General features: G+C 37.9%; 2 protein-coding genes across 4 annotated transcripts; both read left to right on the top strand.

Annotated features, from left to right (window-relative positions):
• Positions 1-272: 272 nt before the first annotated feature.
• On the top strand, positions 273-36,981 carry LARS1 (leucyl-tRNA synthetase 1). 2 transcript variants are annotated; one of them, XM_062586953.1, is made up of 32 exons: positions 273-300; positions 1,839-1,957; positions 5,159-5,246; positions 5,903-5,983; positions 6,469-6,609; positions 7,706-7,867; positions 8,503-8,615; positions 9,021-9,084; positions 9,592-9,659; positions 9,983-10,208; positions 11,347-11,434; positions 11,536-11,612; positions 12,249-12,302; positions 13,305-13,445; positions 14,074-14,151; positions 15,155-15,240; positions 15,332-15,397; positions 15,476-15,558; positions 16,257-16,395; positions 18,324-18,533; positions 19,641-19,698; positions 20,611-20,674; positions 21,284-21,467; positions 21,689-21,779; positions 22,671-22,811; positions 23,392-23,532; positions 23,646-23,756; positions 25,128-25,238; positions 27,359-27,463; positions 32,197-32,292; positions 33,476-33,608; positions 36,406-36,981. In XM_062586953.1, the coding sequence occupies exons 1-32, from the start codon at positions 295-297 to the stop codon at positions 36,609-36,611; spliced, it is 3,531 nt and encodes a 1,176-aa protein (XP_062442937.1). In that variant the 5' UTR covers positions 273-294; the 3' UTR covers positions 36,612-36,981. The 2 variants fall into 2 exon arrangements, with proteins under 2 accessions (XP_062442937.1, XP_062442938.1); XM_062586954.1 differs by lacking the exon at positions 273-300 and adding an exon at positions 644-754.
• Positions 36,982-38,088: 1,107 nt separating this feature from the next.
• PLAC8L1 (PLAC8 like 1) lies at positions 38,089-47,506 on the top strand. Of its 2 annotated transcripts, XM_062586955.1 has the most exons (5): positions 38,089-39,550; positions 40,655-41,450; positions 42,046-42,176; positions 46,133-46,269; positions 47,174-47,506. In XM_062586955.1, the coding sequence occupies exons 2-5, from the start codon at positions 41,362-41,364 to the stop codon at positions 47,339-47,341; spliced, it is 525 nt and encodes a 174-aa protein (XP_062442939.1). In that variant the 5' UTR covers positions 38,089-39,550; positions 40,655-41,361; the 3' UTR covers positions 47,342-47,506. The 2 variants fall into 2 exon arrangements, 1 of the variants encoding a protein (XP_062442939.1); XR_009959859.1 differs by lacking the exons at positions 38,089-39,550; positions 46,133-46,269; positions 47,174-47,506 and adding an exon at positions 42,818-44,025 and having other exon boundaries at positions 40,217-41,450.
• The last annotated feature ends 3,896 nt before the right edge of the window (positions 47,507-51,402 follow it).

Genomic DNA, 51,402 nt, shown 5'->3' with positions numbered 1-51,402 from the left:
GTCAGGCGTGGCGCGGGGAACTACAGCTCCCGTCCGGCCTGGCGCGGTGACGTAAGAACTACAGCTCCCGTCCGGCCTGGCGCGGTGACGTAAGAACTACCGCTCCCGTCCGGCCTGGCGCGGTGACGTAAGAACTACCGCTCCCGTCAGGCATGGCGCGGTGACGTAAGAACTACAGCTCCCGTCCGGCCTGGCGCGGTGACGTAAGAACTACAGCTCCCGTCAGGCGTGGCGCGGGGAACTAAAGTTCCCGTCAGGCCTGGCGCGGTGACGTGGTGCTGCTGGCGGGACAAGATGGCGGTGAGTATGGCCCGGCCCGGCTCCATCCAGGGTCCGGCCGTTCGTCTCCCTGTAGCGGGTGGGTGTCGTTGCCCCAAGCCCCGGTGTGAGGTGGCGCAGAGGGGTCATGACTCGAAACTGCCGTTCAGGAAGATTCGTTCGGGTGTACTGCAAAACTGCCTGAGCTGTTTGTGTGTCCGTCCGTCCGCTGCGCCGCGAGCTGCCCCCGCGGAGCCGCGGTGCGTTTAGCGGAGCCGCTTTCTCCGGTCCCCAGCTCCCGGCTGGCCCCGTGTCCTCGCGGGCAGCTTTGCGTTTCCAAGGCTAATGATAATTTCGATGTTCTTCGAAGGTTTCCGTCCGTGTCGTGTTTCGTGACGTGGTTCCGCAGTGTGCGGAGTCCTGGGAGCACCGTGAAAGGCTGGCAATATCTCTTAACTAGCAATCGTTTTTAACATTCCTTCAGTTAACAGTATTGGTAGGAAATATTTCCTAGTAACTTACGCTGTTTTATAAAACCCATGTTAATTCTTGCAGCTAGTTTTGCCTTTTTTATAGATAACTTAATAATTCTTAAAATTACTAAGGTATATTATTGAGTAATGTAGTTTAAGAAACTATTGAGGAAACTTTTACATTGATGAGAACTTTTTATTAAGTTACAGCAGTATTTTTATGTTTTTCCTTCTAAAGGCATATTGTGGTTTTCAGTAGGACCTATCTATTAAGATTCCTGCTTGCTTGTACAAGTAAGTTAGGAGCAACATCTGCCCCAAATATCTTAGTGCTTAGATTTTTTTTTTTTTTTTTGCAAGATCAATGTTTATATAAAGATTTATGACTATGATAACTGTAGCATGTATCTTATTTACACTTCAAGTATCTTGTACAATAAGAGAATATGAAGAAGGGATATTTAGTGTTTAATTGTGGTGTTTAAACACTGATAGGTAAAATATTTAAAGAGCTTTAAATTCTAAATAACTTTTCACTTTTTGAACTATAACTAAAGAAGAGCTGTATGTCAGACAATTTTGTTGGCCTAGGTGGTACTGTTTCCATCTAATGGATAGGAAAATCAAGAAACATTGCACCAATTTGATGGAAGAATCTGGACTGAAAAAAAATCCATGTTTTTTTTTTTTCCCCCACACGTGGTTTAAACGCATTCTTATCTCCCCAACTGAAACATCTGTGAGTTTGTTAGATAATTAGTTTGTTAGTAGCACCTCTTGCATGTTATATTGGCTAGAATAGACTCTTTTACCTTGAAAAGAGGTTATTAGTCCTTTCCTAATAGTTTTTTTTGATCTTGTTTTGGGTGGCTGAATCTAAACGATACAAGTGTACACAGACCAGTGGTTGATCATCTCAGTGATACTCTGCCATGAGATGATGCTACAATGTTATAGGGTCCAGATAAATGTTTGTATGTAAATATGCTCTACAGTACTGTGTTCAGTAACAAAATGAGTTCAGGAGAGGTCTGTCATACATTGTAATACAATTTTTGGTTTTATTAACTCATTCAACCAGACTTTTCTCCTTTTTATGTTGAACAGGAACGTAAAGGGACAGCAAAAGTAGATTTCCTGAAGAAAATTGAAAAAGAGATTCAGCAAAAGTGGGATGATGAGCGAGTCTTTGAGATTAATGCTTCAGACAGCCAGAACCAGAAAAGGTATCATTCCTTTTTTACAGATTTTATGTTCAGCTGTTTGAAATCTCCTTTGAAGCCCCCCTCCCCCATCAAACCAGAAAAAAGTGTTATTTTTTTTCTCCCCCCCCTCAAATGAATACTGTTCTCAGAGGAGGCTACTTATGTATGCATTATATTGGCATTTCTGTAGCTGACAGCCTAAAGCTCTGGTATGGACATGCTGGCCAAGTTTCAGTCAGATGGAAGAAAAAAAAAAAGCTTTCCTCATATTCCTTAATAGCATCAATATCAGCTGACTTTAAAAATAGATACTTTTTTTATGACTTCAACTTTCTCACATAGAGAATATTTCTCAAGGTGAAGTCTGAGCCACTTCAGTTTAAGAAATTGCTGCCTTTCAGTTGGAAAGTACTATTGCTTTATCTGAGGTACAGTGAATGAATTAAGGTATGTAGTCATACCTGCTTCACTGAAGAAATTGTTTAACAAACCTCTTGAGTCATGAAGTAGACTAACCTGTTCTACTCTTCATAGAAATGGATGAAGACCAGACTTGTGAAATTTAGTTCTTCAGATGATGGGCTGTAATTTCTTTTAATGTATGAAATATATTGCAGAAGTTTGACTATCTAGTTTGAGTCTCACTTTCAGTTTGGATTTTCTGCCCTGATCCGTAGCTGCAGTGAATTTAGTCTCAAGGCTGAGTAATACTTAATGACCTAAAGGGTCAGACAATTTGAATGCTAAATTAAGAGGTATAACAAAAACATTTGTTATGTGAATATGTTTTTTGCTCAAATTGTAGAAATCTTTTTACTTAAAGGAACTGCAGTCTATACTGAAGTGTTCATTATGTTACAGGTTGAAATTCAGGGCTATAATTAATGCTTACAATTTCTGACTAAAATCAAAAGTAGTAGGTTAGCTTTGTTTACACAGTTTTACTTTAATAAGCACTATAATAAGAAATTTCAGTGTTCAGTATGTTATTGTGGCCACCTTATAAATAGAGAAAAAACTGCCTTGCTAAACTAATCTTCATGTACTTACAGTACTGTGTATTTACTTTAGTTTTTTTTCTTTTAAAAAAAAAAAAAAAAAGCTGATACTAGTAAAGGCTGCCCTAGAGGGGAGAGTTGGTGCTATTGTGAATGTTTCTGCAGCCAGTCCTTAATATTCATAATGGGGTTTAAACCCATCTCAGGAAAGGCTTTACTTATAGTGCTTCTGACTTTACTTGTAGTGCTTTTTTTTTTGCCTTGGGCTTGAGTTCTTAAAGCTCCATTGTAATGTAGACTTTTTTCCAAAAGGCCTACTTTAGGAATTCTTTGATATAATCCTTGTTTGAACTAGAGCAGATTACATAAATAAGGATTAGATTTCTCTCTAAAGGAAATAGAATTCCACCAAAGAGCCCGTGGGTTTTTATAGTGTTTAAAAATATTTGTTTTCTTACTTGAATACCTTAATTTCAGCTTCCAACAGCTGCATTTTGTTATATTTCTACTTCCCTGTTAGACGTTTCCTCTGATATCACAATTCCATTTTGTTTGTAGAGATGCGTCTGGCCTGTGACTCAACCACCTCTTGTGTTCTGCTGTTTCCATGTAATAATGCTATCAGTAGGTTTCCTTTTGTTAATTTTGTTAAAGGAAGGTAAAACACCTCTTTGGCATCAGCTCTGGGCGTGAACCTATACTGAGGTTTATCTGTGTCTTTTTCCATTCCCTAATGATATTATTTGCTACTTCTAATCCATTTGAACTGCTGTGAATTTTCTCTTCTCGCCTGTTATTTAATGATTTGTTTTAAATAGAGCATTCTTCTTTTAATTTTTACTGTTTTTAGTCAGAACAGAATGTTATGCTGACTACAGCTTTTTGAGCTTTTAGTAAGATATTCTTAAGCTGCTCTTTATTGCAGAGATGGATTCTTCATTGTTCGTTTAAATTTTCTTGCAGCTGGTTGGTTTCTCATTTTTTTCAGCTTTGTGAGACTGATCCTTTTAAAATATTGGGTACATTTGGCTCTGGCTTGAACTGTTCTCTTTTCATGTGACAGATACAGGCTGCTCTTTTGTGTAAGCAGCTACCAAATTTTAACTTTATATTCAATCTCTGTTTGTCAAAATTAAATTCTCTTGTGGTAAGTGCAGTACTTAAGCTAATTGAGAGGAAACCTCTCAGTTACCTTGGTCACAACTCGCTCCGGACTGTCAATGCTGTAAGAAACAGAATGAGTTGCATTCATGATTATCTGAATGTGAACAGAGTGCTCTAAGAGGAAGCCTATTTCATTGGTAACATGGTAAAAGGAACATACTGTGAGATTAAGAAAGACTGTTTTTAACTCTTGTTTTTGTTTCTACCTCAGAGTAACCTTTGGAAATTTGGTTAGGATGGAACCTCTGGAAATGCTTAGCATGCTTGGGAGCAGAATTTCTTTCACGTATGAGTAGGATTGATGCTTCTTATAGTAAAGACAAAGGTTTAATTATGAAACAGCAATAGAGGTTTAGAGAGGTCTCTGAGCAAAAAAAGCAGTGACCCTGACAATGTGATGTTTGTTAATCTGTTGTGTGGAAAAGTCAAGGTAAACCAAGATAACAAAAATGTGGTGTAACAGATGGCAACCTCTTAAATTGTAATATTTTGCAAGCAACCGATAGTAGTGCCTCTGTTATACACATTTGTATTTTAGTGGTAGTGTCAGAGCAAAGACAAGGCACAGAATAGAGGTAGAGTGCAAAGGTGGAGGTAGAATGTTTAGGTGTTTTAAAGATTTTGAAATTACTTAGTTGCTTTGAGAGGTCAGGTTACAGTAATACATGTTCAAACTGCTCTGCCACAGTATATCCCTATGAAATGAGTAATTGCTTTCAGGGTGTCACTAGAATAGCTGACCTCAGGCAGTGGGAAATTAATTTATTAAGGCTTTGCAGAAACTAATTTATAGAATCAGGATTAGAACTTCTTATCTTTTTTAAAAATGTTGCATGTGTTTCAAAGTTTCTTTTGGGATGCCTGTCCTTTGTTTTTTTCTTCTGTTTTTTCTCTTTAAATCAATAAAACCTGTTAGTATGACAGCTGCTTAAGATCAAAGACTGATGTTATTCTTGAGGGAAAATGCTATTTTAATGTCACTGTGAGCTGATAATAGCTGAATGTTAAATATAGTCTAATTACATTAGACATTTTAATTCTCCTTTGTATTTCTTCTCAGCAAAGGAAAGTACTTTGTCACCTTTCCATATCCCTACATGAATGGCCGTCTTCACTTGGGACACACGTTTTCTTTATCCAAATGTGAGGTAAAAATTCCCCTTTGCTAATATCTTTTTAATTACTATTCAGAATCAAATGCTAATTTTGAAATTAAGTTTTGAACTAACAGATTACTTTTTACTAACAGAATACTAATTAATTACTTTATAGACTCAATGGCATATATTCTAGTTTTCTTTTTCTCCATATTTTCTGTAGAAATATTGGAGGTTGAAAGGAAATGGCACTCATCACATTCTAGGAGATTAGTCTAGAGGTGTTTCCTGCTTGCTTTCAAATTCGCCAAGACTTTAGCAGCTGCTACCTCTTACTGTTTAGCTGTTAAATGGCACAAACTTCACAGAGAACCCTGCAGTCTCTTTTGTTTCTTAATGTTGTGCTCTTATCTGTGTGCTAACAGATCTTATTTACTCTTTGTGCAAGATTCCAGAAAATTGTTCTTTGCACCTATTTCTCTCTAGTCAAAAACAGCCTTCTGAAAATAAGAAGAACTTGCACTTATGCAATGAAGCAGTGGCAGAGCTCATTTTATTCCTTTAATTGGCTTCTTAGATGTTGTTCACTGCATTCTTCTGTTTTTAGTAACTTTATCTGAAAAATGAATTTTATTTTTTGAGAAGGTTGAGAACTTAGCTTCTTGCCATTCTTGTTTCATGTTGTTCTGTTTTTCCATTTTATATAGTTTGCAGTTGGATATCAGAGGCTAAAAGGAAAGACTTGTTTGTTCCCGTTTGGTTTGCACTGCACTGGGATGCCTATAAAAGTAAGATGATTTGAATTAATGAGTTTTTTGTTTTCTATATTTAGGGTCACATAAAGCGTTGCTTACTCTCTACCCAGAACATATGTTAATTTATTCAAAATTTCATCAGGATTGTGTGATTTAGAATCTGAATTTGTTGTAGTCTTAAAGATGTGAGTTGTAGTTGGACTGTACAGTATGACCTTTTAGAAAATAAAATGCTCTAAAGTTAAGTTCATGTAGCTTTTTCTTTCATTTGCAAGACTATGCTCACTATAAACCTCTTCCTGCTATGGCAGGCACTGATGGTGTTAGAGGTAGAACTTAATGTAACCTCCAGAAAAAAAGTTTAAAATGTTGTAGTGGAATGCAAAGCAATAGCAGTATCTGCATAATTAATATAAAAATTCATATTTGATTTATTCTGAGACAAATCAGTCCTTGGCAATTGCTCCAATCATAGTCATTGAGAAGTGCTGATAGAGTATCAAAAACTCTTTGTTTAGGCCTGTGCAGATAAGCTAAAAAGAGAAATGGAGTTATATGGCTGCCCACCAGAATTTCCTGATGAGGAGGAGGAGGAAGAGGAAAATTCTGCTAAAAAAGAGGAAGAGATTATCATCAAAGACAAAGCAAAAGGCAAAAAGGTAAACTTTTAAAATTTAAATAGCACAGAAATACTGTGTTTAAAAGTATGTATTATGGGTCTGTTTTCCCTCCTACACACTCATTGGAGAGAAACCAATGATACAAATATTTAGACTATTTTTCTAGATAGGGTAGATTTGCGAGGAAGAAGGGTAGGCATGGACATCAACTACATATTTCCAAATGCACTATTTTAGTGCATGGAAACTTCGTAATGGTGAGCTGGTGTACAATCAAATAGCTTGTGGAAGAAAAATCAGATTATCCAGAATGGTACTCTGAAAACTTTGTTGCACAAAGCATTCAAAAACTGTAGGAAATAATTTTGCTTTCTCAGCAGGAATAATTAGAGAATCTACTATTCTGATTATTATCTCTTTGAAATATTGGGTAGATATGCTAAGTATAATCATTAAAAAAATCTTCTGGCTTATGAGACTTTTAAATGAGATTTATGATTCTGGGAGTATCACAAGGCAAAGAAAAGAAAATTGGGGAAAACTTTAGAAATATGTTCTTATGCATATTGTTTATATAAAAGAAATCCTCACATTTATAAGCATTAGATATAGGATTCTGTCTATTGAGCATCAACAGAAAGTGATCTTGACTGCACTTGCAGGTGTTACGACTCGTGGAGATGTGAATGATATTTGAAGGTTAATAGATGGAAAAAATAAAAGCACCAGCAGAAAAGACTACCTTTTTGATTACGAGGATATAATACAGGACTACTCTATCTTTTTGTGGCAAAATACTCATTTGTTTGACCAGGACCTCAATTAACTGATCTTTTTTTGCCAATTTAAGCTATGGCACACCTTTTCTGCAGATGTGTTTTTTATGGATCTCAAGATGCAGCAGTTGAAAAGCAGATATTTGAAAGTATTCACTGTTGAATATCAGCTAGGCAAAAGTATAGATTACAAACTGAAACTGTCTTTGCTGTTAGAGAAAAGCCACTAGAATATTTTTATTAATTTATATTCCTGGAAATAGAAACCACTGTGATAGAGGAGAAAATACTCTGGAGCATACGAAGTTGTTATAAATACAGGAGAATGCACTTTTTCTGATCATGATTATCTTTTTTAGAGTAAGGCTGCTGCTAAGACAGCCTCTTCTAAATACCAGTGGGGAATCATGAAGTCTTTGGGTCTTTGTGATGAAGAAGTAGTCAGCTTTTCTGAAGCTGGGCATTGGCTAGATTATTTCCCTCCTCTTGCTGTCCAGGACCTGAAAAGCATGGGATTGAAGGTAATTATGAAATCTAAAATTTTATTATGCAAGCAACTATTTTTAAAATTTCTTTTATTTATATTTTTGTTTTAGTATTTCTTCCCTCTGAGATTTTCTGCACAATAATCACATTATTTTAGAAATCTTTCTAGTGATCATAATTCAAAACAAGAACTAAATCAATGAATTGTGCCTTGTACCTCTTATTTACATATTAGATATGCTGTTATGTAGTTAATATTGACAATAATTTTAGGGGGAGTAAGGATATATTATCCTACTGACAACAAACTTCTGGAGATGCAGACAGATCATGATGTAAGGCTATACCGAAATTTAACTTTGGAGTGATTGATTGAAACTGCTTTGAAATTTGTAAAATTCACAAATTTTTTTATTCAGCAGACAAGGCCTTAATTTTTAAAATGTCAGCTCTGAAGGACTGTGCACGCATAGGCTGCATAGATTTTTGTGGACTACTTTTTGTTTTTAAAGTATATGCCCTCACTGTGATGCATATTTGCATTATATTTTTGGATATATTTTTTTTCTTTTTAGAAGTTTTAAGATAAATATTTTTTCTCGTAAGAGATTCTCTGGATTTCTTTATTGCATTTTGTTACCAGTAAAATGGGATTTCTACACGTTTTCAGGTGGATTGGAGACGTTCTTTCATTACCACAGATGTTAATCCATACTATGATTCCTTTGTCCGATGGCAATTCCTTACTTTAAGAGAAAGAAATAAGATTAAGTTTGGGAAACGGTAAGCTTACTGCTCTCCTTTCACAAAGGGTCTATCATGGATATGGATGAGCTCAGCTCTATGAAAGATGGAACCTTACTGCATATCTTCAGAACTTGCTGCTAAAATCCCTTGATTTCAGATGTCCTACTAAATGTAGCAACGCAGGGGATCTATTGTGTTAGCAAAGTTTGTAAGATTGTGTTCTTATTTTTTATAGTTTTACAATGGATATCAACTCAAAGCAAAGCTGGGCCAATACTGAAAGCTTTTGTAAAACCTTATTATGGACATCAGTGGAAACTGATTCAGGCACAAATTGAAAATAGCATTTGGAAGTTTTTCCTTTTGATAAAGATCGTATTTTTCTCCTGGTCTATAGAATACTGTGTGTGTGTTAGTAAATGAAAATGTGCCTTTTCCTAGATATACAATTTATTCTCCAAAAGATGGTCAGCCTTGCATGGATCATGACAGGCAAACAGGAGAGGTAATATATTTTAATGGTGATTTTTATGCATTTCTTATGATTCTTAAATAGTGAATGAGAAAAGTTGCATCTGAAGCAAATATATTTTGTACATACTGACTTATTTGTTCTCAACTGTCACTTTGTGTGAAAATTGAATGTCTGTATTGAGAACACTTGTTTTCAACTATGGATTGTGTTTTTCATTGCAGCTGTTTTTTGTGATTATTTGGTAATTTGTGTGATCAGTTTCACTACATTCTTGGAATAAAAGAAATAAGCTCTTACTAACTTCTGTAGTGCTGGGGTACTGGCTATTAGGAGTAAATTTTTGGACAGAGGAGTAGATGAAGGACTGAATGTATGTTTCAAGCTTCTGTTCTACTAAACAGCTGTTAGTATCAATGGAAGAGAGTGTCTCTACCTTAAGTTGCATTTGGGTTAGGTTACTACAGAATAGAATTTATTTTCTTTACTGCCTCAGTAAACTTTGTATATTGATTGGTGTCCTGTTTATGTGAATTGTAGGGTGTTGGACCACAGGAATATACTTTAATAAAAATGAAGGTGCTAGATCCTTATCCTGCAAAGTTAAGGTAGGTTTCGAATTCGTAATGGCAAATAGGTTTTATTTTTAAGGCCATAAGTGGCCAAAATTAAGAGTTTGTTTTGCTGATGCAGGATGTAGATTTCATTCTGTTATTTCTGTCACTTTAAAGACTTGGCCTCTGTATAAAACTTCATTTTGAAGTTAAAATGCAAAAATGGGGGAAAGAAAACCCCAAAACCCTAAAGAGTACAATGATCGTTTTCATCCTTTAGCAAATGTTGTTTGTAGTTCACATTAGCTTAAAAAAAATTTCTGTGTTATGCTGAGTGTTTTTTTTGATATCTCATAAAATACATTTTCCCCCTCCAGTGGCCTAAGAGGGAAAAATATCTTCTTGGTGGCTGCTACACTCAGACCAGAGACAATGTTTGGACAGACTAACTGCTGGATTCGACCAGATATGAAGTATATTGGCTTTGAAACTGTTAATGGAGATATTTTTATCTGTACTCAAAGAGCTGCCAGGAACATGTCCTACCAGGGCTTTACAAAAGATAATGGTGTTGTACCTGTTGTCAAGGAGCTGATGGGAGAAGTAAGCATCTTGCAGCTTGTTGGCCAAGTTTGTCTGTTCCTCTAAAGCTAATACTTACAAAGGTGATGGTAAAATTCTACTGAAGAGTAAAGAAAACATAGGTACTAGGGAAAAAATAATTGGAGTGTTAAGTGACCAAATAAAGCAAGCAAAGAAGAGAGCTTCCTTGGCAGCTAAGTTACAATTACTTCTGGGATATTAAGCAGGTTCACTAACTTGTACACAAATGCGTTACTGTTGCCTTAGCTTTACTTGATGAATGAACGGTTGAAGTAACATTCTGCATGCTGGAAATGGTGATTTCTTTTCTCTATAGGGAATGGAAAGCAGGGGAACAAAAGTAATAGCTAGAAAGTGTTACATGAAAAAGGATGGGAGTTTTTTGTGATATTTTTGTTTTGTTTTGTGATGAAATTCCTAGAACATCTCTATGCATTTCTGCATAGTTATTGAATGTTAGTGTTTTTTGATATTTAGTATCCTTAACTACTTGTTCTCTGAATAACAATGTAATTAATGTCATTTGTTCATCCTAATACAGATGCTGTTTACACCATTCAATATCCATTCACTAAAACTTGTCTTGATTGGTCCTGCTTTGTATAAAGCAGAAATTAGGGTTCTTTGTTTCTTCTGTAGTGATGATAAGAATCCAGGCAAATTAGAGAGATAACACAACTATAACATCCATACTACCTTTTATCAGTGCATAAGTGATCTTGACAACATGATTTTCCTGTATTTTGCTTGATCTAGCTTTTAAAACTGGCTAGCTAATTCATTCCTGTCTTAATGCTGATATGCTTCACATATTTGAAAGCAAATTGTTTACCTGCTTATTATCTTTTTCCAATTCTACACTACTTTTTCAGTAGTTCTCTTTTTCTCTGAATTTCTTTTTTTTTCCCTCTTCATCTGGTATTTGATTTTTCTACCAGTGAATAGAATAGTCAGTATATTGTCTGAAAACATACACAGATCTTTTGTAAGTGCTTCCTCTTTGTCAAACAATTAATTTTTCTTTATTTGTAACATGTAAAGAATGCCAGTAAGCTTAAGAGTATTGACTATCAGTATACTCAACCAGGCTGAAACAGTACAACTTATTCTAATGATGATATTCCTTTGCCTTGCATAGGAGATTCTTGGCGCTGCACTTTCTGCACCCCTAACCTCCTACAAACTTATATACGCTCTTCCTATGCTCACAATTAAGGAAGATAAAGGTAACATTAAAGCAGCATCTTGCCTAAGCCTGTTTGCACTGTGTGCATTCAATACTTGCTGACTAATCTTTTATCTGTTCCATTTTCTTTTATTTGACAAGGAACTGGAGTGGTAACAAGTGTTCCTTCTGATTCGCCTGATGATATTGCAGCCCTGAGAGATCTGAAAAGAAAACAGGTCAATCTCTTACCTGAATTATTTCTGTTCCAGATCATGGAGAGACAAGAGTGGATATCCAATGAGTAAAATGAAACTCTTAAGTTTTGCAATCTCTAACTTGAAATCAAACTAGTTAAAAATAATGAAGTTAAAATCAATGGAGCTGGGATAGTTTTTTTTTGTTTGTTTTTTTTTTTTTTTTTTTTTTTTCCCTTCTCAGACTTCAAGAAGGGCTTTGCACAAGATTCATGTCATTGCTGCAATTTAACATAGAGAGGTCTACCAGTGTGGTAGAAATGAATGGCTGTTATGGAAATGACTTCTGTAGATAAGATTAAGAGCTCTATATTCATTTCAAATGAGACTTAAGAGTAACTGTTGCTACTACAACTTCAAAAGTACATCAGTGTCTAAGCAGCTATAACTGGCTATTGAAATTCTGTCTCACTCATTTTCAGGGTAGAATGATGATGTATTTTCCCCCTCTTAGAAATGTAGAAATTATGACAAAATCATCTTGGAAATAGATCGGAATTAAATCTGAGGAATGATAAACAGATGGGGAAACAGTGTGTCTGCTTTATTAAAATATTATGTAAGTCCAAAAACTCTTCAATATTTAATGTTGTGGTATGTTTTTTCTAACTTTCAAAGGCTTTGAGGATGAAGTATGGCATCAAAGATGAAATGGTCCTGCCGTTTGAACCGGTGAGTCCACCAGAATGTGCTGCATATATCAGTACACGTGGATTTGTATCCTCTTAAATGTACCTGCTTCTTTGAGAATTGCTGTCTTTAAAGTCTCTTTCATCTGAAAGAGCTGGAATGTTTATATAGCAACCTAATATTGTCATGTTTCATTATAACTGTTAAATTTGGTTTGTTAGGGGATGCCAGCAAAGTTGTTATTCTATGCTATACTTGTGAGATAGTGTTAAATTTTTGTGGAAATTAATATTTTTTTTGAGGACGTAATGCATTGTTATACTTGACAACCTTCTGACTGGTTAAAACTTCCAGTAATAGTCTGGCCTGAAAGACTGTGTTATCCATTCTCTACAGAGCTAAAGCACCTTATTCTTAATGCAAGCTCATGTCTGAATTAGTTTGTTAGCTAGAAAATACAGGTTACAAGTAGAGCCACCACAATGTTCTGTGTTGCCCATCCTTTTGCACGCTAGTTTTCTGTTTGCCACTGGTTTCATGTCAGGAAATAAGTCTGGGTTATTGCTTCTCAGAGTCACACTGGGGATTACCAGGAACTCTTGATGTGATGAGTGGAATTGCACTATTGCTTTGTAAAGTCCTACCTAATTTGATTAGCAATAGATAATGTAAAGTTGCACACAGATGGTTTGGAACAGTGGGAGTTCTGACTTTGCACAAACACCTGCTGCTGCTGCTCTTACTAGAAGTCTTTATTTAATATTGTATGCCAAATATTTTGCCGAACTATTGTGCAACACGAGTATTTTCAAATTACTAGTAATTGTTGGCTTATCTTCCCCCATTCCTCTCTGGTTCAAGGTTGTATGTCAGCCTATAGATTGCAAACCAAGAAAAATATACCTGGCTCTGTTTTGTTCAGTATATAGTTTCCAGTGAAATCTATGAAAAGAAAGTGAAGTCCATGAAACAATTACTTACATAGATTTTATTGCATTCATATAATTTGAAATGGGTTTCTGATACTGTTTTGTTAATTCTCAGGTGCCCATCATTGAAATCCCAGGTTTTGGCAACCTTTGTGCTCCATTTATCTGTGATGAGCTCAAAATCCAGAGTCAAAATGATAGAGAGAAACTTGCTGAGGCCAAGGAGAGAGTATACCTTAAAGGATTTTATGAGGGGGTAAGTAAAAAAAGAGGTTTTGCTGAATATTTTCTTGCTAAGTTTGATTAGAAGGGATAAAGGAAAGGAGGAAAAAAGAAGAAAGAAGGAAAAAAGATTGTAAGGAAGGACTATGTTTGCCTGTCTTGTTTTCCTGGTCAATTTTTCGATTTTTTTTGTAAAGGCTTCTGCTGCAATGAGGTTCTGCCATTGGTAGAGGAATTATGTAGAACTGTAGTAAAAAGATTGGAGAAGTGTTTGACAGCAAATTGATGCTAATAATTTGGCTTCCTAGAAAGTGATTGTATTCCAAGGAAATACCAATTTTGTTTCAAGTATTGATTTGGGAATTGATAGGAAATGATAGCGAAATGATGCTTTTATCTGATCTCTGCATGTATAATGGCTTACTGTCACATATTCCTTTGAATTCTCTTAAGCTGTGTTAAACTCAAGCAAAATGAGGCAGCAGTTTCCATTTCTGACTAGCTATTTGGGATTCTGTGTGCGCGCGCAGGTGCATGTGCTGTAGAGTACACAAATTTATTTTGAGTAAAGACAACTAAACTTCCTAATTTTTTTTGCATGTCAGAGATTGTAATTTTTTTTGATTTTAAAAATGAACTCTCATATGGCCCTTGTTTTACAGGTAATGTTGGTGGATGAGTTCAAAGGACAGAAAGTTCAAGATGTCAAGAAACTTATTCAGAAGATAATGGTGGATAATGTATGTGGTTGTATGCATGCCACTTCTAAGTTATCTGTGTTGTCTTTTCACAGTAGCTTAGTCACTTAAAAAAAAAAAAAAAAAGCTCCCTACTTTTGTTCTGCGGTCCTCTTCTTTATGGTCCGTAGAATAGCTGCAGAGTACAAAATACTGTTCAAATAAGACCCTGTGTTCTTGAATTAAGTGGGATGAGTACTCAGAGATGTCTTATTCTGTGTGTCATACCACCAGCTTATCTAGAAGAGATCATTCTCATGCACTGATTTTCATTCTTGAAATTGTTGTGAAGATACTGAAAGTGTAAGATCCAAATTGCCAGTCTGTTTCAAGCCTACCAACAAAGAATGTCTGACATGTAGACATTTCAGTTCTGGGTTTAATCATGCAGAGAAGGAAGAGTAAATGAACAGTGATAGTGTCATTTCCATAAAATAAAATTTTCCTCAGGAAGCTGAGAAATGGAAAAGGCTTCAGCTTAGTCTATACTTCCTAGTTATTGCAGCATTATTGCATTCAGATTATAGTACACTTCAGTTTCATCCTGTATGGAATATGTGATTTGAGGAGGTAGAATTAAAACTAACAGTTCTTCTTTCTCTCCTTGCCCGTCCCTAACATTTTTCTGGCGGCTGTGACAATTGTGTAATGTGTTTTAGATTTTTATCATAACTTGCTTTTTAGCTATGAGTAGTTTTATTCTGTAAGGCATAACTACTATTTTGTGCTTCTCCTCTCCTTTTTAAGAATGTCTCCATGCTTGACAATTAATTGTGAATTAATACCTCTGAGGGATACATAGTCAAGTAATATCCTCATTTTACTGAAGTAGATATTCAGGCAGAGAGTCTGTGTGGCAGCAAAGGTAACACAATAAATGTTGTAAGACAGATTAGAATGAATTAGATGAATTATCAGTAAAATGGGAGGGTTTTCAAGACTATGCTTAAATACTTGTATCTTAGCTCTATTGCTCTTTTCATATGTGTAACTGTATCTGTTTTAGGATGAAGCAATGATTTATATGGAACCTGAGAAACAAGTTATATCGAGGTCTGCTGATGAATGTGTTGTGGCCCTTTGTGACCAGTGGTGAGTGAAGTAAAGCTGTAGTTATAGAGTTACTGTAAAGTTGCATCCTGCTTGTGGATTTTTATATTCTAATAACTTTTGCTGGTTATAGGTATTTAGATTATGGTGAAGTGAATTGGAAGAAGCAGGCATTGGAGTGCTTGAAACATCTAGAGACGTAAGTTACAGAAAGCAGTTATAAAGTGGAGTGATATTTGCTGATGGTGTTCTGAGAGAGTTTTTTTTTTCCTTACAGGTTTTGTGAAGAGACTAGGAGAAATTTTGAAGCTACTTTTAATTGGCTGCAAGAGCATGCATGTTCCAGGACGTATGGCCTAGGTAGACAAAACACTCCTTTTCTCACTCAGTGCTTCGTGAGCGTGATATGCATTGCTTCATTTGGAAGGCTTGTTAATGCTACCCAAATTTATCTTTTAAAATCTAAAATCAAAAATGGAATAGTTAAGTGTAGCATAGAGTTATCCAACTTATACCTTGACCCAGCGTTCCAGAGAAGACATGCTTTATCCTGATAACTCATGTGGCCAGATGTTGTTTTATTTCTTTATTATTGCAGTGGTTTGGTGCAGCATCTCTTTAGCTCTTTACCTGGGGCATTATTCTAGAATGATCTACATGATCTGGTAGAATGAATACTGCACTAACACTTTCGGGTGTTCTCCTTCTTAAGTACTTACCAGCCTTTATCTTGTGCAGCTTGTAAGATGCCAAAACAGGCGCATCTTGACATGAATTGCACTGTAATTCATAGAAAACAATAATTTGGAGCTGAAATTTGCTGATAATTGGGTTAAGAAATGGACTACAGAAATTGTGAGTGTGTTTTCTTGCAAAAGACTTTCAAATGTGTAAGTCCATTCAAAAAAAAAAACTTTTGAAGTGTAAGCATGAGTACTTGCCTGTGTATATATTCCACTAAAAGTCATAAAATGCTAACGTATCTTGAGTATCATGATTGTTGGTCCTGCAAGTTAGGGTATTGACTGTATCTGATAACTGGCTTTCATCTTCTGTAGGTACCCGTTTGCCTTGGGATGAGCAGTGGCTGATAGAATCTCTCTCCGACTCAACTATCTACATGGCTTATTACACTGTTGCTCATCTGTTACAGGGAGGGAACCTGAGGGGTCAAGGAGAATCTCCTTTAGGCATCAGGTAAGGAGAATGAATCCCTAAGTTTGCTGCTTTAGTTCTGTCTGCTGTTCTTGTGGATTCTTCTTGACGAAGTCCCGTCAAGCAGGCTGAATCTTTGCTTTGACAATTAAAAGGCATTATTGTCAAAACTTAACCTGATATTAGTTAAGTTATAGGAATATTGCAAGAGAAAAATAAGGCAAGAGAAAGGAGTGTGGTGGGGGGAGAGAAGGAAAATCCTTGAGAGTAGAACTGTATGCAAGTAAATCACCTTTTTAAGTACTTTCCAGTACTTGTTTCATTTACCTTGAGATAGTGTTTTTGAGCGAGTAGTATCAGTGGCTCCTGAAGTGTCTCTGTAGTGCTTGCCGAGACTGCTTTACAAGTATGAGGAACTATAATAAATTTTTTTTGTATGCATACTTCAGAGTACAAAGTGGGCAAAATCACCATTTTGTTTCTATCACTGTATTAAAAATTGGTATTTGCCTTAGAAGCTTAGACACTTTTCGTTCTCAACTAGTATGTGGAAACAAATAGTTTTTAGGCTGTCTTTTCTGGGATGCTTCAGAGTTTTGTGTGTCCAAATACTTAAGTTTGCTCTTCGACCTTTTGGTTGGAGTGGCCATGAATTTTAGGTGATAGAGCTGTCTATATCACAATGAGATGATGTAGTACAGTTTTTCTAGAATTGAAAAAAACACTATCAATTTTGCCTGAATCTTATGCCCTAATCTTATGTTATCTGTGCTACTTTCTGGAGTATGTTTACACATTGGAACTGGAACTTTGATACCATAAATCATACATTACTTTGAAAAAGATTTACAAATTAAAGATCCTTACAAGGAGAATTAATTCTGAAAGACTTAGCAAGGTTTTCATTTTGGCTCAAGAAACATCTCTAATAGAGAGGTTACCTACATACTAGTCACATCTGGAAACAGGTCTTGAAGTGGGGAGCCTGTGCATTAAGTAAGAGATTTGATGTAGTTAAGTACTATAAATTACACTGTACCTTTGCCTGAGTAGATAACATTTCTTTTTAGTGTTAGCAAGCACTTTTTACTAAGACTATTTCTACAGAGTAAGGTAAATAAGGTATTTATTGGTGCATCTCAGCTTCTTGAAAGAAATATTTCTGTAGAAATGAGAAGGGGGTTTGTGTGTGTGTGTGTAGGAGGGTGGTTTTTGTTTTGTTTTTTGTTATGCAGGCCAAAGGTTAGAGAGTGATCATTATAAGTCCCCTCTCAAGGAAGGCATCTCACTGTAGTATGGTCTTTCAATTTGTAGATCCTATCTCTACTAACTGGTAGAATGTATTACTTTGGTAAATGTTAATTTTGAATGGATTCAGTATCCCAGCTCTATGTTGGTAAGGTGGGGAAAGAATGTAAACTTTTCAGTGTGAGAGATGACCTTGAACTGTACACCAATTTCTCTGGTACTTGTGCTCTTTCCTCTGCTTTCATGGAAACTGAAAGGAATTGGCTGTATGACCAGTGCAAGGGAAGACAGAGAAACTTACATACTAGTAATTCATATTCAGCACTCAATTAAGGTCATAAGTGGTGCTCAGAGGGGGGCGTTTGGAAAAGAAATAGTCTGGTTTCCAGGACATTCGAGGTTGTGCTTTAATTAGTAACTGCTTTCTCTTTACAGCAGTTCTCATACTTTATTGGGAAGTATCAAAGAACATTTTAAGTAGGGCATAGCCTCAGTTAGCTTTTCTGACTTCTAATTTGTTTGATTTTTTTTTTGACTCATCCCTTTGATCTTGGACGAAGTACCTGTATGTTCTGTCCATGTATGTTTTAGTTATCAAATGGAGTATGTTGTGAGAATGTTAAGCCATAGTTTAGCTTAAGCTGTTCTGTTAATTCAAATGTTGTGGAGTGGAAGAGTCATTTCTTAGTCTCTCTTACTGAGATGTCAGTAATTCCGTGCAGACCACATCAAATGAGCAAGGAAGTTTGGGATTACATCTTCTTCAAGACAGCTCCATTTCCTAAGACAGAGATTCCAAAAGAAAAATTGGACCAGCTAAAAGAAGAGTTTGAGTTTTGGTATCCTGTGGATCTCAGAGTTTCTGGCAAAGATCTTGTTCCAAATCACCTGTCCTACTACCTCTATAATCATGTGGCTATGTGGTCAGAAAGGTAAGTTGGAAGTAATGCAGAACAGGTGTGCAGGAGATGAGGCTGGAGAGTTTGTAATTCTAGAGCTAAAGCCAAATGCAGCTGAAGTTGGAACACTTGTCTCTTTTTCATTTGTTTTAATTATCTGTGGAGACATGAAATGCTGACATTGAGATAGCCAAGTTAAAAAGAAAATATGTAAAACTAAAATATTTTAACTTCTGCTTTCACTGGCCTGTTTGTAAAAAGCAAAAAATGTATTCTATAAACATCATCTCCTATGGATTTTTGTTTTTTTCAGTAGTGGATCTCATTCTTGCACACGGATTTTCTTGTGAATTTATCATCAGTAAGGTTACTTTGTTATTTTTTCATGGATCACTTTAGGAACAATGTATAGATGTTCAAGTAGACTGTGTAATACAGATTGAAAATCTATGCTGACCACATGATGCTTTCAAAGATGTGGTTCCTATGCATGAAGATGATACCATGTTTAAATTTCCTTGAGACCCTATTTGTGAGAGTTGTATAAAACTTTACTATACATGAGAAAATAGCTTTTTATATATAAAGACTGTCATGAGGGATTTGATACCAGCTTATATGTGAGACCTAGCTCTATCTAATGCTGTTAGGCTGTGCTAATTATGGCTTTTAAATCAAATGTAGCTGAAAAGAGAGGGAGATAGGGTAAATGAGATATAATTGTAGGCGTAGTACTCTATGCGTTGAGTTATCAGCAATGATAAGCCTCAGCCCTTACGTTGCAGTTCATCTTCAAAGACAACATTGTTTTTTTAGCTCTGGAACAGATTGCCCAGAGAGGTTGTGGAGTCTCCTTCTCCGGAGATATTCAAAGCCTGTCTGGATGCAACCCTGTCTTAACATGCTCTAGGGAACCCTGCTTGAGTGGGGGTCGGGTGGGGGTGGGGGGTGGACTAGATGATTTCCAGAGGTCCCTTCCAACCTTAGCGATTCTATGATTTTTAAGACATTCCTCTAGGAACTTCTCTGAAGACTCCATTTAATAAGTTTGAGTTCCATCCCAAACTGGCAAAACTAAATGTTTCCTGTTTTGAAAAAAAGAGTGAATGTATTATCAAATGCTTTGTATTTTGTCTTCAGAGAAAAGTGGCCAGTGGCTGTGAGAGCAAATGGACATCTCCTTCTCAATTCTGAAAAGGTATGGTGAGTTTTCATGTATGAGACGACTTTATGGTTGTCACAGTAGCTGCTCATCAGCCAGATTGGAGACAGCCTTCTAGAAAGTTAAGAGGAAGAAATAGTGAGAATTCTAGTTTCTTCATTGGTGCCCTCTATTTTCTTATTCACCAAACCTAAAGATCTGCCTTTCCTTCATTTCTGTCTTAGCGTTTTTTTTTTCTGTTAGCTCTTGTATAGCTTTATCAGTTAAATGAAAATCTTGGTGGATTTCTAACTTTTAGCTAACTTATCTTGTGGAATGAGGTTTTTGGACTAAATTGTGGCTTTGTTTTACGTTGGAATAGATAAAATGAGAGGAGAAAGCTTATGTGGATAATTCTGCTTATGCATGTGAGCTGTGAAAATGATTGTGAAAGTGCCTGAACCTAGAAATTAGATCTTGGAAACTGTCTAGTATGGAAAAAAGAAAAACAAAACAAGTCCTTGAAAAATCAACGTGGGATAAGCTACAAATGCTATTTTTGAAACAGTTTTTAGTTTTCAGAAGTTTATTTTGGGTCAATTCTGGGTGATGTTTTGGTACGAATTGTCTAACTTTTCAAAGTAAAATTTGGGGTGGAACCCAAATGATCCAGAAAATAGCTATCACTTCCTTGCATTTGTAGTGTATTTGGACCTTAATAGTAACAACTTGTCAAAGTCGCAAGACAAGCTCAAAATTCAGGAGTTGGATGAGTACATGCAAAGTTCAGTAAGTGTTTCTGCTGTGAGACCTAGTTCATATTTATCAATTTTACTTTTGCTGCACTTCCTGAGAGCAAATGCTTTCTCAGTGGTTTACCGAAACCACTGCTGTACCTGTCTTGCTTGTATCTTTCTGACAGTAAAGTGGATGTATAAGAAAAACCTAAGACTTTTTTTTTTTTCCCAGATGTCTAAATCTACAGGCAACTTTCTTACCCTAAGTCAAGCTGTCGACAAGTTTTCTGCAGATGGTAAGTATGTTCTGACCTGCATTTTCTTTTTAATACCAAAATAAGTACAATTCATGCTTTCATCTTGAAGAAGCAGTGAGTTTATTAAAGTGTCTTACTGCAACAAATCTACAACTTATATGCTGTTGCTGTTTGAAGAGCTAATGGACTCTATATAAAAAACTGGGTTTGCGTTAACAGAACACCCATTTAAACTAGGAAATGTCACTGATGTTTAGGCCTCTCCTTACAGTGTCTGTTTGTTCTTCAGACACCTACTTTGGCGATCAAAAAGTTATAAGGCAAATAGTGCCACAGAGCTTTGCAGCTCCAGGTATGCACACTGAGGGAGGAGGCAGGCATGTGTTGCCTTTTGCATCCTTTATTTTTAGGAGGATGTGTTTTTTGGGAGAATGGGAGTGGTGGTGGGGGGACAGCGATCATGCTAATCTCCTTGTTCTTGGTATCTGTCTTTTCTTTCTCTTGTTGGCCAGGAAAAGCTTGTGAATTCATTTTGCATTTTATTAACTTGGAATGAGAAGTTAGAGTTTGAATCCCTCGTCTTCTGCATCTATTATCTATCAGCTGATGGCATGCCAGGCATATCAACTAATCTAGTTTTTTTTTCAGGCATGCGTTTAGCATTGGCTGATGCTGGCGATACTGTTGAAGATGCCAACTTTGTGGAAACCATGGCAGATGCTGGTATTCTACGTCTCTACACATGGGTGGAGTGGGTAAAGGAGATGATTGCAAATAGAGACAGTTTAAGAAGTGGTCCTGCCAACACTTTCAATGACAGAGTCTTTGCCAGGTACTATACTGCACAAAGCTAATATAATTTGTTTGTAGTCAAGTCCCCTCTGCCACCCACATTCATGAATTCCCTAAAGCAAACAAAACTCTTGATTTGTTTTCAGATTGATCTGTGATTTTTGTTGCCCTGGGGACACTGATAATGTTGCTTTACATAATGTTGCAATTAATGAGGTGAACTGTGCAGTATTGATATTCTTACTTCCCTTCTCTCCTTAGCGAAATGAGTGCAGGTATAATGAAGACGGACCAAAATTACGAGAAGATGATGTTTAAAGAAGCTCTGAAAACTGGCTTCTTTGAATTTCAGGTAGGAGGTCTCTTTTCAGATAGTAGGAAACTAATACTTGGTATTTGTTGCTTTGTGCAAATTTATTTTGATCCTGATGTCTCTAATCCTTAATTGTAAAGCAGAATTGGAATCAAATTGTGCCAAGGAACAAGAGTTCTTAGGGGAGCTAAATATGGAGTTATAAAGGTCTACTTACAGCATTTTACAAAGGTTCACAGGAAAACTGTGGTGCTGGAAATAGTCCTGATATCTAACACAAGCAAATATCTCTTAAAAAATCCCTTTCCTTTTTTTTTTTTTTTTTAATGGGGAACTCTGCATAAGAAATCCAGGTAATACATCAACAGAACTGTTCGGAAGCAGAGTACTTCTTGATATACTCCATAAAGCGTGTCCCCAGAGTGTCTGCAGAACCATGCCACTTCACTTAATTATGGAAACTCCTTTATGTGGCTGACTTGATTTTCGGGAATATGATTAGGTAGGCTGAATTAAATGTGTAATGCTAGATCATATTCATTGCCTTTTTCTTACCATTTATTAGTGTCTTTATGCAGGCTATTCAAGTTTATAGTAGCTGAAACACAATTGCAGTTATTTGTCTCATGTTTGTGCCAATAAACACTTCTAAAAACCAAAGTACCCTAAGAATGTAAGGTTACCTTACTCATTAAGTACCCTGAATGTCAGTTACTCGTTTTATTTTTACATGTTTCAGGAAAATGTAGAGCTCAAAAATGGATTAATAAAAGAGCTAAGCTGCTTACATTTTAAAGGCATATTAGAGCAAAGAATTTGGCATGAGCATATTTTCTCTCTCTCTCTCTTTTTTTTTCCCCTGCTTTTCTTTAAATGTTTCCCTTTGGCAGTTGGAGTGTTTTAATGATGGTTACACTGGGTGTGTTTCAGGCAGCAAAAGATAAGTATCGTGAGCTGGCTATAGAAGGAATGCACAGGGACTTGGTGTTTCAGTTTATTGAAGTTCAGACTCTGCTGTTGGCTCCTATCTGTCCCCACTTATGTGAGCACATCTGGTCACTGCTGGGAAAGGTACTGGTACTGTTTCAACTTTGTCATTTGGTTCAGATTCACGTTTTAGTGGGTTTTTTTTTAAGTGAGTTTAGTATCAGACTTGTGAATATTTTTCATGTGTAAGTAGAAAAAAACTTAGTGTTCATACAGTCACAGGGCATATCAGCTTATCCACAGAACAGTGAGCATACAGAGTTTAACCTGTGTCTTCGAGGTTATGGTAATGATCTGTTACTTTAATACAGATCACTGTTTATTCTCTTACTAAGAGGTGACTTAAAACTAACCCAAATAATGCAACATTCATACGCTTATGTATGAGTTTTTTAACTTGTGTTGGCAGCCTATGAGAAATAAATTTTGTAATGGCAAATAAGGTTACATAGCTGTATGGCAGATGTATTTGTATGTGTAGTCTTTAATGCATGCTCACAAATACATGCTTATTGGCAGTATACTTGGCTCTTCACAACTTGGTTGGTGCTTGTTGAGGATCATACTGTTTAAACTTCAATTTCCACTCAAACTATATTAGGTTTAGAAACTCCTAGAAACTAATGTCTTTTAATGTCGTAACATGTAATATCTTTCTTCAAAGACTGATTCCATCATGAGAGCCTTATGGCCAGTAGCAGGTCTTGTGGATGAGGTATTAATTCACTCTTCTCAGTACCTCATGGAAGCTGCTCATGATCTCAGACTCCGTCTCAAGAACTACATGACACCAGTTAAAGGAAAGGTGAAGTGCGCTAATTTTTTTAATTGTATATGTTTGATAATTCTGTGCAGCTTCAGAATTCCTCCTTGATGCTAAATACTACTTTCCTTTTTTTTTTTTCCCTCTTTCTTCAGAAAAGTGCTAAGGAGTCTTCCCAGAAGCCTTCTCACTGTACCATCTATGTGGCAAAGAACTATCCACCCTGGCAACATACCACCTTATCAGTTCTGCGCAAGCACTATCAGGTGGTTATCCTCTCACTTTTCTTTGGGCCACTTACCTGCTTTTCTATAGAATATTTTTTTATATATATTTAGAAAGTACGTAAGGTGTAAATTGTTACTGAGCTATTTGAATGTAGCGCAAAGTAGTTTTAACATGCTTTATTATTCTCTTAACACTGTTCAGTGGATCTTGGTGCTTAACAAAAATGTCTTGAGGGATGTCATTGGGTCAATGGTATGACCTTATTGTGTTTTGACACTTTTTGAGCAGAAAGTGGCCCTTGTTGTTGTTATCTTTTGTACATGGATAGTTTAAGATATTTCTCTTTCCAGGAGTATTGCTGGGGAAATATTGGTTACTGTCAGATTAATGCTGCCTTACTATGCAAGTGGGCTTAGGAACGTTTTTTTTGGTGCTTGGGAGGGTGTATACTATTCAGTGACTTTGCAGGTAGTATGTTGAAATGCAATAACTCTACTACTGTAAATAGAAGAAAGAAGCTTTTCTAAAAGCAGCAGAACCTGTACTTCTGACATGGGGAAACTAATATAATATTGTCTCTTGGCAATGAACCATTATCCTTCTCAGCCTGAACTAGATCAGTGTCATAGCTGATGGATTGCAGAGTTGTGACCCAATTTATAATATTAATTCTCACATGACGAATATCGGTTTATATTTGGAGTACTAAATTTAGCACATTTCATGTTTTCTCCATATTGGTGTCAATCTGCTATTTGATCTGTTGACACACCAAATGGAAGTTATTGTGCAAATATCTGAACACTGAGTCTAAAACTCAAATAATTCAGGAAACTAGTGCTTTCACATCTGCTTCAGGGTAGGCTTAAATGTGAGCTTAAAATACATTTTGGTAGGAAATTTAGCTATTCTATACTTGTGAAGATTGCTGGGGCAAAGGATAAAGTTTGCTAAAGAGAAAGATATTGAGTGTACTCTTTTGAAATACCCAAGTCTTTCTAAGGTGGAGATTTATATTCAGAAGTCACTTTCTTGTTCTGAGGATAGCATGTAAAATTGAAATGGTATGGGAAGGACCAGGATGTGTAGGGAAATGACAGGCAAGAGTAAAGAAAATGCAGAATAGTACTATGAGTTGCATGAATGGCAGAAGATGCAATTTTCTTTTTTTTGCTCAAATATTAAAATTTTATCTTAGCAATAATTTAAAGGGATGGGAAAATGACTATGTGATTAAATGACTACTCTGGTTGTACTAGATAATTTTCAGATGTCCCTTTCAACCCTAACTCTTCTGATTACCCTGCTTGCTGGTATTTTGGAAAAGGATGAAAGGTATATAGAAGCAAAGGGCAAATGCTGTTTGGATGATACCTGTACTTCATAATGGAAGTTTGTCAATGTTTTAGGTCAGTGGAGGTCAACTGCCAGACAATAAAGTAATTGCCACTGAGCTGAACGCCTTGCCAGAACTGAAGAAGTATATGAAGAAGGTTATGCCTTTTGTTGCCATGATTAAGGTAGGTGTCAGAGGGACAATCCTTGTATAGAAAAAGCTTTCATAAATGAATGCAATGTGTCAGACCAAGGCAGCGATACCTGTAATTTGGTGCATGAGTCTTGTTACTACTAACATCTGACTTCAGTCTCTATCCTCCCTCTTTGCCATTGGTCTTGTATTTTTGTTCATAAAATTTCCTGGCCTCTAGAAGAAAGGTGTTATAAAAATGTCTCTATGGATTGGCCCAAGTGAAATAATGGTCTAGTTGAGGCTTGGTAGCTTGTGTATTGTATTAGATTATAATACCTGTGTTTCAAGTACAAGTAGATCCCTCTACATTTGAAATGCCTCAGCTGTGTCTTTTCTGGCTTTTCTTTCTGAAATGAGAACATTATGTTACTCTGGAGACATCAAAAATCTGAATGTTAAGTTAAGAACACAACTAGATATAATGGAGCACACTGTTTTTAAGAAAAAGGGAAAGTTCTGAGCCCTGAATGGTATTCTGAATTTATTCATTTTATCACTAATATTCTGATGCTTTGAGTAGTGTAAGCCTTTAAAAATCTTGGCTTGCACGTCTTTTACAGAAAAAGTTAAGTTAAAGTTTAAAGTAGAGGAGCTTAGATTCAAAAGCCAAAGAACAAACAAAATCTTAAAACAAAAGAAACCTTGTGGACTTTGACTCATGATTTGTACAAGGTAGGAGGGATTGGTAATGAAAAAGTCTTAGTGGGTGTGAATATTATGTAGAAAGTGGCTTTTTTTTTTTTGAAAGTAGCTTAAGTGTGTGCAATTAATTCTTCTACTTAATACCTTTGTTGTATTTATTAAATACAAGTGCTCTTTTGCCCTTCATCTAGGGCCATTCTGATTATTCCTTTTTATGGAACCTTAAGTCTTCAAAGTAATAGAGAGCAGAGAGCAAAAAGCACCTTTAAAGCTGGTTGCTTTTCTCCTAGATCAACGTGTTTTATTAAATTATTATGTTTTTACCATCTTCATTTATTTTATTAGATCAACTTACACTGTTGCAAAATATCAAGCTTACAGTCATACAAGTATATTAAGTCTGAAACTTACCTCTATTTGATGCCGTCAGTCTGGCAATAGCTAATAACTGTGCTCTGAGCCTCTGTTGCATTAAGGGAATGGAATAAGGCTTCCACAACAGTTGCTCCATTTGTTTCTAGAGGCGATGTGCTTACATGTTGAGACCTAGAAACATCTGAACTTGGATTCCCTAGACCAGTGTGGTGTTCTTTGAAACAGATTATGCAGCAATTTCAGTGTTCAAAAACTACTTCTGCTTGTGCATTCTATTTTTCAAAGAAAGACTTACATGATGAAGAAACTCTGTGATTTACAAAGCGAAGCAATTCATTCATAACCTAGGGAATCTCACAAATTAAAAACTGACAAGGAAATGAAGAAACCACATCCATGCTGAGCATAATGAAACAGAACTTCAGAGGAGACAACTAGCTCAGCATACAAAAACAAGGAAGGGACAAGAAATTAAATTTTGAAGAGGAAGTTATGTTTTAGTAAAAAATGAAACAAACCCTTAATGTGACTTTTTATATTGCTTTCAATACTTTTTATTGTGACTGTTGCATTTGAGTTTTGGATTAAGTTAGCTTTATTTTAATGTACAAAATAAAATTTATTTCCCTGCGGAGAACTTGTTTTGCAGCTGTTGTGAGCATGTCCTGTTCTTGTACGCTTGCCCTTTATTCTAAACTAGGTCACAAAACTGAATTTCATGTGGAGAAATAGCATGGAAATGCTTGTTTATTTTGAGAATTCTCAACCTGCACATTAAACAGAAATCATAAATACCTGTAAGCGTCAGACACTTTTTCAATGCTATGTTAAAAATGTGTTCTTACACTTAAAAAGAACATTTAGCTGTTTGCATGTTCTAATTGTTCTTATTCCTCCCATCAGTGTCACTAATTCTCTACAGAAGAAACTGACACAGAAAATGACTCCTATGCTAGCCCTTTGTGCCAACAGGGAGCTCTCACATTTAAAAGTCTATTCTTCGCATGACTTGAAGTTTGTCATCTTCAAGCATCATTTTACTTGCAACCTTCAGAGATTTAATCCAGCTTTTTTTTTTTTGTGCTCTGACAGGAGAATCTAGAGAAGAATGGTCCACGCGTTCTTGATTTGGAACTGGAATTTGATGAACAAATGGTGCTCATGGAGAATATAGTCTATCTGACAAATTCTCTGGAGGTGAGTCTGTTTGGTGGATTCATTACTTGGTTTTCATTGGGATAGCTGAAAGGCCACCATTTCCTAACGATGTTTCCATTAATTTCTTGGTGTCAGTTGCTGAATTAATATTATTTTTATCAACTTATTGAATTTTGAACTTGTTTGAATTTGTCAAATCTAGGATGTTCTAGGTAAATCCGTTAATATGAGATGGACAGTGGAGGTGGATAGAGTATTGACATAGCTCCACAAAACTGAGGAGGCTATTATTGGAAGACTGGCTGTGTCTATGATAGTGGATGCCTGTGACTCTTGAAGAGCCATTTTTCTCTGAGCCAACCAACATCTTGACTTCTTCACTAGAACAAAAAAGAATGAGATGTTTTAATATATTATTACCAAGAATTAACAGAATTTTTAGCCTCGTATGCTCTGAATGTTAAAATGACACATATATTCACTGTAGGAGATTACTTTGTCCCCTTAAAGGAGTGGATTCTGGGCAGGCTTTTAAAACTGTAGTACATAGTAAAATGGATGCCACTCTAGAAGCAGTTTTACCAGCTTCATATAACTAGAATTTAGCTCAAAAGGCAGTACTTAGGTGGACAGCTTAGACCAGTTTATAAGAAATGCATCATTTCAGGAATTAGAAATTTTGGAAATTCAAACTACATGTGTATTCTTCATGATACAGAATATAAAATGGGCTTGTTTGATTTGTTTCTGTATCTGAACAAATTCAAGAGCAAGCAACAATTTTTATTTACAAGTATCCACAAATTTGCAAAATCCACTAAACTTAAAAAGGGAGTAGTCAACTTTTAAACGGTTGAACTTCCATGAAAGAGAACCTAGAGAAAGTTATGAGATTTGCTAGCACAATTCCTAAGTTTTGAAGAGAATTGCTGAGTTCTGAATCAGGGCAGAATTAACCCATACTTCCATATAAACTGGGAATAGACTGACTGACCATCAACCGTGCTACAAAGGACTTTGGGGTTACTGTGGTTACCAAGTTTAATATGAGTATACTCTCGCTGCAAATAAGCCAAGCTTTGTATTGCCCTACATTAGGAGGAGTTACCTATGTAGGAATTGATCAGCAGTTAGGGGAAGTTACCCTCTACTCAGTTTTAATAAATCCACATCTGGAATACATGTCAGTGTATTACTTATCCAGCCACTCCACACCTTCCCCAAGTTTAAAAAGGATGTTGAGAAATTGCAACTTGTCAAGCAGAAGGCTACCAAGATTGTTAGGGGCCTAGAGTGTGACCTATGCTGAGAGGTTGAAGGATATGGGCTTGTTTAGATTGGCTCAGGGGCAGATCTAGTAGCAGTCTGGAAGGGAAGTTAAAGGTGATAAAACCAACACTATGATTGTGTGCAGATAGTGAAACAAGGGACAATAACCACTAGTTGCAACTTGTGAGGCCCAAATTGGTCATTAGGAGACTTTTTTTTTTTTTAATAAAAGGCAGTAGTGGAACAGATTACCCAGAGAGGCTGTGGGACCTGTGTCTTAGAGGTTTTCAGAATTCAGCTAGACAAAGCCATAGCTGACTTGATCTGGTGTAGAATCATAGAATCAGTAAGGTTGGAAGGGACCTCTGGAGATCATCTAGTCCAACCGCCCTGCTCAGCAAGGTCACCTAGAGCATGTTAGACAGGGTTGCATCCAGGTGGGCCTTGAATATCTCCAGAGAAGGAGACTCCACAGCCTCTCTGGGCAACCTGTGCCAGTGCTCTGTCACTCTCACAGGGAAGAAATTCCCCCTCACGTTCAGGCGGAACTTCCTGTGGTTCAGTTTCTGGCCATTGCCTCTTGTCCTGTCACACGGGGCAACTGAAAAGAGTTTGTCCCCGTCCCCTTGACACCCTCCCTTCAGGTACTTATTGATAAGATCCCCCCCCTCAGTCTTCTCTTCCCCAGGCTGAAGAGGCCCAGCTCTCACAGCTGTTCCTCGTAGGGCAGGTGCTCCAGCCCTCTGATCATCCAGTAGCTCCATGTCTCTCTTGTACTGGGCAGCCCAGAACTGGACGCAGTACTCAATGAGGCCTCCCCAGGGCTGAGTAGAAGGGCAGGATCACCTCTCTTGACCTGCTGGCAGCACTCTTCCCAATGCACCCCAGGAGACCATTGGCCTTCCTGGCCACAAGGGCACACTGCTGGCTCATGGTCAATTTGTCATCCACCAGCACTCCCAGGTCTTTCTCTGCAGAGCTGCTCTCCAGAAGGTCAGCCCCCAGCTTGTACTGGTGCCTAAGGGTTATTTCTCCCTAGGTGCAGGACCCTGCACTTGCCCTTGTTGAACCTCAGGAGGTTCCTCTCTGCCTTCATGGTCTTCAGCCTGTCCAGGTCTCTCTGAATGGCAGCACAGCCCTCAGGTGTGTCAGCCACTCCTCCCAGCTTGGTATCATCACCAAAATTGCTGAGGATACACTCTGTCCCCTCATCCAGGTCATTGATGAAGTTGAACAGGATGGGACCCAGAACTGAGCCCTGGGGAATGCCACTAGCCACAGGCCTCCAACTAGACTCTGCACCACTGATGACGACCCTCTGAGCTCTGCCTTTCAGCCAGTTCTCAAGCCACCTCACTGTCCACTCGACTAACCCACACTTCCTGAGCTTCTCTAGGAGGATGTTATGGGAGACAGTGTCAAAAGCTTTGCTGAAGTAAAGGTACACAACGTCCACTGCCCTCCCCTCATCTACCTAGCCGGTCATTCCATCCTAGAAGGCTATCAGATTGGTTAAGCAGGATTTCCCCATGGTGAATCCATGCTGGCTACTGTTGATCACCTTCTTTTCCTCTATATGTCTGGAGATGACATCCAGAACGAGCTTTTCCATCCCCTTTCCAGGGATGGAGGTGAGGCTGACTGGCCTGTAGTTGCCTGGGTCCTCCTTCTTGCCCTTCTTGAAGACTGGAGTGACGTTGGCTTTCTTCCAGTCCTCAGGCACCTCTCCAGGACCTTTCAAAGATGGAGAGTGGCCTGGCAACAACATCTGCCAGCTCCCTCAGTACCCATGGGTGCATTCCATCCAGGCCCGTGGATTTGTGGGTGTCTAGCCTGCCCAGAAGGTCTCTAATCCTATCCTCCTCAACCAAAGGAAAGTCTTCCCTTCTCCAGAGTTTCTCCCTCACATCCAGGCTCCGGGATTCCTGAGGGCTGCCTTTAGCAGTGAAGACGGAAGCAAAGAAGGCATTCAGTAATTCTGCCTTCTCTGTATCGCTTGGCACCAGGGCCCCCGCCCCATTCAGTAGCGGGCCCACGTTTTCCCTAGTCCTCTTGCTGCTGATGTATTTGAAGAAGCCCTTCCTGTTGTTCTTAACATCCCTTGCTAGACTCAATTCCAGCTGGGCCTTAGCCTTCCTTGCAGCATCTCTGCGTACTCTGACTGCATTCCTGTAATTCTCCCAAGTAGCCTGTCCCCTCTTCCACAGTCTGTGTACTTTCTTCTTCTGTCTGAATTTGGCTAGAGCTGCTTGCTCACCCATGCAGGTCTCCTGCCCCTTTTGCTGCCCTTCTTACTTATAGGGATGCACTGCTCTTGAGCTTGGAGGAAGTGATGTTTGAATACTAGCAAGCTCTCCTGGACCCCTCTTCCTTCTAGGGCCTTAACCCATGAGATTCCACCAATTAGGTCTCTGAAGAGCCCAAAGTCTGCTTTCCTGAAGTCCAGGGTTGCAATCCTGCTTGTTGCCTTACTTCTCTCCTGCAGGATCCTGAACTCCGCTATCTCATGGTCACTTGCAGCCAAGGCTACCCCCAACCTTCATATCTCTAACCAGTCCATCTCTGTTGGTAAGGACAAGATCCAGCAGGACACCCTTCCTCGTAGGCTCCTCTGCCGTTTGTGACAAGAAGTTATCATCAATGCATTGCAGGAGCCTCCTGGACTGCTTGTGCCTTCCTGTGTAATCCTTTCAGCAGATGTCTGGGTGGTTGAAGTCCCCCATGAGAACCAGGGCCTGTGATCTTGAGGCTACCTCCAGCTGTCTAATAGAAGGCCTCATCAACTTTCTCTTCTGGTCAGGTGGCCTGTAGTAGACACCCACAACAGTGTCCCCCATGCTAGCCTGCCCTTTGAACTTTACCCATAAGCTCTCAACCACCTCCTCCTCCACCCCTAGGCAGAGCTTGATGCATTCCAGTTGCTCACTCACATAAAGAGCAACTTCACCACCTTGCTTTCCTGGCCTATCTTTGCTACAAAGCACATAGCCATCCATGGCAGCATTCCAGTCATGTGAGCTATCCCACCATGTCTCCATGATTGCAATGAGATCATGGCCCTGTGATCGCACACAGATCTCCAGCTCCTCCTGTTTGTTCCCCATGCTGCATGCATTGGTGTACAGGCATTTCAAAGAGGTAGTCATGCCTGCAGGTTTCCCAGGAAGGGTGTACGGGGATCCCCCATAGCCAGGTCCCAAACACACATCCCCAGCTGCATGCACCTGTTGGAGGCCCCTCAACCTAACTTGTGTTTTGTTGTCTACCCTGTCTGTATGACACCCTCCCTCCCTCCTACCTAGTTTAAAGCCCACTTCAAGCAGGAAGTAGATGATCTTCAGAGCTCTCTTCCAAATGGTATTTTTGTGAATTGGGTTTGCTATTGTTGCCTTATGTCAATGCATGTTACTTTCCACCTGACTATGAAACAATTGTTCTGGAGGCCAAGTAAGTTCTTTTATGATTCAACTTCTATCTGTTCTTTTCCTTCTCTCTTCCTACAGCTGGATCATATTGAAGTGAAGTTTGCTTCTGAAGCAGAAGATAAAATAAAAGAAGACTGCTGTCCTGGAAAACCACTTTCTGTATTCAGAACTGAGGTAAACAGATATTCAGATACTGGAAATATGTGGAAACTTTAATTTTTAATACTTAGACATGCTATTTGGAAACTTTAGTCAGGCATGGGCATGGTGTAGGAGGACTCAATAGCTCAGCATTGGAAACAAACTTAATGGCTCAAGTTAAGCTACAGTTAAGAAGGAGTAAGGCACCAGTATTCTGCTTTCCAGAAAATGGTGCATGGAGTTTTGTTCTCATGCAGTTCCTAGAAGAAGTTATTCTATAGCATAAACATATGTCTTTCTTACTGACACCTTGATCCCTACCTTTGCTAAAACAGTCAAGTAATAAAGGCGTATAGAGAGTCAACTACTTCTCGGTTGAAGATATGATCCTAAAGTATGACACAGCACTAAGCATTCTTTACACTGCTACTGCCTGGCTTATCAGTTTTGTGATAAATAGATTTTTTTCTTCTTTTTGACCCAATACCCCTTCAAAACTAGAAACACCTGAAGCAGTTATGATTCTTTTTTCTCTGTATAGAACTATAAATGTGACTGTGATAGTTTTAAGGTTCTTTTAAGGTTGAAATCTTTAAACTGTGGTGATTGAAAGACTATGATAGTGTATGATTCTAGACTCTGGTCAGTATGATTAAATTTCGCTTCGCTGCTGTTACACTGAAGTTGTGATGTTGTTTATCCTCCCTATTTAAGGAATTATAAACTTCCATTTTACTACTTCACTAAATCCTGGAGCAAATTTTAATTTTTAAATGTTTTATCTATTAATTTATAGTGGGCTAATAAAATGCATTCAGTTATGTAAAAATAAAGCCTTTTAAAGTATCGCTACAGCAGTGTCATGGAGTCTTGAAAGAGTGAATTGTGTGTAAAATTAAGTGATATTATGTAAGAGTATGTATTAATATAGATGTATATCGTGTGTTAATATTTCTAACCCTAGTATTTTACAACAATGCTAATTTTATTTCTCTAAATATGTCCTAAACAATTTTATGTATATACTGTAGCTAATACACTCTTAGATTTGTGGAAGTACTTGTATTCTATTGCTGGTAGTCAGTGTTTCTAAATGAAAGGTTATCCATCTAGAATACTTAGAGAATATTTATTTGCTTCTTAGTTACATGTTTTCTCTGAGACTTGAACCACAAACGCAAATTTTCCTGTAATGTTTTTGTTAACTTTCTTGCAGCCCAGCATATCTGTGTTTCTGGTGAACCCTCAGCCATCAAATGGCCACTTCTCTACAAAAATAGAAATCAGGCAAGGAGATAGTAGGGACACAGTGATTAGGCGTTTAATGAAGATGGACAGAGGAATCAAAGGTAAAACTCTAGCAGAGAGCGCATCCATCGTGCTGTGATTGAATTAACGTTTCCAGGAGTGAAGTGGAAACAGAAAGCTGCTGAAGTTTGCCCTACTATTATAAATGTTTAGAAAGGAACAAGACAGTTTTGTCTGGTGAATAGGAATAGAGATAATATGCAAATAAGCAGGCTTTAATATGGGTTTTTCCTCATCATTATTAGTCTTATTCTGCCACTGGTACACTGAAACCTAGTTTCTGCCACAAATTAATACATATGGTATTACCCCTTGTGCTTTGAATTCCCCAAAGGAGTGTGGTGCCATAACTGGTTATATATAACTTCTGCCTCTTCTGTTTTGGTGCCCTGGAGCTGAAAGCAATTACCAAAATTTTTTTCCATATAGCCTAAAGTGGATTCATGTCTAGAAAAGGAACAAAGCTGACATTTTAAAACTTTCTATAGTTAATCTTCCTTGCATGTTTTGCATCTAGTAATACCTAATCCATGGATATAACTTTTGTGACAGAAATTATTTTCATAGTGTGTCTTAAAATCATCTGAGTTTTTTTTAAGAAGTTGCTCATCAGTGCCAGCTGCTACATGGTTCCTCACATAACAATTTTCCACTGTGAACCTGGACAGAAATTACCTGTTTGTTTAAAATTGGAATTGCTCAATAGCCTTTCAGTTACTGTAGATGTATTCCGAATTGGAGCTAGTAACTTCTGTGCAAGATGGCCAATAATTCTTTTCAGTCCCATTAGCTATCATAGAATCATAGAATAGAATCACTTCCCTTTGTACTTCTATTTTCCTAATGCACTAATACTTTATTTTCAGCTCTTAAATTTGGAATTCTACAATGGTAAGAGAAGGATACAATAACTAATAGAAGAATTTCTGTGAAAGCACTCAAATCCCTGGCAATAGTGAGCTCCCCTGTGAAAGCATTAAGATAAATGCATTTGTCACTTGTGAACCAGATTTTGCTTTTAAGCTGTTGTGAAACTATCTGTTCTGTCCCTTGATAGCTAGTTTCCAGCAGTGGAGATGCAAGCAAGAGCAGTTAGGCAGCCAGAATTTGCTGTTGTGTCTGGCAGCAAATCATCACTGCTCACTTACCGGAAGCTGAAGCCATAGTGGTGACTGTATGGCTCAGGTAAAGGTCTCCAGACGGAACTTGGAGGTGGTGCTTTTGCAACTGGCGTATCTGCTTAAGGCACTTGTAACACTCTGAAATGTCTGGTGTACTATGGTTTGGGAACTTGAATTCTGTCGCAGTAACCTTCACAGGGTTTGGTGGATGGGGGATGGTGTCCATATGTGTGTGTGTGAGAGGAATCTGTGAGAATCCTAGGATTGTTTTAAGGGATCCTGCCTGTAATTAGCACTTGTCTCTTCATGCTTTGCTTTCTAAATAGTTTTCTGTCCAGTAATTTTATGCAGGGGTTTTATTCTACCATGCAAGTACTTAAGACATGGTACGCACTGACAGGACAGAAGGGGAGAGATGCTGCTATCTACTACCATCTTTGTCACCACATCACTGCATGGCATTGAGAATTTCAGCCTCAGTTTCTTGTCTTTTGCTTTGTTGCAGTTGGAATAAAAGCTACCTGTTAGTGCTACTACGTTTGATTTAATTGTTTGTGGTATCTTGACAATCTGAGGAACTTGTTTGTAAATGGAAGTATTTAAGAGGGTGTTTTTTCAATTTTTGTGCTGAAATGAATATTTTTTATTTTTATTTGTTTTAGTCTACTCATTGCTAATTTTAGTATTCCTTTTTCTCCACCTGCTTGGAAGGTATTTTGCCATGAAATTCTATTTTCCTATAGTTCTGTGTCAAAGATACTACTGAAATAAACTTTAAGTTTCCAGTCAGTATAATGAAAGAAAATAGCCTTCTTAAAGGAAGTGCAGCTGTGCTTTTGTTGGAGAATCCAGGAATTAAAAATCAATCTGAACCACTGTAGGCTGACAGCTAGGTATAAAAGGAATACTGGACTTGACCCAGAAGCTTGTGACAGCTGAGTTTCTTTTCTTTCTATATCTTTTAACAGCTTGTGTTTATTTTAATGTTTATCTGTGGAACAAAGACAACTATGTATTGATGATGACACATACTTAAATAGTACCTCAAAGCTTCAGAGGGAGGAATGTACGATAATGTGCGTAGCAAAACAGGAGTGGGGAAATGAATTGTAACTATATACAAATTTACTAGCATTCTGCTAACTGGATGTTTTTAAATGGTTGGAAACAAGTGAGAGATTAAACAGTGATTCTTTCTCACTCTATTTCCAGGAGATGTCACTGTTCTGTTGGTGCACAAGTAGTAAAAGGTTGCACTTAGAGGAAGGTTTGGCTGAAAGATGCCAGACTTCCTAGTAACTTTGATTAGCAATCTTTATTTGTGTGAATTTTAAAAGGGAAGAGTACTTCAAACAGCTCTCACCTTCTTCCTTCTCTCAATTTCTGAAATTTGTTTCTCAGCAAAGGAGACAAACTGTTCAGTTACTTAGAGCTATCACAAAAATAGCTAAGGCAAATATACTGCTTGGGATATGGCATTAGGAGTTGGTATTCATGTTTGTTTTTATCCTAGTTTCTACTGGTAACTTGCTGTGCAGCTACTGAATGACATCTTTTTAGTGAGTGTAAATCTTAACTTGCATGTTGTTTCTTGGAGAGTTTATTTCCTTGGAGGAGTTTCAGAAGTGCTAAGTATTTTTCTATTAAGCATTGTTTTGATTAATTCAGTCTGTATGTAGAATCTGTAACTTAATTAACAGTGTTTTTTTTATTGTAGATCTCTCTAAAGTGAAACTGATGAGGTTTGATGATCCTGTACTTGGACCCCGTCGTGTTCCAGTTCTTGGTAAAGAAGAAGCAGAGAAAACTCCTATTCTAGAGCAAGCAATTTTCCATATTGACCTGGCTGAGAAGCGTGTTCGTGTTACTGAGAATGGTCTGACAAAGGATGTTGGTGACACAATTGTTTATCTAGTTCATTAAATTGGCACATATCTGGCTTGATCACTGATATTAAGAAAGTTCGTAGTTACTTTGAAAGCATCTGTAATGAACCAAGATGAGTATTTTTTTTTTAAGAGAAAACCCAAACAACCTTATTTCACATGTAAGTTCACCCCTTACTCTTTTAGACATGGATATAATAAAATTATTTTCTTCCTGCCATTTGGTTCTTTTTGGAAAAAAACAAATTTCCTAGCTGTTAACATGACAAAATTTCCTCTTCAGCTGTGACCTGTGTTTTCAGAATTCCTCGTGCAGAATCCCTCTCCCTTCCAAATACGCTATGACCCATCTATAGAACATGATTGTAGATCTTGTATAATAAATGGAGAGGGAAAATTTGCTTGAACACTTCTATATTTGTCTTTTCAGTGACTGGAGTGACTTTGAACACAACTAGGGCATTTTATATGAACTAGCAGTTCAGAAATAATTCCATGCTGAGGAACTCTTAAGCAAAAGTTGAATGTGAAAGTTTCAGTGCTTTTCAACTCTTATAATAGAAATGGTTATGAAGTGCCTGTAGCAAAATGTTGTTAAAACCAGACTTCTTCCTTCCTTTGTAAAAGTATTTGCAAATATATTTTAAGTGGAAAGGTTTAAGTGTTCTTTTCATAGATTTTAAATTGTAATTGTTTCTGGTAATTTCAGATCTCTAAGGTTGCTTCACTCCCCCTACTTTTTTTAGTCATGAGTCAGCACAAACAAAACTGTTTTCTGTGGAAATTCATAAAGGTGACTGGTGACAAGCAGCATACTTTGTTCTGCACAACTGCACTTTGCCAGTTTCACAACTCCTGCTGCTGCATACACTGTAACATTTGAACTTCCTCTAATAACATATTATGTTGGTGGAAAGAAAGGGAGTAGCGTAAGACTGCCATACTGACAAGGCCAGATACTGTTGGGTGTGCCACTTTCTGCCCTTCCCTTTATTATCTCCTTTGAAAAGGCAGTGTTTTTTTGGAAAATATACAAGTACGTGTACAATTCTTTTTTGCTCATCCTCTACAGTCCCACTAAGCAAATACTCATTCTCTAAAAAGGTTTACGTATCAAGAGAAAAAAGATGAGCCCATAGTCTAGAGCAGCATGTAATAGGCCTAGTATCTAGGGATTAGCAGGTGGAAAATTCATGTTTATATACTGCTTCTGCTGCAGAATCTCAGAACAACAACTGTCAACCATAACCATAATCTTGACAGACCTTTTAAATTTTTGGAAAATCAACAGGTAAGTGCTACATTTGTGATTGGCAGAGGTGTCTGCTTGCTGGTTCAGATGGGCTTGTCCCCAGATGCATTTTATTTCCTGAGGGACAGCCAGTGTTCTTAGTGCAGCTCTTTGGAGTAAAGCCCGCTGGTTGTAGCATGGCCTTGTTTCCCTTGAGCTATTGGTACCAGGCATAGCTGATAAGATTACTTCCTTTCACCAGCAGCCACTTGAACTTGGGAAGAAATTGTGGTACCATGACATTGAAGCAGAGGCAAGTACCAGGCTAGTAGTTTCATGAAGAAACACAAAGCCAAAAAGGTAAATCCTGCACTACCTCTCATGCATGGCTGTTTTCATTAGGCCTCAGAGCTTGTCTTCTGAGTGTAATGGTGAAATGTCTGTGTTAGTGCTGCCCTAGCACAGACTTCCAGAACTCCTCTTACAAAAAGCAGGGGACTTTCAAAATGAACAGGAGATCTATCTCCATTTTTCTGTATGTGGTTCTTTCACACTAAATTATCATTGAAAATTATTTGCTCTTTAAATTACTTGCTTTCCAGTGTAGAGTAAAGAGTTGAAAGTGAAAGACAGTGGTTCCCTCATTCTCCTAGTACTTTGCTGCAGTTCTAGGAGACAACCAGGCTGCCTCCTAGCATCTCTGTGAGAACAGAGATGGAGAGGAAAGAGGGAGCAAAAGCTTCTAAAGTAGGCTAGGAATAATGTTGGAGGAATGTGAATGCAAAAGCTCCTGGACAGGAATTTATACAGTGCCACATTGGTGAGGCACTTAAACACTGCAGACATCATCAGTTCTTTCACTTCTGCTCCCCAGCCTGCAGCAGGAAGGCAGTTTGTGGTAATCTGACACAGCCTGTAAATATTTCTGGCAGCATATAAAGCTAGCAAGGCTAACAGTGCAGTACACGCAAATAGGTTTGGTTATTTAGTGGCAGTCTATTGAGTTCTGGTGAGAAAAGAAGTAACCGGCTTTCCATTGTGTTCTCTCCGCATAAAGTTGCATAGTGCGGTTCTGCTTTATTTGCATCACCTAGAATCACGTCTCACTTAAAACTGCCACTAACCTGCTCCTTTTCCTCTGTTTTCTGCAGATAGTCCTCATGCCCATGTACCTAATTTTCTCGGCAAATTCAAGGTGCTTATTTCTGGTTAGCAAGATACACATTTTTCCCGTCTGCAGCTCATGCCATGATATGTTGCTGTCATTTTACATAAGTGACAGCATAAGCGACCTTTTAATTACATAGCCAAGGACAAGTGTTGTTGAAGAAACAAACTCTATACAGCTAAAGAAAGGAAATATTTTTGATTTCTCTTTGGCATTGCAGATATCTCCATAGTGCCCTTATTTAACTATTTGGCTCTAGAAAAATCTCTTGCTGTAGGAGAAAGGTGTAGGAGCGATCAAAATATGAATTTCCATCTCAAGCACTTTCTCTCAAACTGCTGATCTGTAGTCTCTCCAGCAAATCTGGTTTATGGTGCATTATCAGGTTCTTGAATATTGCTGCTTGTTTGACTTTTTTCTAAGCAAATTCTGCTCCATAACTGAAAACAGACATCTCTGTTAGAGGGGACATATAATAGGCATTATTTTTTTTCAGATTTATCAAGGTAGATGCCAGATCTTCTCTCTAATGTCTAAAGTAGAAGGCTAAAATTTTGGATGAACGATGGCAGAACCAGTAAGTTGTAGAATTAAGCACCTTATATGACCGTTGGTAGCCAAGTGGAAGTTCTAGATCGATGCTCTTCCCAAGCGTGTGCGTTCTGATCACCACTGCTCCACAGAAAGCAGTGAATGAAAGCTTAATGAAAGCACTTTTGTTAGTTCTGATAAGCAGGACATTGAAAAAATCTAATGTATCGATTAAACCAGCAACCAGATAATCTGAGCAGATAAAATTTAGTTCAAACTCTTAGAACAGTAAATGTTGCTTCTTTACTGTTCCGTGATCTGTGGTAATGTGTATTGTTTTTCATTAGCAGTTGTCTAAAGAGCAAAGAGAATCTCTTGTTGATGTTTTATAGAGCTGGTTTGTAAGTGTGGTGTCTGTGTGTGTCTGCAGTTTTTTTCTCCTGTAATGGAAAAGTTAAAGATAGTATTTCTCACTCTTTCAATGTTCTAGTAGTTCAGACAAATTAATTTTTTTTTAATGAGCAAGATGGAGCTAATAAAAAAAAAAAAAAAATTTTTTTTTTTCCCTACAGTTTTTTGTTGACTTCCAGGAGATGTCACTGCTGTGCTGGTTCCTGTGCATTTTCTGGCCAAGAAAAGCTAGTGACAGGATAAAGAGATTTTTTTCTAGTATTGGATTCCCTGCATTACTAACGAAATTCTGGCCTTATTTGTCTTCCTGTTATGATTTTGGTTAGGGAAGTCTGGAAAGGAAACTGGATTTTTTGTTTTTTTTCACTTCATGTTTTTTTTGTTTTCAATTGAGCAAGATTTTGAAGTACATAATTTTGCAGTTATAGAGTAAAAAATAGTCCTCTTGCTTTAGTTTTCTGGCTCTTCCAGTATCCTGCTATAGTGCTATAGGATATTTCCTTTAATTTGTATATGCTTCAATTTTCCTCTATCCAGGAACACATACTTTTCTTTCTAAAATGTTATGAGATATGAATAACACTTATTAAAGTAAAGTTAAAAGGTTCAGTGGAGCAGCAAGTGGCCTCACCTGCATCACTTAATGGCAAGACAAACTGCATGAAATCTGAAATTACACTGCAATTTCAGCAATCTAAAAATAGATTCAAAATGGAAAGTAGACTTTTTTCCTTTGCAGATTTCTCTAAAGAGAAGTGAGTACATCTTTGATAGTGCTCGACTGCCAGTCTCATGACATGCAAGAGAACCTGCAATTTCAGGTCAAGTTGTCTTCTGCGTGTATCCTGCCAAAAATGAGTTCACATCATCAAGAGCAATGTGGGAGACCTTTGATAAAAGACATGAAACTTGTCCTTTGGTGTGAACAGTGTGCACATTATACTGATACTTGACCAATTTCTGTTTAAAACAAGACCAAAAAAAACCCACCTAGTATGATGGATTTCCCATGGTATTAGCAAAGTACTGGGTCATCTTATTTGACTAACTGGTAGGATTTTAGAAAGGAAAGCTTTAAATGAAGAGTGTTCTTGGCTGCCTTACAGAATTGTTAAAACAGCACTTAATTTCTTGTCTACTTGATTTATCTTTGTCTTTCAAAGTTGATTCAATAGAATAATTTTAGAGCCTTTAACCAGCAGTGAACTGGAGCAGGCTACAGGTCCTTTCTACTTGAAAGAATTAACTGATTTCTTGTGTTACTATTGCTGTATTGCTGCAGGACTGTTTCAAATACCATCATTCTCCTGCTGTTGGAAACTACTGTGACATCGAGACCCGGAGTGTTGCGATGTCGTCGCTATTTAGTTCATTTGGATTTTTTTGAATAGAGAGAGGCATCTATTTTTTCCACTCCTTGTTGAAAGCCACTGCTCCGTTTATAGGATGAGTATTTCTTTGTCTGAGATCCAGTCACCATTTATTCTTTCCTTGATAACACCTGAAGATGGGACAATTTTTCTTTCTGGTGTAAAGTAAGGACTAAAGTTAGGTGCCTGTTCCTTGGCTGACACTATAGTATAAAATATATTTAAATAAAAATCATATAGCTGATACAGTTGATATACAGTCCTTTGCATTTTCAAAGGATCACTACTACTACTGATGAGTCCTTGAAGTATTTGTGTGATAGTGGTAAACGCTCATCCTATTGTACAGCTGGGCTGTTTGCATTGGTCTAGTTAATGTAAAAGGAGGACTAAAGGCATCCTCAGCCTCCCCTTTCCACTCATCCTCCTTGTGTTGCCTCTTCTGTGCTTCAGGTCTTACGGCAGCAGCACAGACATGGCCTGTTAAATTAGTTGTCTACTGTAGTACTATGGTTTAGCAGTCAAGTTTCATGTTTTCCAAAAGAGAGTGAGTTACACCAGCATGCAAGCAAAAAAATTCTCACTCTTGGAAAAAAAATCATTATCAGTAGCACAGCCCTTGGAAGTCTCTTCCAGGGAAATCCTGACTGATTTGTTACATTATCATAAGTGTAGGAGATCTGTGCTGTGAATAGGTTTCTAGCTTTTAACATTCAATTATTATTATTAATTAATATTTATCTTTCTTCCTGATGTGCAGCAAGAAGGCTGGAGAGCCTGTGACAACGCAGCCAACCAGCAAGGTTGGCATGTCTGCTATCACAAGAGTTATGTGGACTGGCGGAGACTGGAGCACTGGTCTCTTTGATGTCTGCAGCGACAAGAAAATTTGTAAGAGTTTACATGGTTTTCTTTTGTTATTCCTTGAATGCATCTGTTGTTCCTGAAGCAGAGAAATATTGAGATAATAACAAATTCAAATCAAGCTGAATGTAGGTAAGACTCTAGGACCTGAAGATCAGATGCTCTGTTGTGACTTGAGTAATGTGATGAATATGCCAAAGATGTACTTGTAGTACAGGTGAGTCTGTATTTACTTCATAATGCTTACAGAAGTACTTTTCTTGACTCTTAAAGGTTGGGATGGATTTTATGAATCTGGATTGCATGTGGAGAAACTGAAAGTCTAGATGGATTATACAGTTTATTGATAAGTAGTTGGTGAGTCACTGGTTGAGTCACGAATAGTGCTTGTCTCCTAACTCTGCAGAGTGCCTGAAAGCTCCATTTCTTTGGTTCCTGTAAGATGTCCTGTCCAGTAGGTAGACCAGAGGGTCTTCTCTTTCATGAAGACAGGGCAGCTTGTACATGCTGATTTAGATGTTGCTGTCTGTGAAACCACCATTTTTCTTTGGAAACACAAAGCTGTAGAAAAGGGCAATTACATGGGAATTGAGGAATGTTTTCTTGAATCCATGAATTAGACGTCCAAGCCTCTGAGAATGGGATTTCAAACATCTCCCTCTCTTCAGCTTCAGATGCTTCAGGCAGTCTCCGATTGGTGGTCTTGATGCCCAGTGTGAAATGTCTGTCTCATCTGTCTGGCTGCATAAGGATGTACACAGCTCGAGAGTGCGGATTCGGCTCTGAGCCAGATGTGGTATTTAGATGTTGCGACTCTTGGCAAAGCAGCACCTCAGATTGTCAGTGCATCTCTCCCATCTCTGTGCATTTCTCCACTCCACCAGTCTCAAGGTCTGAGCCAGCTGAAAACTGAGCTTTACTTTTGGGTTTGGTTTCTAATTGGATCAGGCATCTCTGCACAGTCGTGTGAGTGCTGCTACTGAAGAGAGGCCACAGGAACCTGTGCATTGGGCAGACTTCACCACCACCCTTGGCTAAAGCTAAACTCATCTTGTGGCTGCTTCTCGGGTTCCCCATTGATCATTTGTGAAAAATAGCACTTCCCCTGCTTGTGGACTCTCGTTATTTGTGTCATGACATCCAGGGAGGAAGTGTCTAGATTTTCTCCTGTTGCTATGGAGATAAACAGATAGGTGGTAGACCTATGACCCTTTTTCCTTCTTCTCTCTAAATCTGGTTAAATTAAAGGATTTAAAAATCTTTGTTTCCAACTTACTATTTTCTGTGGGATTGATTTCTCTGAGTCTCAAAAATATGGCAGGCTAGGTAAGGTAACTGGTGGAAGATGATTGTGGTTTTTCTTCATTTATTTAGCTGTAAGCAATGTTAAGCCTGAGATGCAATGGGTAAGTTCCTTCCTTACTGCTAAGGAGGGGCTGTGAAGTGAGTTCTTGTTGCCTCATCTGCCCATAGCGTCCTAGTAACCAGCTGTTGCATTGGACGATCTAAGGAGGGTTGGATAGCGTTCACCAAGTCTTCCATCTGACCCATCAAGGATGGGTCTAACCCACAGCACCTGCACTCGCTTGCAGTTGTTAGCAGTGCTTTTCCCTGTTGGGGGGATTCTACGTTGTCCTGCTTGTGCAGGCCATGCTGGAGAGAGCTTCCTGCTATCTCTGACCGAGGAGAGGTGGTTTTTACTGAAAACAGGATGCAAAGCAGATACTTAATCAGTGAGTATTATATTCATGTGTGTGAACATTGGCTAAAAATGAAAAATGAACCTACCTCATGTCTGTGGTATAAAGGGCAATTCATTATTGTTCTTCTGATCTTTAAAAAGTAACTGTTAAAGTAATTTCTGATCCATTAAACAGAAGATATGTGACTAATGGCAGGAATTTTTTTTTGTTTTGATGTTTTATCCTTTTATTAACAAACTGTTTTTTTATCCTTTTCTCCCTGTCTTTAATTTGGGTGGAGGGGCTCACGTTACTTTCCTCTAGATTTTTTATCTGTCTGTCGTCACATGTTAGGAGGAAAAAAAACATCATCCATAATTTGCATGAAGGATATGAGTTGGATTCAAAGGCACAGAGCACTTTGATACTGCTTTCTGAAAATAGTTCTCTGGTTTTTATTCCAACACCACTTTAAAAGCTGGACTACTTATTTGATGGAGAAAGATCTCTAACATCTGGCTAAGTGTGTGGCAGTAGGTGTATGCAGTTGCCTACCTGACTGATGATCCTGAAACAACGAAAGGCAGTTACACAGCTTAGGCTGAAGCAGTGCCACCCTTCTTTTTCTCTCTTTTTATGAGAAGAATCCAGCTGAGCATTGGGTCCACACATGAAGTCAAACTATGCCACTCTGGATGGTGGCAATTTCAATTTTGCACCTTTAACAATTCCAGGGATCTCTAGAAAAGAAGGCAAAAGCATATTTCTGTCCACTTTTTCCAAATAATGGATTTTTCTGATTCAAGTTTTTAGCTGGATCCATTGGGCCATAAAAAAACATATTGCAAGGACTAGTTACTTTAAACTGAGAGCACATCTCTGACCTCCAAACCTCTGCTCTTTACAACATGAAAAGTGTCACCTTTAGTGTGTTTTAATTTATTTTGCATCATCAAAAATTAGGTGGGAGGGTTGAGGTCCTATTATTATCCAACCTTTGGTATATTTTTAAAAAAATCACTGAAATACTACAGGAATTTCACAAAAAGGGACTTACAGCTGAGGTTAACAGGACAGGAAGTATTATATTATTACAATATTACTGTTTACAGTACTGTCAGTATTATCATAAAACAGAGTTAAACAATGTGATTTTTATAGTAAAGATTCTGGAGCTTCAATTCTGCTAAAGAGGTTTTCCTAGATGTATTTACTCCTGAGCTGCAAACAAAGGTGATTTAAATGAATTGCAAGAGACTGATAGCAAAACATTATTGAATATACCGTAGGCAAAAATAGAGAGAGAGAAAACTGACATATCCAAATAAGAGTCAGCATTGTCTTATTAGATACTCTGAGGATGATGCATTTTATCCTTTTCTCCTTTGTTTTTTCTAGAACAGTGCTTCATAGATTTTTGAAGTCTGTCTTCACTACTCTTGGGGACACAGTTAGAAAATTTTCCATTCATCCAGTTAATAGCACCATTTCAACTGGCAGTGGAGCTGATACCTGGAACTCATTGTGTGGGGGGACTAAATCCAGTGTTGGATATAGTATTTGCCATAAATATGAGAAACTAGTTGGAATTCAAGCAAGGTTTTGAGGGAGTGTGTGTGTGTGTATATATATATATATGTATGTATAAAAATATTCTATAAATATTCTAAATATAAATATATACATGTATATAAATAAAATATATATTTTTATATTTTATTTATATATACATATATATAATATACATACAATATACTATATATTTATATATGTATAAAAATAAATGGAGAGATGTATATAAATCTGTATCTGTATGTATATGTAGCGCTTACTATTTAAAGAAAAAGTGTTATAAAATTTACTTTTGAAAGAGTATTAGATTTATACCATATGTGGCTTGACTACTGTAAATTCAAGATTAAAAAGTGCCATTTCCAGGTATGAGACTGCTATAGAGAACTGTGTATGTTCATTTATTGGAAGGCAGCAAAGTTCAAAAACCTTAGTAATTAGAACTGACATATTGTGTCAGTCATAGTAATCACCATCATAAATCTTTTGGAAATGTCTGAATCCAAAGAACAAGGGGAGAGGGAAGAGGAAGCAGAACCCAGGTTACTGGTAGGATGGAAAAAGATGGTGAAAAACAACCTTCTCGTCTACCATAAATCTGCTGGGGATCTGATAATTCAACTGGGATTTTTCTTGTCTAGTACCCTATGAATTTTGGGCCGTGCACTGTGCGGATGGTTATCCGGCTGCGTCCGCCGTGCCGCTGCAGGCTGCTGTGCTTGTTGGCAGGCGCCTGCGGAGCCCTGTGCAGCCCGTGCCTGGAATGCAGCCTGGCCAGGCGCTTCGGGGAGTGCCCGTGCTTCCCGCTGCTACCGGGGTCCACCTTGGCGTTAAGAGTTGGTGCCAGAGAGAGATACAAAATACAAGTAAGTCTTTGCACATGGAGAACTCTTGCTTTGTAAATTGATTTCATTCAGCTTAGGTAATGTTGGGAGGCACCCTCGTTCCCCAGAGGCCCCGCTGTTGTAGCTGCATTTCTGGGGACAGAGCCAGTTGCATTGATGTTCTAGAGAGTGGCACTGAATAATGATGATGTTGAAATGACGCAAATGTGAAAAGTTCATTTGGGACTCAGCCCTGGAGAAGATGGATTCCACCCACTACCCCCTACACTGTTCACACAGGCTTTTGCAGGATCCTACAGCCAAATTCCTTTTTGATCTGAAAATCTGTTCTGTTACCTTGATACATTTTTTAAAGCAGAAGTAATGCATCAACTCTCAAGAATTACCCTTTTTCTTGCACTGAGGCAAAGGTAGCATTTGCTTTATAATAGAATGCCAACTCCAAGCAACTACTCATGTTTTTAAAGTACTTTGTAAGAACAGGATTGTATGTGCACCTGTGTAGTTGCTGTAAAGTTATATAGCCCAGAGCTGATGCTGTAGAACATACATTACTGTGTAATCAGGGTGGCAGGGAGCAAAGAACACTTTCAAATTATGCTGAAAAACTCCAGTTAAGGGCTTGTGCAGTACTGAGTATCCGAAAACCTTTCTCTCCAGTAAGATTTGTGGGTGTCCAGCACCCTGCAAGATCCAAGTCCTCTCTATTTTAAAAGTGTGGCTGGCAAATGCTCTTGGGTCATGGACTGAAATCAGGTATCTCTTGTACCTGAGTCAGTCCAGGGTAATTAATTGAATCAGACCTGGATCTGGCCCATGCATTCATTTTCTCGTGGAGTGATTGTGATAAAGCATGCATGATGAAGTGGAAAAGCTGGTTGCTGGTCATTTCACCTGTATAAAACTGTATTAATTGTTGTTCCAGGGGACCGTTTATGAAGACTGGATAGCAGTTTATTGCTGCTGGCCTTTTGCTGTCTGTCAAGTGGCCCGAGAACTGAAGAGAAGGGCTATGACCCAGATCTGTGAAGTAAATGCTACCCCCTTAGTTGAAGATGCCCTAGTTAAAAAAATTCCCAGCAAGGGAGCCTGAGTCATGATTCTTTCTATCCATCCATTCCTTCTCCCTCGCCACCCACAATGCAAAATGCCTTGCTTTTAAAAATAAAATGCGTGAGTACTTTAGAGCAGAATTTCTACTGCTTCTTGTCGCATTGTGCATGTTACACCCTGATATAATGCCCAGTGACTTGCTCTTTCTGCAGTGTAGTATTAGAACTGTTTACTGATGCAGCAATGGCTTGAAAGTATGAACCTAAGTTGCGTTCTTTGCCTAGACCTGTGATCTGAAAATGTAGTGCAGAACACTTTAATTGATGGGAAAAACAGTGACCAAATCATTCTGCAGCTTAAGAGATTTCATAGCAGTAAGATAAAATAAAGGGGTGGTAACAATGCAGCGGTGAGAGGTGAGACTGGAAGCGGGACAGGAGTTTCCCTCCCTTCTCTGCATGGTGACTGTGCCTGTGACTCACTTCTGTCCCGTTTAAAATAGGAATAATCTGACTTGCTCTCTTTTTACTCAGAGATTTCAAAGCACTTAAGCACTTCCCCCTCTAAAACTTGGTGCTAAGCGCTACTGTTATGTTTGATGGTAGGTTACTATTGGAGATGAAGAATGTCAGTAATTGAAAATAGTAGCTTTAGATCAGACTGGCTGGAATTGGGAACTCGCGTTAACATCCCACATCAGCAGGAATTTGGCTAGTGAAACAGAGCTGAGCTCCTTGTTCCCTGTCCTCACTACCAAATAACTTTCCTTTTCCACATGGCTTGTTCTAGGCTGGCAACTGGTAAAACAGAAGTGTGAAATATGAAAGTGAAAATAAAAATTCCTGTCTCATGCAAAAGCAGTTTTAATGTAAGCACAATAGTTTTTACAGGATGGAATAATACACGCATCTGGCACTGAACACTTGATCAAGATCTGTGTTTTCCACCTATTGCCCCCACCATGATAGTAAGCTAATTTTGAATGCACTCATTCTGCAACTCAGTTCTGTCATTTACACTTCAGTGCATAAGGTGCAGTAACCCACTCAGCTCCAGTTCACTTAATTGATCTACGGACTACAAACCTAAACATTCGTGCTATAAACTTAGACAAGTAAACTTCTGAAAACTTAAAATGTTAAACTTTTGCTTTTCAATTATAGAAATACAAAATAAATATCTCTGATTAATACAAAACATTTTTTTTTGTTTAATAAACTTTTCTTTTCCTTAATAGTATGTTAAATTGAAAAAAAAAACTTTTTTAAAAAAGAGCTTCACATCATGGAAAAAATATTAAGCATAACTAAACTTGTACAAGTATCTTTGAACAATAAAGCAAATGTATATATTCTGTTTATTCTCTTACCCATCACCTAATAAGGGAAGATTATATATTCTACTGTTTCTAAACATACACAAAAATAGTCATTTTCTCCCTTTATAATAACATGTTTGTAACATTTCATAATAATGTTTCCTGGGTATAATACAGAGAGAAGGTGACAACATTTACTGGTCTAGTATGTAGGTGATCAAAGTAAATTACCTGTTTAGTGATTCCTACTGTCTTTAAACTGTATGTAAGCTGGGGCTTTAGTATAAATATTTTTTATCTGCTTTTATTAAAGGTATGGTCTTCACCAGTGTGAACATTTTTAGGTTTCTTGTGTGCTAGTCCAAAGAGAAAGTTGTAAAGAGTTCAGAAACTGCTATTTGAAACAGGTACAATTACTGAAAGTGGTCAGTTTATGCAAGCTTCCACTGGAGCTTTTTGGTAAGTCCTCATCTCTCCACTTTGGTGTCTGATTGCAGATTTTTCTGAGTATTTTGAAATGTTACTTTTAAAACAGTTGAGATATCAAGACTTAAGACAAAAAAACTTGAAAAACTTAAAAAATCTACAGCTATTACTTTTAAAATATATAGTTACATAAATTAATTGCAGTAACTCTATTGGGCAATAGATAAACATTCTAAAAATCTTTATAAATATACATATGAGCTCACTCATCTCTGGGCTATTCTGTTATATCTAGCTTAAATATTTGGGGTCAAATCTTTGCTCGAGTGGGGAAAAATATGGAATTTCTCATTCCCAGAATTTGTTGTGGAGAAGGGAGATATAAAGATATCCTTTTTCTCACAGAATTCTGGACTGTGTTGTAGTTGGAAGAAAAGTTCTGTGGCATCTGCAGTTTGCAGCAACTTCCATATGGCATAGACTTACTTGTTCCATACTGAAGGGGCTGGAGGGGAGGAAAGGGATGAGTGATGGCTCTTCCAAAGACTGTTTGCTCTTTCAGATTTGTATCCCATAGCTAATTTGAGTTTTGTTAATTTAGGTGAGACGCTTGGTGTTTTAACTGTGTGGGTTTTTTTAATTATTATTTATTTATTTATTTTTGCTTTGGTGGCTTGAGAAAAATTAAACATGATCAAGCCAGGAAACAAAACACTTGGAAATAAGTGCTCATTAGAACACCTGGCGGCTAGAAATACATCATGGTTTAGAAGTCTAAATGCACCACAGCCTGATTGTTTTTCCTAATGTTAATTTTTAAAATGGCCTTTCTGATTCAGGGCAAAATACTTGAAGCAGGAGAGAAAACATGCATTGCATATCATTTGGTCATGAGGTGCACTAGACTGATCTGTCTGAAGCTGTCTGCTAATGATATCTGCTAATGATGGAACAAACTAAGGAAAGAGAAATGATGTGTAAGCTTCCACCTGCTTTTTTCAAGGTGCCAATAAAGGCTATTTCTGTTTGTTCTAAACAGCACTGAAAACACTGGACTTCTTAAGTCCTGTTGTTTTCAGAGCAAAACCCTATCATAGGGCACGATCGCTTTCCTTATTAATCTCAGGCCATGGGGTTTCTCGCGGGTGCTGCCTTCCCGAACGCTGGCTTCTGTGTTCAGTTACCAGCTACCAAAGGGAGAATAGGGTTGCTGGGGAGAGGAAGAGGTCAGTATCTGGTGTCCCACACATTGCAGATTTTCATTAGCTTGAGTATTGCTTTCTTCAAGTCCCAAGTTCTTGATGTCACGTGATCATATAAAAAACAACAAAAAGCTCTTGACTTCCACTTTTTAAGAAAAGCAGCCCTTGTGCCTGTGTGTGTATGTGGAAACTCTTGAAAAGATAATTCTCAAAAGCTCAGCAACTGGAAGACAAAACCACAAGCCAGTAGAGTTTATTTCATTGCTGTCAAGCTGCCCGTGGAGCACTCGGTGGTTTGCAGTGTTTCGAGGTGGCAGTGCTTGTGCGATATCAGTGTAATCCTAGTATGCAAAGCCTCAGTTCTTGAGCTTGCAGGTGAACAGAGACTGTTAGTATAAAAGCTGGGTTCCAGCTGAAGTAGCCTTGCAGAATTCTCTTCTGAGGCAGAATATTACGGTTATTTGTAGATATTAAATATTTGAATATATTGAATATTGCCTCTCCCATGGCAAAGGGTGGCAGAGATCATTTTGGGCCCAGACTGTCCAGTTGTTGAATGGATTGTGAGCAGCTCTGATTCTCCCTCTGTGTCAGAGATCAGTTGCTTCTGGCTAGGTACAGATGCATTCTCTGCATGAAATATGTGGAAAGAATTTGTTAAATATGTTACACTTTCATACTTCTGCCTTGTTTGTTAGGTTAGTTACTGAAGAATATCCAGGTTCCTACAAGGCTAGGCAGGCAATTAAGGAAGCACTGATGAATGGTCTAATTGAGCTTCCAATTCATTAACTAATCTTAAAAAATGAGCAGATGGAAAAGTAGACCTATTCAAGAACTGAGAGAGGTTCATTAATAGTACCCCCACCCCCATACCAGTGCACTACTTTATTTGCTTTTCCTGGGCTCCACTCCTGTGCTCTGCACTCCTGGGCTCTATGGATGGTTAGAGCTTCTGTGATCAGTCATCTTTTACATTCAGCTTGGAAGGCAGATAAGAGTATATTTTCATTATACAAATACATTACACTGCGGTATATCTGCAATTGTATTTTGCCTCTCCCAGTGTTATCTTCTTTGCACTCTGTACTTCATGTGATAATTTGTGGCTTAAGCAGCAGACTGCAGACTTAGCAATCTAGCAAGCAGGGCCAG

This window comes from Rhea pennata, chromosome 14 (genome assembly GCF_028389875.1).
Source record: "Rhea pennata isolate bPtePen1 chromosome 14, bPtePen1.pri, whole genome shotgun sequence".
Classification (NCBI taxonomy): domain Eukaryota; kingdom Metazoa; phylum Chordata; class Aves; order Rheiformes; family Rheidae; genus Rhea; species Rhea pennata.
The sequence above is the reverse complement of the archived record's forward strand: the minus strand, read 5'-3'. Positions and strand labels throughout refer to the sequence as shown.

Coding starts and splice junctions, on each gene's coding strand:
- LARS1 (XM_062586953.1), top strand. Junction 12,303..13,304: donor TGGTCCTGCCGTTTGAACCG/GTGAGTCCACCA, acceptor GTTAATTCTCAG/GTGCCCATCATTGAAATCCC. Junction 27,464..32,196: donor ATCTGACAAATTCTCTGGAG/GTGAGTCTGTTT, acceptor CTCTTCCTACAG/CTGGATCATATTGAAGTGAA.
- PLAC8L1 (XM_062586955.1), top strand. CDS start 41,362: ATGAGTATTTCTTTGTCTGAGATCCAGTCACCATTTATTCTTTCCTTG. Junction 41,451..42,045: donor ATTTTTCTTTCTGGTGTAAA/GTAAGGACTAAA, acceptor CCTGATGTGCAG/CAAGAAGGCTGGAGAGCCTG. Junction 42,177..46,132: donor CTGCAGCGACAAGAAAATTT/GTAAGAGTTTAC, acceptor GCTTGTTGGCAG/GCGCCTGCGGAGCCCTGTGC.